At 42.6% G+C, this 72,089-nt stretch overlaps 1 protein-coding gene and 2 non-coding genes across 3 annotated transcripts; 1 reads left to right on the forward strand and 2 right to left on the reverse strand.

Annotated features, from left to right (window-relative positions):
- The first annotated feature begins 7,132 nt into the window (after positions 1 to 7,132).
- Positions 7,133 to 13,987, forward strand: SPINK2 (serine peptidase inhibitor Kazal type 2). Its single transcript, XM_020890670.2, has 4 exons — positions 7,133 to 7,238; positions 8,042 to 8,085; positions 12,170 to 12,279; positions 13,663 to 13,987. The coding sequence occupies exons 1-4, from the start codon at positions 7,184 to 7,186 to the stop codon at positions 13,706 to 13,708; spliced, it is 255 nt and encodes an 84-aa protein (XP_020746329.1). The 5' UTR covers positions 7,133 to 7,183; the 3' UTR covers positions 13,709 to 13,987.
- A 16,033-nt stretch (positions 13,988 to 30,020) lies between these two features.
- On the reverse strand, positions 30,021 to 30,147 carry LOC139032104 (U6atac minor spliceosomal RNA). Its single transcript, XR_011484649.1, has one exon. It is a non-coding gene; the product is annotated as a U6atac minor spliceosomal RNA (small nuclear RNA).
- A 28,465-nt stretch (positions 30,148 to 58,612) lies between these two features.
- Positions 58,613 to 58,719, reverse strand: LOC139032078 (U6 spliceosomal RNA). The gene has a single exon (XR_011484627.1). It is a non-coding gene; the product is annotated as a U6 spliceosomal RNA (small nuclear RNA).
- Positions 58,720 to 72,089: the final 13,370 nt, after the last annotated feature.

A 72,089-nucleotide genomic window follows, 5' to 3' on the forward strand; every position in this document is an offset into this window, starting at 1 on the left:
TTCTGGAAGAATCCAACTTGCACTTTTTTTTTTTTAAGTATTTGTTTATTTGGCTGCACCCGAGTCTTAGTTGTGGCAAGATCTTTAGCTGAGGCATGCAGGGATCTAGTTCCCTGACCAGAGTTTGCAACCGGGGCCCCTGCATTGGGATTGCAGAGCCTTAGCCACTGGACCACTAGGGAAGTCCTCCAATTTATACTCTTTAAGCTAATTATTTAAGTAGTTAACTTCACACCTGTAAATAACATGTAAATAATGCCTCATTGTTTTTTCAGGTTTAGACTTCATCCCTTGAGTTTTTTTTTAAAAATTATTTATTTATTTACCTTTGACTGACCTGGGTCTTCACTGCTGCTCCTGCACTTTCCCTAGTTGTGGTGAGTGGAGTCTACTCCTCTTTGTGGGGCTCAGACTTCCCACTACAGTGGCTTCTCTTGTGGAGCTTGGCCTTAAGCAGTTGTGGCCCGTGGGCTTTAGAGTGTGGGCTCAGTAGCTGTGGTCAGGGACTCTGTTGCTCCGAGGCATGTAGGAGCTTCCTGGATCAAGGCTGGAACCGTGTCTCTTGCATTGGTAGGCAGATTCTCAACCACTGGACCACCAGGGAAGTCCCGATCCTTTGATTTTTATTATGAAAGATGTACCTCTTTCTCACCTCCTGTCACTCCCACCACCCATATAGACTTCCTCTCTCCCCATTCTCTCAAAATAGTGAATCATAATTTTGGTGAGATCAGTGATTGATATTTACATTATTGAACAACTTTGTTTTTCCAGAAGCCAACTATTTTTTATTTGTTAAGTTTTCTATGTACTTGTTGTACATCAATCTATAAACCTTACCCCTTTGATGTCAATCTCATCTCAATTACGGTAAGACAGATACCTTATTCATCTGTGTCATCCTCTGGAATCTGCCTCCAGGGGCCTCTTACTTGTTCCATTCTGGGTTGGCTGAACCCTAGGACTGTCATACTGGTGCCTACTAATTCTCTTTGCTTTTCCTTTGGGTTGGAATTTCTGTTTCCTGGATTCTATGTCATCGTCTTCCTCTTCTTGGTCTACTTTCTTGCTGTAATGTCAGTTTAAAATTTCAAAGATTTACTTATTCAGCAAACTTTTTTTTTTTTGGCAACACCATTTGGTACGTGGGATCTTAATACCCTGACTAGGGATTGAACCTGTGGCTTCTGCACTGGGAACATGGAGTCTTAACCACTGCACCACCAGGAAAGTCAGCAAACATTATTGAGCTTGTGTCAGGCACAGTGCTAGGCACCAGGAATACAGAAGAGAAATAGAAAACATCACTCCTTACAGGCTGATGACGTCCAGCTCTGTAGCAACACGATGGCCAGTGTGATATGCGTTTGGGGCAGGTACCTGGTTAAGACTCTGTGCTTCCACTGCAGGGAGTGCAGGTTCCATCCCTGATCAGGGAATGATGAGTCTTAATCACTGAACTGCCATAGAAGTCCCCATCATTTTGTTTATGCATATTAGTGGTTTGTTTTATTCTGTGGACCATACTTTTAGGTAAGCTAAGGTCTCAACCTCCTAGAAATTCCTTTATTCATTTAACAAATATTTGTTGAGATGCACTCTTCTAGGTGCTGGAAATATAGCATGAATCAAAAAAGAATTACTGCCTTAAAGGAACTGACATGCCGCTGCTGCTGCTAAGTCACTTCAGTTGGGTCCGACTCTGTGTGACCCCCGTGAGACCCCACAGACGGCAGCCCACCAGGCTCCGCCGTCCCTGGGATTCTCTAGGCAAGAACACTGGAGTGGGTTGCCACTTCCTTCTCCAATGCTTGAAAGTGAAAAGTGAAAGTGAAGTTGCTAGTCGTATCCAACTCTTCAAGACCCCACGGACTGCAGCCCATCAGGCTCCTCTGTCCATGGATTTTCCAGGCAAGAATACTGGGGTGGGGTGCCATTGCCTTCTCCTGAACTGACATGAGAGTGTCATGAATAAATTTTTTTAAAAGTCAAGTTGAGATAAATCCTATGGGAGAAGGAAAACAAGGCAGGCTCAGGAGAAGAGAAAGGAGAGGTACTATGGTTTTATAGGATGGTCAGGGAAGGCATTTCTGATATGGGGAAATTTGAGTTACAACAGAAGAAAGGGAAGAAGACATGTAGGAAGAGGGAGAAGGTATTAATGACTCCAATAACCACGATGGTATTATCACTCACCTAGAGCCAGACATCCTGGAATGTGAAGTCAAGTGGGCCTTAGGAAGCATCACTACAAACAAAGCTAGTGGACGTGATGGAATTCCAACTGAGCTATTTCAAATCCTAAAAGATGATGCTGTGAAAGTGCTGCACTCAATATGCCAGCAAATTTGGAAAATCCAGCAGTCACCAAAGGACTGGAAAAGGTCAATCTCAAAGAAGGGCAATGCCAAAGAATGTTCAAACTACCACACAATTGCACTCATTTCACATGTTAGCGAGATCATGCTCAAAATCCTTCAATCTAAGCTTCAACAATATGTGAACCAAGAACTTTCAGATGTTCAGATTTAGAAAAGGCAGAGTGCCGGGATCCAGCCTCAACAGGATCCAGGGGAGCCCTCAGGATGAATGGCGTAGGCGAGAGAGAGACACATAGGACCAGCCTTGATAGGGCCAAGTCTGCTAGGGAGAGAGAGAGAGAGAGAGAGAGAGAGAGAGAGAGAGAGACCAGACCAGGAATGTGCAGTAGAGTCTGGCAGTTGCTTAATTTTTCACCATCGCCTTTATACCCTACGTTGGCACATTTCTAAGGGGCAGATAAGCACAGAGACTTAGTTTAACATTACATCAGCTTGTCCTTCATGAAACCAGGTGTGCTCTGTATATTTTTGTTTATGAGAGTCTTTTCCCATAGATTTTTGTACATTATCTTCTGGCCTTGAGCTTAGCAGAAAACAGAAAAGTGGTAGTCTCATGATACAGCAGATTGCAACATAATAGAAATACAATCTTGTTAACATAAAAGTCAGTCTTTTTGCAGAAATTCTCAGCTAAATTTATCTAAAAAGTTCAGCACACAAAGACTCTGTGGCTCTGGTGAGGCAGCCCCTGTTTAGCACTCCTGGTTAAAATGAACAATTATCTTATCATTTTTACACTAGGGCTAAACTCTTATTTTACTATATCTTTAACTATCTTAACAATAGTTTCCACTGCACAACCTCAGCACATCAATCAAACATTGATCTAATAACCACTTTTAAAACAATATTTTTTGTATTCTCTAATAGGGCTTCCTCACCCCCCCAAAAGGCTCTGTTAAGGGCCTTTCTTATGGTTAATCTCTATGTATAATATCTTTTGGCTTTCAGGCCTGTTGACAATTTATGGCTTGCACCTGGTGCAACTTTAAGCAACTTCAGTAGCCGACACTGTCTTTTTTGTGGTTAATCTATTTTCTTTCTATTAGGTGTCATCTCCAAGGGAACTAGATAGGATTACATTTTCACAGAACAGAAATGCAAAGGATTGCAAAAACAGCAGATATGGCACAAAACAGGCTCTTAGTCCAAAAGTTAATTACCTGCAAGAAGTCACCAGCTAATCTCTATCTAAACTATTTTCTATTAGGCGTATATGTGGCTATAATATTTGTGGGGCTTTTCTCACCCCTCGGAGGGACCTATGCTTAATAGTTTCTTTTGTTAGCGTACTGTGTTTAGGATGTTTAGAACAATCATGAGCATTTTGTGCAATGAGAGCACATATTTATCAAACAAGCCAGAATGCCAGCAAAAGGGTTTGAATTGAAGCAGTTCCTTCATCTCTGGCCCCTTCATAGGGTACCAGCGTCCATGAGATTTATTAAGTAGGGTTTTAAGTTGGTCCTCATTCAGTGAAAGAGGAGCAGGAGAGCTCTCGGCAGGCAACACAAGAATCCGCAGCAGGGCAAACAAGACCAACAGCAGAAAAGGGGGGAGGATACAGGGTGGGGTAGAGGCCGAGGCCAACCTGGAGGCTCCCTTATCCTAGACGGCCTTGCCTGTCGGGTTTTTTCCTCGTGACCTCGTCATGGATGGGGTCCCGGACGGCCTTGCCTGTCCGGTATTTTCTTCATGACCTCGTCACTGGTGGGACCTCCCATAACAGCTCCCGGCAGCAGAGGAACCAGAGATCAAATTGCCAATATTCACTGGATCATAGAAAAAGCATGAGAATTCGAGAAAAATATCTACTTCTGCTTATTGACTTCACAAGGCTTTGACTGTGTGGATCACAACAAACTGTGGAAAATTCTTAAAGAGATGGGACTATCAGACCACCTTTCCTGTCTCCTGCGAAACCTGTATGAAGGTCAAGAAGCAACAGTTAGACCTGGATATGGGACAATGTACTAGTTCAAAATTGGGAAGGAGTACATCAAAGCTGTGTATTGTCACCCTGCTTATTTAACTTACGTGCAGAGTACATCATGTGAAATGCTGGACTGGATGAATCACAAGCTGGAATCAAGATTGCTGGGAGAAATATCAATAACCTCAGATATGCAATGATACCACATTTATGGCAGAAAAGGAAGAGTAACTAAAGAGCCTCTTGAAGAAGGTGAAAGAGGAGAGTGAAAAAGCTGGCTTAAACTCAATAGTCAAAAAACTGTTGGCATCTGGGCTCATCACTTCATGGCAAATAGATGGAAAAACAATGGAAACAGTGACAAACTTTATTTTCTTGGGCTCCAAAATCAGCACAGATGGTGACTGTAGCCATGAAACTAAATGACATTTGCTCCTTGGAAGAAAAGCTATGAAAAACCTAGACAGTTTACTAAAAAGCAGAGACATTACTTTGCTGACAAAGGTCTGTATAGCCAAAGCCATGGTTTTTCCAGTAGTCATGTATGGATGTGAGAGTTGGACCATAAAGAAGGTTGAGCACTGAAGAATTGATGCTTTTGAACTGTGGTGTTGGAGAATATGCTTGAGAGTCCCTTGGACTGCAAGAAGATCAAACCAGTCAGTTGTAAAGGAAATCAGTCCTGAATATTCATTGGAAGGATTGTTGCTGAAGCTGAAGCTCCAATACTTTGGCCACCTGATGTGAAGGGCCAACTCATTGGAAAAGACCCTGATGCTGGGAAAGATTGAAAGCAGGAGGTGAAGGGGATGACAGAAGATGGCTGGGTGGTATCACCGACTCAATGAACATGAGTTTGAGCAAGCTCCAGGATATGGTGAAGGACAGGGAAACCTGAGTGCTGCAGTCCACGGAGTGGCAAAGAGTTGGACATGACTGAGCGACTGAACAAGAACAAGGCAAAGGGAAAGGCAAGTTCAAAGTGCTTGGGGGAGCAGGAAGGCCAGTGGGGTCGGGAAGAGGGAGTCAGGGGAGAGCAGTGAGAGACCAGCAGAGACCTTGGAGGCCACAGCAAGAAGTTCGGTTTCTCTTCCTAAGACACTGGAGATGGAAAGATATTGGAGGGTTTTTGACATGATCCCCAGAAGACATGGAGGTTTCATGGGCCATTTATTGCCCATGTCTGGCTTCACTCTCAGCCAAACTCATGAGCGCTGTCAACATCCTTGTTACCACTTTCTCACCTCATTCCTTCAACCCAGACCATTTGGGCTCTGGATGCCATCACTTCTCTGCAAAAGTTCTCACCAAGGTCATCCGGGACTATATCTCACCAAAGTTTGTGACAATGCTCAGTCCTCCTACTTCCCAACCTCACAGCAGCAACTGACATGGTTGCAGCACTGCTCCACGATTCAGCAACCCCTGACTCTAGCCTGGTTGTCTTCCTCCTTCACAGGCTTCTTCTTCGTATCTGTCAAAGTTCTGCATACAGTACTGCCCAGGACTCTGACCTCTGACCTCTGCTGTACTCTTCCCCTGGGCTTTGGGTCCATGGTTTTCAATACTGTCAATATGCTGATGACTTCTGAGTTTATATCTCCAGCTCCAAATTTGTAATTCCAAATGCCTTGTCCACATGTCCACTTGGAGTTCTAATAGAAATCTTCTCCACGTGTTCTTCCTCACAGAAATGCCATCACCACACAGCTACCTGTTCAGGACAAAATCCCAGGAAGCATCCTTGGTTCTTATCTTCATTCCAGTTCGTTCTGCCTCCAAAAGAAAACCCTGAATCTGACCACTTCTCAGCAGGCCCCTGTTACCCACTAACTCCAGTTGCCATCATCCCTTGCCCAGATCACTGCACAAGTGAAGTTGCTCAGTCGTGTCTGACTCTTTGTGACCCCTTGGACTTGTAGCCCACCAGGCTCCTCCGCCCATGGGATTTTCCAGGCAAGAATCCTGGAGTGGGTTGCCATTTCCTTCTCCAGATTACTGCACAAGCTGCCTGATTTCTCTCCCTGCCTCCACTCTTACCTATCCCCTTCATTCTTCATCCATTATCTTAAAAGATAAGTCATGCCAGGGCCACGGCCTTGTCTAAAATCCTCCACTGCAATCAGAACAAATCCAAATCCCTTATCAGGAGCCTACAACACCACGTGTGGTCAAGGCCTTGTGGTTCCAACTCCCTCTCCGGCCCCCTCCCTCACCTAGGGTCCAGCTGAGCACAGTGAGTTGGCTCCAGTCTCCAGGATTCTGCACTTGCTTTTCCCTGAGCCTGGAATATTTGTTCTCATGGTCTTCACCAAGCTTCTTTCTCATCCTTCAGCTTTCAGCTTAAATGCCACTCGGTAAGGCCTTTTCTGATCTCCCAAAGTCTTCCCCTGCCCCCGCCACTCTCTAGCACTTTCAGAAATTACTGTATTCACCTGTTGTGGAGTTCCCTGGGTAACCCCATCCCCAACACCTATACCAGAAAGCTTCTAGAGAGCGGGCACCTCCTTTGTTTTCAGCCCCAAACACCGCCTGGTAGAGAGCAGACGCTGAAAAAACTGAGGTTGACTGACAGCTCGCTAGATCATCGAGGGCTCCTACGAGGTTCTCGTCTGCTGCAGGGAGGGGTGGCCTCTTCAAGCGCTTGCTCTCATTCTAGGCGGCGCGAGGACTCGGGGACTAGCAACCTCCCTTCTTCTGTCTTCCCCTCCCACGCGCCCCTTCTCGCCCCTCCCGCGCCCCGCCCGGCCCCCTCCTTCCTCCCCGCCACGTGCCCTGCCCCTCCTGCATCCCGCCCTGTCGAGCGGGAGCCGCCCTGGTCGCGCGGACGCTGGAGCGCAGGGACCCGACGGCCGGCTGCGGAGGCACGATGGCGCTCAAGGCGCTGCGTTTGGTTTTGTTCCTGGTCTGGTGGGACTCGGCCGGTAACGCTCACCAGTCTCTCTGGTCCCCGGAGGACCAGCCCAGGAGTTACTGAGAGGGGGCCCTTGCCCGCTACTGTCCCTCCCCGAGGCCTGGGGGGCCTTTGTGCCCCTCCGCGCACCCGTTACTGGCTGTTCCGGCCCGCAGTTGCCTAGGGACGCGAACTTGGGGATGTCCGGGGTTGGGGGGTGGCATTGTGGAGCCCCAACCTTCTTTAGTTCCTGCTTGGGCTTCTTCCCAGGCTGCTCTTCCTCCCTTAAAGTGGATTTTCTGAAACCCAAGGTTAGGAGTCAGGTTTTTATGGACCCGGGGCCTTCCTTGCAGAACCTCAGCAGCAGATGTACCAGGAATCAGGAATTGTGAATGCCAAGTGCGCCAAGCACCGTGGGGCTCCTGAGAAAGCGGCTTCAGTCCAGCCAGACTTGATGTCTATTTAAAGTGGAGCTAAAGTGATAACACCCGATGTCAAAATTTGCACTTATTATCTCCACCACAGGGGAAAACAACCTCGTGAACGATTGAGTTGCTTCTCCACCCTTTATTCGGTAGCTCCAGAGTTTCCCAAGCAATCCTATTAGGGTGGTCAGATACAGAACGCGTACCGAGTGTTTTCCGTGTGCCTGCTAGGAGAGGTGCCAGAACACAACTGAATCGACTTTTTTTTAGGAAGGGGTCAAAGAAGCTAGACATGTGAGGGAGAGGGAGACATGTAGCCTGTCTAAATCATAAGCTGAATTAAAAAAACCCTTATGAATGAGCACTAACCTTAATCACGTCCTTTAAAATGTCTGTCTCCTTTTTGCAGCCTCTTCCAATGCTCAGTTTGGTCAGCCTTCAGAATACAGCTCAGTAAGTAGGAAACTGCTTGGATTGTTTCTCCTAATACAGTGAAGCCCGCAGTGGTTTGGGTGGGGGCTGGTTGTCAGGTCTGCCTCTTTCGAGACAGTTGACTGCTTCTTTAGAAACCAGATTCTCAGGCAGGCTTTTTGATACAGATCACAGTGTCAATTTTGGTTAAAAATTGCTCAGGCCTTGCAGGCCTCAGGGCTTTGTTAACTTTTACTATCTCCTTTGATGATTTAGAAGGTCCTATGCCCAGTAGTCACATGTTGTACTAGATATTTTATGTATATTCTCAAATTAAGATCTGTGGAGGCAAACAAAGGCCAACCAGATGAGAGCAAGCAAAAACTAGTTATTCAGAGCTTAATGGAGCAAGTGAGTCAGCCACGTCACTTGTGTTTTAGCTGAGACTCAAAGGCACAGGAGTGGGAGAGCTTTGTAATGGGGAAAAGGGAAGGCATCAGATGTGCCCTTATTGAGGCTGTTGGCATGGGGAGGCTGGAGGTGGGAAACTAAAGGTAGGCATCCTATGTGAATGGTTAGGAGGGCACATGTGGATCAGCCATTCTGTATTTAAGCAACTCACATATGACTCTCTGCTTTCTTTCTAACCATTCCCACAGCAGGTCAATTACTCACTGGTTAGAGACAGACCATCCTCTTGTTTAACTACTCTCCTGTAAATCATAGAGTTTGTTTCCCATGAGTGGAGCTGTATTCTTACCAAGACTCAAGTATCTGTGTTCACAAGCCTATTACGCCAGCCACAGTCTTAATTTATAAAAGATGTAGAGACAGCATGAACAAGAGGGTAAACAGATGAAAATGTTTATATGGAAACTGTGTCAGATGCTTTTGAAAAACTTGCTAAAAGACAAATTCTAAAAAACTGAAGTAGGGGTAGTAAAACAGTAAATAATTGGGGAATTATTTTTTAACTGTATATTACCTTGCTGTGCCAGTGTCTTTAAATTCTCACCATATTTTAAAAAGGGGGCAGGTTTACCCCTCAGGACACAGATTGTCATTTTGATTGTCATGACTAGGAAGTTGTAACTAGCCTCTAGTGGATAGAGAGCAGTGATGTTACTAAACACCCTACCATGGATGAGGCAGCCTCACACAACAAATAATTAGCTGGTCCAAAATACGAATGCAGTTGAGAAATCCCATTTAAAACAAAAGAAGAAATCATGGATGATTTATTATGGGTATGATTTTTTCAGTGACAGCACACAGAACTCTAATTAGTTGAAACATTTCGTAGGAAGTCTTATGTCTTGTGTCAGGATTAGATTCAGCTGCAGATAACAAGGACTCAAAATAACAGCTCACAGAACTGCTATCTTAGGATGTGGACTTTGTCATCCGGGTCTGTAAAGCATAGAGTTCCATGCACCCAGGAGCAGGATGGAGGAATAGACAAAGAATGAAAATTGGGGAAGGCAGAGGACAAGCCCCAACTTTCTTTTAAAGGAGGTTCCTAGCAGGTGGTAAAGAATCGGTCTGCAATGCGGGATACCCAGGTTCAATCTCTGGGTTGGGGATTGAAGGGAGACTCTGGGTCTGGAGAATCTGGAGAATGGCAACCCACTCCAGTATTCTTGCCTGGAGAATTCCATGGACAGAGGAGCCTGGCAAGCTATAGCCCATGGGGTTGAAAAGAGTCGGAACAACTGAATGACTAACACAAACACAGAAGCAACTGCGCGCGGTAATTCCACTTGCATCCGATCGGCCTGGCCTTGATCGTGTGGTTGGTCATACCTAGCTGCAAGGAGGTTGTCTTAGTGTAGGTAGCATTATAGCTGGCCATGTGCCTCATTGGCTTTCCATCAAAAGATTGGCAATTTTATTTTCATTTATATGTTTTAAGAGAAAATGTTTAGGGTATGTTATAGTTTTTGTTACTGTTTCCCTACTTTAATTGACTTTTTAAATTAATTGACCAATTACCAGTTGTCCCAATCTCATTGGAAAGAGACTATCTAGTCTCCTGTGGAAGCTGTCCTGGAAGTCATCATCTTAGTGAACCTAGAGCAGGAAGAACACATCAGGCTCCTAGAAGGAGATAGAAGGCTGAACAGAGGGTGGAAAGGATCAAAAGTTTCTCTTTAGTTCAGAATTTGGCCAATGCCCTGTCCTACTTAGGTCTCTATGAATCCACATAATATGAAGGAAAAGGTATATTTCATTTATTCAGAGTACTAAACACATTCTGAAGTGAGGAAAGACGATCACTATTACAAAAACAAAACAAATACACTAGATCATATATTCAGCCTGTTATTAGAGTGAGGCTCTGCACGCTGTGGTGTGACTGCTGTGACCGGTTCTAGTCCCGGTCCTGCTGGAGGCTAGAGGTTGTGAGCGAGACCTGTTACCTCTCTGGCCTCAGTTCCATTGAATCTGAGGGTTGAGATCCACGATCCAACGTCAGTTTGTTAGGGCTGCTGTAATAAAGCCACAAACTGAGTGACTTGAACACCAGAGATGGGTGGTCTCACAGTTCTCAAGGCTGGATGTCCAAACTCAAGGTGTCAGCAGGGTTGGTTCCTTCTAAGGGCTGTGAAGGAGAATCTGTTCCAATCCTTTCTCCTAGTATCTCGTAGCCTCAGGCATTTCTTGGCTTGTAAATGGCATTCTCTTGGTGTCTTCACATGATCTTGCCTCTGTGTGTGACTCTGTGTCCAAACTTTCCTTTTGTTTAAAAAAATATATTTATTTATTTTTTGCACAGGCTTTCTCGAGCTGCAGCGAGCAGGGGCTGCTCTTCCTTTTGGTGCTTGGGCTTCTCATTACCGAGCGCAGGCTCTGGGCACATGGGCTTCAGAGCTGCAGTACTGGGGCTCAGTGGTTGTGGCTCATGGGCTTAGTTGTGCTGAAGCATGTGGAATCCTCCCAGGCCAGGGATCAAACTTGTGTCCCCTGCATTAGCAGCTGGATTCTAATCTGCTGCACCACCAGAGTGAAAAGAAAAGTGTTAGCTACCTCAGTCATGTCTGACCCTTTGTGATCCCGTGGACTGTAGCCCACCAGGCTCCTCTGTCCATGGGATTCTCCAGGCAAGAATACTGTCATTCCCTTCTCCAGGAGATCTTCCCGAACCAGGGGTCGAACCCAGATCTCCTGTATTGCAGGTGGATTCTTTACCGTCTGAGCCACCAGGGAAGAATTCCTGAATGGGAATTTTACCACCAGGGTAGTGCCCCAGTTTTCCCTTTTTATAACCTCACCAGTCATATTGGATTAGGGCCTGTTCTCCTAAACTTTTTACTTAAGATAACTTCCCATATGAAGACCCTACTAATCCCATACAAGGTCATATTCTGAAGTGCTAGGAGTTAGGACTTTAACATATCTTTCTGGGTGGATGCAGTTAAACCCATAACAAGCCCTGAGGTCTAATTCTGAACCTACTGCTTTCCTTAATGCTGTTGCTTAAATGCCAGTATCTTACAAGTCCAGACAAAAGATTACATTTCCGAGTGTGTCTGGGCATTATGCCACAGAATTAGGTGGAATGTAACAGGACGTTCTCATGGAGTTGCTGGTGAAGAACAGATTATGAAGCTGGAGGATAGTAAAGTACGTTGGTGGCATATCTTGGACTTTTATTTAAAAATCAGCCAACCTCAACCTTCTGCTGAGGTCCTTATCTTACATAGCAGGTATTGACCCATTGCTTCAACACTACATCTGATGCTTAGAAAAATATGTGTGTGTGTGTGTGTGTGTGTGTGTGTAAAATAGAAAATCTTCTGTAGGATATTTCTAGAAAATACAGGGAAACTTGGGACTTTGCCCGAATTCTTCTCTGGCGGCTCAGATGGTGAAGAATCTACCTACAGTGCAGGAGACCTGGGTTCAGTCCTTGGGTCTGGAAGATCCGCTGGAGAAGGGAATAGCTACCCACTCCATTATTCTTGCCTAGAGAATCCCATGGACAGAGGAGCCTGGTGGGCTACAGTCCATGGGTTCCCAAAGAGTCGGACATGACTGAGTGACTAATGGTGGAACTTTGCCCTCCTCTTATGATAAAAACGTCTCAAGTTATTCACCAATTTCTGTCTTCCTTTCTCTTTTCTAGCCAAACTGCCAGCAGTACGCATTACCAGGATGTCCCCGGGACTTCAACCCCGTGTGTGGAAGTGATTTGTCCACTTATCCCAATGAGTGTACTCTGTGCATGAAAATCAGGTAGCAATTTTTCAGTGTAAACTAGGCACATATTCTTTAGTTCTTCTCTTGCATTTTGATGACTTAGGAAGTTGTGGCTCTTTTCTTGGACATAAGAATCAAATGTGAAATAAGTAGCTCTGTTTTAAGACATATTTAAAAAGACACAGGATCAGTGAATTTTCTAGGTCAAGGTTAGAAAAAGAGGTGTGTGATTAATCAGTTATAGACCAGATAATTAAGTGATGTTACTCTCCAGGGATGGGTAGTTTCCCAAAATGAAAAATATATTTAACGACTTCCCCGGTGGACCAGTGGTTAAAAATCCACCTGCCAGTGCAGGGGATAAGAGTTCCATCCCTGGTCCCGGAAGATCCCACATGCTGAGGAGCAGCTAAGCCCGTGCACCACCGCCGCTCAGCCCACGCTCCGGAGCCTGAGTCACAACCACTGAGCCTTGTGCTGCAACCGCTGAGGCTTGGGCGCTTAGACCTGAGCCCCACAATAGGAGAAGTCACCCCAGTGAGAAGCCCAAGCACCCAACTATGGAGCAGTCCCTGCTCTCTGCAACTAGGGAGAGCCTGTGTGCAGCCAAAAGGCCCAGAGCAGCCAAAAAAAAAAAAAAGACAAGAATATATTTAGTAGTTAAACTCTGTGCAATAGTAAATGTTCTGTTGAATTCAGGAGCCACGTACAGGTGACCTACACACCCTGCACGACTGGTCAGAAAACCGGTCTTAGTAACTCTCCTGTTAGAATGCTCACTAATAAGCGTATTATACTGACGCCCTCTGTGTAACACACCCGGCCAGCTTAGGTGACCGTGACTCCACCTCCAGATACACTGCTTTGTATTTCAGGGGTTCAGTCTCTGAACTTAGTCTTCAGTAACTTACAGGTCTTCTCAGAGTGATTCGTGGGGAACAGTTCCATGTGCTCTAAGGTTTGGGGAAAAAAATGGCAGAGTTGGGTTTTCACCTTCATTGTTTCCTAGATTTAGCTTTAAAAAAAAAATCATTTAATAATTTTAGGCTGTGCTGGGTCTTCGTTGCTGCTCGGGCTTTACCTGACTGCAGCGTGCAGGCTTCTCATTGTAGAGGCTTCTCTTGTTGCAGAGCCTGGGCTCCAGGGTGCAAGGGCTTCATTAGTTGTGGTTCCTGGGCTTAGAGCTCAGAATCAGTTGCTCCACAACACGTGGGATCTTTCTGGATCAGTGATAGAACCCACATCTCCTACATTGGCAGGCAGATTCTTTACCACTCAGCCACCAGGGAAGGCCCTAGATTTAGCTTTAAAAATGATTGTCAACTGGGAAAGACTATAATGTATAATGACATGGGTCTTTTTAATACAACTTGTGGGACAGTTTCAATAAATGTGTTTTTATGATTGGTCAATTTTCAGGGAAGATGGTCGTGATATTAAAATAATCCGAAGTGGACCCTGCTGATGGAGCAGTTCACAGAAGAGAAATTGGAGAAACACCCCCGCATACTAGATGAATTTTATTTTTCCCATTTCTCTTTTCCTGTGTTTCTTTGTGTGAGATTTGTTAACCCACATTTCCTGAGATGAGATGTGGAAGACAGCCATGGACAGTGATTGATAATTAAAGCAAACAAAAAAAGTCCTTGTTTCTTGGCATTTGCCCCTTAAGTTAAGCTTATCGCCCAGATTACTTATATGTTGCTTTATTTAGTTGGAATAAAATCAGCATTGTGTTCAGTTACCGCTGTTCCCTGTTGAATATCCATTCTCACTCAGCCTCACAGGGCCCTTTTGCTCTCAGACGGAGGTGAATTTCACTAAGGGAGAAAAGTAGAGTCATTTTTGAGAGGTCAAGGATTATTCTCCTTCCCCATTTCCCTGAATCTTTGATATAGAGTATGTGGTAATTGGTACAGTGTTGTGCAGAGAGCAAATAATGTGAGATGCTGAAACTGTCTCTAGCCTGAACAGGGAAAGTAAAAAAAAAATGCAATAAAAATACAAGATTTTAGTATTCCTTCCGATGCAGTTTTTCTTTCAAGTTAATGCAGGGACTTGCCCTTTTCCTTCTTCTAGAGCTGAGGTTCTGAACCCTAGAGATGATGCTGGGGCTATATAGAGAGGCATTTTTGGGATCACAATTTGTAGGGTGGGTGCTCCTGACTTCTAGCAGGTAGAAGCCAGGGATGCTACCAAACATTCCACAGTGAGCAGGACACCTCCCAACAACCAAGAAATTTTCAATCCAAGATGTCAGTAGTGCTGAGGTTGAGACGTCCTGTCATAAGAGTTGATGCAACATAAAAAATAGATGTTGCAATAATAAAAGTGACCAAAGGTTAATTTAGAAAGATATTGTCGTCCAGGCAGAGGATTTTGAGTCAAGTCCTAGGTTTAAGTACATTCTAGGGTCAGAATGAGACAAGAGGCAAGAGATGATGAGAGTGTGTAGAAAAGAACCTGGCTTTGGCAAGTGGACTAAATGTGAATTTGAATTCTGATTCCAGCACTTACTTGGACTTCTGTTTTCTTATCTGGAAAAGAGGGATCATATTCAAGTCATGGAGCTGCTGTGAGGAAACTGCTTAGCCCAGCACTTGGGTCTATGGAAACTACTGAAATAGTAGCTACTGTCAGTTCAAGTATCCCTCTTAGGAGGTAGAAACTGAGGCCCACAGAAGCAAGCCAACTTACTCAAGGTTATGAAACAGTGTGGACTAGAAGCCTGGTCTCCAAATTCCCAGACCTCTGTTCTTATGTGGAACAGAGGCAATAAAGTGGGAAGTTGTATAATATAGATGTGCCACAACTACATTATGTCTGTAGTTATTTTTGGCTTAAAAGTTTTATAAAAGTAGTATGTGATTTTCAGAAAGTTAAAAACACACCGAAATATATTTTAAAAATGAAAGTCTTGCCCATACTAGCCTCTAGAGGTGACCAATATTAACCTTTTGGAACACCGTCTTCCTAAGTATGTGGGGGAGCTTAAATGTCAAGAAGCCAAAGGGTCTCGGGGTGACACATCACTGTTGACAGCAGACCCGCAGGCAAGACATGGCAGCAAACTTCACTGCCCCAGGGAGGAGGAGGCTACCATTTTCAGGGGGAATTGATGTCAGGCTACCAGGGCAATGAGCAGCTAGGGCCACACAGGTAGTTACAGATTGAACCCTGTAATTAAGAGAGTTAGATAGTCCTGTGAATGAAGCAGGGACTGGTTGAGCAGAGGATGTACAGAGAGCAAGAGAACAGCCATCCTGAGTGGCCTGCTCAAACATGCATCTTGAGAAATGTGGACCTCATCTTTTACTCTGCCCTTGCGTGCACCCTAGGTAACTATATTTACTAAAGACTGGTCAGGTAGATCTCCCTGGACCCTTCAGATCATCTCCATAGACTGGTTTAAAGTGCAAATCCCGCGAAAATACATGGGATAGATAGTTTCTACCATCTAGGTTTGGGTTTGAGTTTAATATGTTTCGAAGAATAAAAGTGGATTTAGAAATAAGAGTACCAAAAATAGGGCACAGATTATCTACATGTTAACATGTAGAAATGTGTCGTAACAATGATAAGAAATTTTGAGGTGCTATAATTAATAGCGTGATATTCAATAGACTTTTTATTAAAATTGTTTTTTATACAGCATTATTAATATGTATGCATAATAATAGCCATTTGCAATCTCCAATAAATGGATTGTTTAAATGAACAAATTGCATAATTCACATAGGCTGACTTTACAGAAGGAAGTTTTTGTTTGTTTTTAGGAAGTTTTATTTTTGTATGTTGAAAGTGATAATCAATTCATATGCAATTTTAAGTAATATACAAGAAGTAGATGGACTGTGGGGCACTTTTCCTATAGAATTGAAGTGATCTACAGGTCAGAAAGTTTGAGAATTCTTTTTTTTTTTTCGTGGTGGCTTCTCTAGGCATGTGGGCTTCAGTAGCTGTGGCATGTGGGCCCAGCTGCCCTGTGGCGCGTGGAATTTTCCTGGACCAAGAATCAAACCTATGTCCCCTACATTGCCAGGAAGATTCTTAACCTGTGGACCAGCAGGGAAGTCCCAAAAGACTGAGAACTCTTTAGAAAATAAAGGATCAGATAAAGCAGCTAAAGATACAGTCAACTTCCTCCCAACTCATTCTAGATCTTGCCCAGACTGTCTCTGACACTGCCGCCCATGTTTATGTTGTGAGGTATATACATCTAGATGGCACAGACAGCAAACAAGATATAGAAGGAAAGGTGATTGGAGGCACAGATGACCATTCTCAGCTCTTCCCATAATGCCTTTGTTTCTTCAGTCTTCATAATTGGGGAGAAGCAGCATCTCTCTCTATGACATATAGAAATGTGACCAACCCCATGTAAAAACACATCTGAAATCACACCTGATGCATTTGCCGATGATTGGATCATTTAGACTGCCAAATTACCATAGCTCCCACAGTCCATCTTTAGAGCAAGAAGTTTTATTTCTCTGTCTTGAAAATGAGATAATATTCAGTTTAATGGGTCTAATAGTTGCATTCACTACATAATTCTTAGGGCTTCCCTGGTGGCTCAGATGGTAAAGAATCTGCCTGCGAGATGGAGACCTGGGTTTGATCCCTGGGTTGGGAAGATCCTCTGGAGAAAGGAATGACTACCCAATCCAGTATTCTTGCCTGGGAAGTCCCATGGACAGTGGAGCTTGGCGGGCTCCAGTCCATGGGGTCACGTAGAATCAGACTGAACAACTTTCACTTTTCACTTTCACAGTATTCTTAATCCGTAGAATTGAAATTACAGGCAAAATGTATGAGGTTTTATGACCTAAAGTACTACACTTTACATCTTAAATTTTAAAAAAATTTATTTATTTGGCTACACTGGATCTTAGTTGCAGCATGTGGGATCTAGTTCCCTAACCACGGATCAAACTTGGGGCTCCTGCATTGAAAGCATGGAATCTTAGCCACTGGACCACCAGGGAAGTCCCCAAGTTTAATTTTTAAATTTTGTAAGAAAAAAAGGGAAATTGTGTGTCTTAGTACTCTAGCATATTCCAAAGTCTCTTTTCTTATTGTGGAGAAGAGATCGTGTTTACCAAACATTTATGATAAAATTAGATTCAATGGTTGTGTGGCTTTTTTTTTCTGTCCCCAAGCAAAATTAGTTTTCCTGAAATGGAGAAGGATTTAAAAAAACAAGGAAGAGATACATCAAAAGGTTAACAAAATTAAACAATTGTACACATTTATCTTCAAGGAATATATACTACTTTGATAACTATGATAAAATATGCCTTTTAAAAATTGACTTTTTTAAAAGTAATGTTATAGTTTAAGAAACCATGAGCAGAAAGGAAACCTTAATTGAACCAACAAATTAAGAGCCAGAAATAGCCCACCAATAATCTTTTGCAGACTTTGCCAAATGCTCTCCGTCATGGAACAATTCCTGGCCAGCTCGGAGACACAAGGGGGCAGTGGCCTCCTGGGAACCGCCACTTCCGGCAGATCCTGCCGCTCAGCCTGAAACAGCTAAGTGACGTCTCTCTAGAGCCTTGCCACTGGCCTGAGGGTCATATTTGACTTCCAAACCGCTTTCAAAGACTCATACTTTTAATTTTTAAAATTTATTTTTGATTGGAGGATAATTGCTTTACAACAGTGCTTTAATTCTTTGACGACACTATTTCTGTGACTAACAATGAATGGTCCAGTTGGAGCTAATGTGGAGTCAAGGACCTAGGTGAAATGATGACAAATAAAAACAATTTTACCCTCCAAATAGGAGTTAGGCAAATGCTCTCAGACTGTGGCTGGAAAAGCTGGAATTTGAAAAGCTTCCAGAGGAGGAGGCTTCAAGCTTATCTGACTTGAGCAAAAAGTTCTGACCCGACAGGCCTCAGAGAAGACTGCTTTTCTGTGGTGGGCAGGTTTATGAAGAAGCCACCAACCTTTCTCCTCTAGGTTTTCTGCCTCCCTGTCCCCATCTGGTTCAATGTCTTTTATCTTGACTAAAACTTCTGCCCTAGTGAGTATATTTATTAAGTCAGAAAAATCCATAATATCCAATAACAGCTTGGCTATCTACAGTTTCCAAAGTCTTTCATACTTTATAAAACACGTTCAGGTATGTTTTTCACACATCAGTTTGAAATGATTTGACTTTTCACTCCCCGCTTCAGTGAACTTTATCACTGGAGATATAGACTCCATCATACTGACCAAAGTTATTACCAAGAAAACAAAGTAAGTCCGGGGCCCAAATGCCAAGCTCATCGCATCGTGTTTACCCTAGAGACCAAGCTGCAGGTAAAGGGTGTGATGTGGGCAGAATGGAAGTGTCAGAATCTGGTTTATGAAGCTCAGGAATGAATTCCTTTCTGAAGAGGAAGGGAAGGGCAGGGCAATTCTGTAGAGGCATTTGCCACTCAAAGACTTTCATGGGCACCCATGCATATGAAACTGGCAATGAATATTTGTGAGACAGATTACCCTAACTTACAATGTGGTGTGTTAGTCTTTCGAGGAGTGAAGAAATCCTTTGTTTGCATAGGGTTGATTTATTAGGAAAACTTGTCTCCTAAACTATGTATTTTGATAAACTGCAACAAGTCTAAGCCATGCAGAATGTCACAAAATAAGCATTTGCTACATAGTTTTTACAATTGTGTGGTTTTACATACTTAATCAATGCACATATGTTTGGAGGTTTTTTTTCCTATTTTTCTATCAGTTTTATAATTTTTGTGACAGGAAATAGCATGTGATTATAGGAAATCAGGGGTCAATTCATGATGTCTTCTCTTTTGATTGTCAACCAGGAATGATTTGATTGAAACTTAGAGGTTGTTATGTTTCTATGCTTATGGTTTAGGAGAAAATCTGAAACAGGTTAAATGTCATGGTCAGCTAAAGGGCACAGCACATCTTTTGACTCTAAATTTGGGATTCTTTTTTTTTAATCATTGTGCTCTGAAAATAGCTCATTCTGTTAAGAAAATGCTATCACCAGACCACTTTTGCTTCATATTTCTGTGTGGATTTGGTGGCTATTGTTTTCCATTTTTGAACATAAAAAACAAAGGCTCAAAAAGCACTTGATATTTTCAGTGCTGATGAATGAGCTTCTTATTTAGACCCTGTTTGTGAAAAAAGTTGATCTCTAAATAGGGGCTCCTCTGGTGGCTCAACAGTAAAGAATCCACGTGCTGTGCAGGAGACCTGAGTTCTATTCCTGGGTTAGGAAGATCCCTTGGAGAAGGAAATAGCAGTCCACTCCAGTATTCTTGCCTGGGAATTGCCATGGACAGAGGAGCCTGGTGGGCTACAGTCGATGGGGTTGCAAAAGAGTCGTACACAACTTACAAACTAATCAACAACAGCAGAGTGGGTGGCAGCACTTGAGAAGTTTATTGTTTGTTGAGCCCCAAGGCTGTGCTTGATCCAGTAGGAAAACGACGTATGGTACAGTCTGTGCCTTCCCTAAACCACCTTCTCAGGCTCTTTGGCTCATGTCACAGAGGCTAAAACAAGCAATAGACCAAAGGGAGTAATGTAAATCTTGGAAAGTTTTTGCTGTTAAATAGAAACCATATTAGCAGCAAAGCAAATCAAAACACCTTGTATACATTTTATACACTTAACCAAAATATTAGAGTTAATTATAGGTCTATAAAATGGTGGCTTGCAAGGCTAGGATTAGTGACTTCTCTGCACCTTTTCAAACTGATTCTCTTTTGCAACAGATCTCCCTTTCACTTTCTTCTGCTCTCTTTCTAAGGATTCCCCAAAATGCATATCCCACTGGCCTTCAACAAAATGCCCAAACATCCACATATTGTTGGTCATAATAAACTGCCCTCTTTCGCATTCTTCTTTTAATGTGCAAATATCCCATTGAAAGGTAATATATTACATTCTTAATGCAGGGATGGCCAATTCTAGGCAAATCTGGCACATTCCCAGTCTGTGGCAGACGTGCGTGCTTTCTTGGGGAGTCTGGCATTAAACCCTCAACACACTGCACCTGGCAGCCTCTCCAGGCTCATCGAAGTTGGCACATGAACTGAAACCTGTTTGGCATCCTTGTTCTAGCAGTGTAAATCGAGTGGGTTGATAATACAATATCTGCTTGGTAGGTTCTAGAAGCAGGAAAACTGGTTTATATGGGCGTGAGAGGAGCTGATAAGGTCAAGCTTATTCTACATCACAACTTCACCCCAGGCTCTTTGCTCAATACTATTTTAGTAGGAGAAATAAGACATTGGGGTGGCTGATCTACAAAATAAAACTTTGGGAAACATTTACTCTACAACAGTAGGATATTGTCAGACCTTCCTAAATGGGTAACCATCCATCTCCCAACAGCTCATTCATCAAACCTTGCACACAGATATTCTTCTGTTCCTAAGCCAAGTGAAGCCCACACATAGTGGGCCTGAAATTGTTAAATGGAAAATGTTGAGCAGCTACTCACTCCCAAGGGGAGTTTGATAGTGTCACCCAGAAAAAAACAATGAAGTCAATGTCTCCTGCACACTGGGGGAGATGTTCTAGGTGTTGTGGTGTTGCTTGAACAACTTGAATTTGTTTTCTTCCTACCAAAAGTCAGTCCCTGTGACCCCTGTCATATAAAAACAGAGCAAAAATAATACAGAGAGAAGTCCTTTTAAGAGAGTAGCAGCTACAGCTGGCACATCGCAGAAAGCACCTTGGAAATGAAGGAAGCTTATAATAAATAATAGCAACAGGAGTGAAGGCTGTGAAGGTCCATTCAGTTCTGTTCTCGGCCTGACATTTGACCTGAGACCAAATGTTCAGTGGCCAGCATAGAAGTCTTGCATTGTTCCTTCCAAAAAAGAATGATGTATCCACTGAAGTGTACATTCAAAAAGTATAGACTACATTGACAGCAAAGATGGGGGCGTTGGGGGGTGCATACTGGACCAAGGCAGAATTATGTAGAAGTTTCTGAGAGCGTTTAAACTATTTTGCCACGCTTGGGGATACAGATGAACATGGACATCCAAACACACCCCTCATTTTACGTGGGATCCAGAAACCCTGTGAGAAAGAGGTGGAATCCAGTACAGCTGCAGTTCAGACGTGTAGAAATTGGATGTATGGACTGTGAGCCTAGAAGAACAGGCTGAGAAGAGAGACAGTAAGACCTTCTATAGAGCCAGCTGGACTGATAATTGGGCCTTGAGACTGTCCCCAGGAAGCAGTGTTCTAGGGGTGGCTGGCCTTAACCACCTTGGCTTCCATCTCCTTCAGGGACAAAATCTGCGCCTGGGAAGAGGGGGCCATGGTATAAAGGAAAGAAAAGAAAGAACCGCACTAGGAGCCACCAGTTCAGTCTTAGGAAACCTTTTCCCCTTGGTGGGATGCTATGAAATAATAGGACCCACTGAGACAGATGGAAGGCTTTTGCTGCAGATCTGATTAAACATGAGATGAACACACCTCTCAGCCCTTCGTGGACTTTTTAAACTTGGGTCACACTGTCACATATAACAAGTGTGAATATATATGTTTGTTTACATTTCTAACTCAACAATTTTGTGTTTAGTTCACCACAAAGACTGATTCACTTATTCTCAAATCATCTTTGCTTTTTAAAGAATTAAGTTAAAAACAAACCAAATTTAGTTACTATAGATCTGTAATTCTTAAACTCTAGCTGGCATCAGAATCACCTGGAAGGCTTGTTGTTAAAACAGGTTGCTGCACCCCACCCCAGAATTTCTGATTCTGTAGGTCTAGGGTGGGGTCTAGAATTTGTGTTTCTAGCAAGTTATTTGGAGGTTCTGCTGGTTAGGGAGCATAATTAAGAATCATTGCTGTAGATAATTTTCTGGACCTGGTAGTCCTTTTCGAAAATATTCTGGAGACCAGAATGAAACATGAGATAGCAGCCCCTTTCTTAACAAAGTACATTCCTGGCCAGGCAACCCTTCTAAGATTTTCCAAGGGTTTTTACATCTAATAATAACAGATCTAAGAAGATGCCTTCTTACATCTTCTCTCAAATTCTTTGTTTGACCCAAATCCTTACAAAATCATATAGAACGGATATTTTCATTACTATTTCAACTTCAAATGTGATCACAGTAAATAAGAATAAAGAACACTTGATATTTTTCCAATATCTGGTATTTGAAACTTGTTATCCAGGGCACCTCAATCCTGGCATCATAATTTTTTGGACTAAGAATATCTGTTTGAACTTAGAATAAATGGAATTCATAATATTATGGAAACTGTGCCGCAATTTCTGACCCCTAAATCCAGATATATCGTCTGATGCGTGGTCCATGTTTTGAAAATATGGCAGAATGTTTAAAATTAGAACTCTTCAATAATATCCTGGATGTATGATTGTCTTACATATGATAGTTGTTCATTTATTCATTCTCCAATACATATTCATTGAGTCTTAGGTCAGGGGCGGGTCTAGGTGCTACGGATACAACAATAAATAACAGCTAGACAGACTTGTGTCACGGTTGAAGCACATTGTGGAGCCAGACTGCCTGGATTCAAATCCCAACTCTGTCACTTACTAGCTTAGCAAGTTACTTAACTCCTTTGTGCCTCAGCATCCTCATCCATAAAATGAGAATAAAAATGGCATCTATCTGATGAGAGATATGAGGGTTAAATGAGTTAACATTTGTAAAAAGCAGCGAACCCTATCTGGTATATATTTTTTTTATAAACATTGTCATAATTACACCTGTCTGTGTCTTAAGAAGCTCTTAGTACTAGGGCATAAAGAGTGACATGTTAAGAAATGAATACAATGTGATGTAATAAATGCTATAATGAAGGTATGAGCCAAGTACTGGACTTTCTTTGCTGCCAAATGGACTAGAGTAAACTCTTTGGGCTCTGGACTGCATGTGCTCGCCATATCACTTCCCTCTCTAGAACCATGCTGGAGAAAATCCAGCACGTTTTTAATCTTCCTTTTTATAACTGCTGCTATGAAAACAACCACCATTATGCTAACATATAATTAACACAAGTAGTTTTCAAAAAAGCCTTCCTATCAAATGTAAATGATAGTGAAACTCATTTAGGAGACCACTTGCTTGGATTTTATAGTGTGCAGAGGCAGTTTATGTGAAAATAGGATTAGGCACCTGTTCTGCAGTTTCTGCAGTTGAAACTTGGGTGGGGCACCAAGTGAGTTAGATACGGCAGTAACTTGTAGAAGGAGGGTAGACAACTCATCCTGGTATGCAAGAGACCTTGCCAGTTTTAATGGTGAAGGTCTCACTTCCCAGGAACCCCCTCAGTCTCAGGCAAGGGGTTAAAATCATTGCAACCATATTTTAAATATAATTTTTATTTTAAAATTTATTTTTGGCTGTGCTGGGTCTCTGTTGCTATGTGGGCTTTTTCTCCAGTTGCAGCGAGTGGGGGCTGCTCTTCACTGCAGTACACGGCTTCTTGTTGCAGTGCTTTTGTTGCAGCTCGAGGGTTCTAGAGTACTGACTCACCAACTGTGGCACATGGGCCTAGTTGCTCTGATGCATGTGGGATCTTCCCAGGTCAGGGATCAAACCTGCATCTCCTGCATTAGCAGGTGGATTCTTGAGCCACCAGGGAATCCTCATTACAACCATTTTAATAGGAACTGGAAATTTTAAAAAGAAAATAGAAAACTACTATAATGTTACAATGGAATATTACTCAGCCATAAAAAAGAATGAAATAATGTCATTTGCAGCAACATTGATAGGCCTAGAAATCATCATACTAAGGGAAGTAAGCCAGACAGAGGAAGACCAATACCATGTGATATCACTTCTACGTGTAATCTAAAATATGGTAAGGATGAACTTAGTTATGATACAGAGGCAGATTCACAGAGAAAACAAACTTGTGGTTACCAAAGGGGAAAGAGAGCGGAGGAGGGATAAATTAGCAGTATGGGATTAGCAGATACAAACTATTGGGTTGGCCAAAACATTCAGAGATATTATGGAAAAACCTGAACTAATGTTTTGGCCAACTCAATGCTATACACAAAATAGATAACAAGGTCCTACTGTATAGCATAGAGAACTACATTCAGTATCAAAAAATTATGAAAATTATGAGAAAGAATATATATATACATATGCATCTACACATATGTATGCCATCCTGCTTATTTAACTTGTATGCAGAGTACATCATGAGAAACGCTGGGGCTGGAAGAAGCACAAGCTGGAATCAAGATTGCCGGGAGAAATATCAATAACCTCAGATATGCAGATGACACCACCCTTATGACAGAAAGTGAAGAGGAACTAAAAAGCCTCTTGATGAAAGTGAAGGAGGAGAGTGAAAAAGTTGGCTTAAAGTTCAACATTCAGAAAACTAAGATCATGGCATCTGGTCCCATCACTTCATGGCAAATAGATGGGGAAACAGTGGAAACAGTGTCAGACTTTATTTCTTTGGGCTCCAAAATCACTGCAGATGGTGACTGCAGCCATGAAATTAAAAGACGCTTACTCCTTGGAAGGAAAGATATGACCAACCTAGATAGCATATTTAAAAGCAGAGACATTACTTTGCCAACAAAGGTTCGTCTAGTCAGGATATGGTTTTTCCAGTGGTCATGTATGGATGTGAGAGTTGGACTGTGAAGAAAGCTGAGTGCCAAAGAATTGATGCTTTTGAACTATGGTGTTGGAGAAGATTCTTGAGAGCCCCTTGGACTGCAAGAAGATCCAGCGAGTCCATCCTAAAGGAGATCAGTCCTGGGTGTTCATTGGAAGGACTGATGCTGAAGCTGAAACTCCAATACTTTGGCCACCTAATGCGAAGAGTTGACTCATTGAAAAAGACCCTAATGCTGGGAAGGATTGGGGACAGGAGGAGAAGGGGACAACAGAGGATGAGATGGCTGGATGGCATCACCAACTCAAAGGACATGGGTTTGGGTGGACTCCAGGAGTTGGTGATGGACAGCGAGGCCTGGTGTACTGCGACTCATGGGGTCGTAAAGAGTCGGACACGACTAAGTGACTGAACTGAATTGATATACATACACATATGTATTTTTAATATATGTACATATGTTTATATACATATATATAGCTGAATCACTTTGCTGTATACTACCAACTAATACAACATTGTAAATCAACTATACTTCAATAAAAAACACAATGTTATATGTCAATTATATCTCAATTTCAAAAACAAATTAAAACCGGCATGTTGCAAAAGCACTATTTCAAGTTTCATACCAAAAAGAAAAGAAAGCAAGTAAAAGAAAATGCAACTATTGCATCCCTTGGATTGGGGATAGCTAAAAACCATAGTAGAAATCAACAGATATTTACTGACTTTCTATTGAGGGGAGATGGACATGTTCCTGTCATTGATAAGCTGAAATCTGATTTAAGGAACAAGAAATAAACCAGTATAAAGTTAAATCAAAATATAGTTACATGTCAGTTCAAGATAAGAGAAATGATGGTACAAAATGGTTAACAGCCCATCCATTTTCCATTTTAGAGTTGCTATGGGAATGGAGTTCAGAGGAAAGGAAACAGTTATAAAGTGGCCCTACTTCATGGTGGTTCACAAGAGCTGGTGGGACTTTGAATCACATCAGTGGTGTTGAAGAAGACTCTTGAGAGTCCCTTGGACTGCAAGGAGATCCAACCAGTCCATCCTAAAGGAAATCAGTCCTGAATATTCATTTGAAGGACTGATGCTGAAGCTGAAACGCCAATACTTTGGCCACCTGATGCAAAGAACTGACTCTTGAAAAGACCCTGATGCTGGGAAAGATTGAGGGCAGGAGGAGAAGGGGTCGACAGAGGATGAGATGGTTGGATGGTGTCACTGACTCAACGGTCATGAGTTTGGGTAAACTCCGGGAGTTGGTGATGGACAGGGAGGCCTGGCGTGCTGCAGTCCATGGGGTCACAAAGAGCTGGACGTGACTAAGCGACTGAACTGAACTGAGCTGAACTGAGCTGAGTGATGGGAGGAGTCTATGCAGGTGCTGGTACAGCACAGTGACGCACAGGAGTGGGAGCAGCATTGGGCGAATCCAGGGGACAGGCAGCAGCGTCTTTAGAGGAGGTGAAGGAGAGAAGGGGGCATGCAGTTGGCCTAACACATATTCACACAAAGCTCTGCAGAAGCACACACTCTCTTAAGCTTGGAAGACCATTTGTCGAAAGACCACTCTTTCCCTTGAGTGAAGAAATACTACCATTCCTCCTAAATCTTTCCTTTATATTTTCTGTAGAAGGATTTCCAAAGTCTGTGTTTAAACCCTAAATACAGTGGCTGTCTTAGCCCCTTGTTTTGGTTAACTAGTGTTCGGGGACAAAGCTCTCTGAAACCTGCCGTGGGCCTGCCTCCCAGCCTGATGGCCTCAGGGGAATCCGCCTTCCTCCTCAGCAGCAGCCTGCCCCAGAGCACAGACAGCCGAAGCTCCCAGGCCTTCGTGAGTTCCAGGCCCCAAACCTAGCCATCACCATCTCTGCCTCATCCTTTGGGTTTAAACAGGCCACAGAGCCCCTGAGAATCAAGAACAGTGGTCCACATGGACGCGAATGTCAGAGGCTCCTCTGGGGCTACCAACGTGGCAGCCTGCCAGGCTCCTCCTGAGGCTTCTATTTCAAGGCTCTTCTGTCAAATCTCTCTTTTACCACGAAGTTTTACCTAACATCTAATTTTATTCACCTCTGCTTAGAGGAAGAAGGCAGCCAACCGTCTGTTTTCCGGGAGAACGGAACCTAAACAGGAAGTTAGGTCTGCAGAATCTTAAAAGGGACAGCTGTGTAAAGACCGACCCAGGCCCCGAGGCTGGGTGGGGGCCCAAGCCCAGGACAGAGGATCTGGACAGGGAGTCCAGGGTTTGGATTTAAGACGTCAAGGCTGGCCAGCAGCCCGTGTGCTTCCGGCAGGAGCGCCGTGGGGTTCTTGTTCACATCTGCAGGGCGAGGTACCGCAGGCACAGAATTCCCCCGAGTCACCCTCAGCGCGCTGGCTGCCTGACTGCCGGACATCCGAGAGCTCCCCGGGTGAAGTCAGACTCCGGCAAGACGGGGAAGATTTGAGCCTAGGAGAGCTGTCCTGGATTCCTGGGTCTGTTGATGCCAAATGAATTTTATCCGTGTATCATCCTGCAGTTTCATAGGATTATTGACAATCACTCTCTGCACTGCTTTCCTTTATCTTTCTCTTCTCCCCTCCCCTCCCCACCCCCAGTCTCTTTTCTTCGAGACATCAGGTGCAGAGGTGAGGTGAATGAGCACTGATCTCAGAACGCCTTCGCATCGGCAGACTGTACAGACCCCTCCTCTTTTGTAAAATTTGCTTCCCTCCATTCGCACCAGCCACTCAGCCCGAACTGCCTGCCCCCTGCAGGCTTTCCCTCTCATGTGATGGGTAAGTGCTGTTGAATATACATACCTCCTGGTACTAGAGGGAGTGTTGTCTGTTTGTGCTTAAAATACTTGAGCAAGAAAGGGGACCCAGTTAAGCTTCTTCCCCCTTATTTATTTATTTATTCCTTTGGTTGAACTGGGTCTTAGTTCCAGCATGCGGAATCTTTTTTAGTTGCCGCGTGTGGGATCTAGTCCCCTGATCGGGGGATCTAACCCGGGCCCCCTGCGCTGGGAGCGCAGATTCTTAGCTATCGGACCACCTGGGAAGTCCCTGTTTCCCCCTTTTGAGGAGCTTTGCAGATATCCTGATCAATAACTTCTGCTCCCACCTCCTCAGCCAGGACCACCTGCTCCTGAAAACCTGAGAGGCTGGGAAAAGTAAGCCACCACCCTTACTGAACTGAACATACTGACGTTGCAGTGAAACAAATGTTCATCAGTGGGGAAGCAGGGGAAATGGCTGTGGGTAGACATCGGCTACCTCTGTCCCCTGTGGCAGAGATTGCCTGCTCTCTGGGGGCCCCAATGCAGGGACCGAGCAAGGAAACAGGAAGGTTGGAGAGAGGAAGCTGGCTCAGCTCCATCTGGTCTGCATCTACCGCCTTAGGAGCTGTGATAATACAACGCAACCACAAGGGAGATTCCCTATAAATGTGCTGTCGCCCTAGAGGGAACATGGCCACCACATCTTGGGATCACTGTAAAAACAAGGGAAGTGTAGGAAATGGGTAGGGATAGACACCTTGTGAATATGAACTACAAGTTAGGGGGAGGACGGTTTCCTTCACATCCTTTTCTTCCTTGCCATCACTTGAAAAATATCCCCAGTGTTATTTTGCAATGAAAGTCAAATAAGTCCAAATTTAAAGATAACAAATTTTTGATGAATATTTTGTATTCACCACATAAACCCAAGCGAAGAAGGAAACACTTCAAAGTGCTAAACTAAAAAATAAATAACAAGAGAAACTCTCTCCAAGTTCATCTCAGCTGAGTTTCAGTCCCAGTTATTGAACAAGTGATGTACCCCTTGCTGTAGCCTAGAAACAAATTAACAGTCATTGATTATAACCGGTGTTTTGGGGACTATCACTAAATTATACCGCTAGCTTTCCTGGGTCTCCAGCTTATAGACAGCAAATCTTCTCAGAATTTTTAGACTTCATAACCACATTCCTCACAAGAAATCTCCATGAACCTACCTGTACCTCTGCCTCTATCTCTGGCTCTGACTCTGTCTACCTCTATTTTATTTGTTCTGTCTCTGGAGAACTTTGACTAATACAGTGATCTTTGGGAACAATTACTGATGTTTCATTATCCTGGTTCTAAGATGCTAATCCCAGCAAGGCATATTTCTCTTGATTTCTTTCCGATACTTTTTTCTGTCTAGACATTAGTGTGAATTTGTTCTTACACACCTATTTATTCTTGTACCTGCAATTATCTCTTGAGCACAGAGAAGGGACATTTCACCCCCCATTTTTTCTCCCCCTGTGAAACCTGCAAGAGAAGTCTCTGGGTGTCTACGTACTCACTGCATTTCAAGCTCTAGCACTAAGGTCCTGCTAATGCTATACTGTGCAGAAGGAAATGGCAACCTAAGAATACTCTGGTATTCTTGCCTGGGAAATCCCATGAACAGAGGAGCCTGGCAGGCCACAGTCCATGGTGTCACAAGAGTCAAACACAGCTTAGCAACTAAACCACCACCAACCCTATACTGAGATGAACTAGTGACTGCCTTGTTTTCTTGTTGTAGGGTCAACAAGCATTTCCTTGGCTCTTGGCAAAAACATACTTTGTTGTTCAGTTTCTAAGTCATGTCTGACTCTTTTCGACCCCATGGACTGTAGCACACCAGGCTTCCCTGTCCTTAATCATCTCCCACAATTTGCTCAAACTCATGTCCATTGAGTCGATGATGCCATCCAGCCATCTCGTCCTCTGTCATCCCCTTCTCCTGCTGCCCTCAATCTTTCCCAGCATCAGGATTTTTTCCAATGAGTTGGCTCTTGGTATCAGGTGGTCAACGTATTGGAGCTTTAGCTTCAGCATCAGTCCTTCCAATGAATATTCAAGACTGATTTCCTTTAGGATTGACTGGTTTGATCTTGCTGTCCAAAGGACTCTAAAGAGTCTTCTCCAGCATCATTTCTTTGTTATTCAGCCTTCTTTATGGTCCAGCTCTCACATCCATACATGAATATTGGAAAAACCATAGCTTTGACTATACAGGCCTTTGTTGGCAAAGTGATGTCTTTGCTTTTTAAAAAATTATTTATTTTTCAAATTTAATGTTTATTTTTCACAAGATAAATCATCCTTTAAAATACATCCCCCTACTTTGGAAAGCACAAAAAATTTTGGTTAGATGCCACAAAGTAGGTAGGCAATGCCTTAATCATATGCATGTTGTCAGGCCCAAGAGCCTCTTCCATCCTTGTCAAGAGGAGTGCTAACCTTCTCTCCTTTCATACAACACACATCTCTGCTTTTTAATACACTGTATAGGTTTTTCATAGCTTCTCTTCCAAGGAGCAGGTGTCTTTGAATTACATGACTGCAGTGATTTTGGAATCCAAGATAATAAAATCTGCCACTGTTCCCACTTTTTCTCCATCTATTTGCCATGAAGTGATGGGACTGGATGCCATGATCCCAGTTAGGTTGAGAAATTGACAGAGCCACTGGCAAGAAGGGTGAAGAGCAAAGAGGTGCTAAGTTTCCAAAAACACCGAAGTTACAATCAGTGACTGTAGCATTGTTTCTAAGCTATAGCAAGGGGTCCATCACTTGTTCAGTAACTAGGACAGAAGCACAATTGAGGTGAATTTGGAGAGAAATAGATCTTCTTCACCGCATTTGAGAAGACCTAGTGAAATAAGAGAACGATGGGCTGCTCTGGCAGTCAATCTTTTTAGGAAATCTTGGGACACACCTTCATAACCTTGCCAGAGTCATTACTAGCTCTTTGCTTTGAAAAGTGGGGGCTACTTCCTGTGGTAATTAGATTTAATTCAGCAGTATCTCCTCATCAGAAAACCCAAGCCTTCAAGTTTCTTTGGAAACCACACCATTCACTCAGTTCCAACAAGTCTGTCTCTTCTCATTGCTGTTGGCAATTGGGTGTCTAAGTCTAATTTCTTCAAGCCAACATATATGCGTATGATAGTCTCATAATTACATAGTCCTCTGCATCACAAGGCCAGAAAGCAATTTGGTGAGTTGGCACATGCCCCAGGGTTTACTTCTATTTTTGTCCAATTCAGCTCTCTTCTTACTTAGAAAAGCACCAAATAATCCAAGACAGAAAACTGCTGCCAAGCAGGTCAGGATAATTCCCATAATGTTAATCACTACTGTGAGGAAGTGGGGGAAGGGGAAAACATCTCTATCCTCTTGTCACAGCCTTCCCAGGTCCAGAACTGAATCCAATTCATGCACAAGTACAGTAGGTCCGAGGCAAATCCCACAAAGAATCTGCACCCTAGGCTCCTCTGTTTTTTTTCCTCTATGCATGGAGTCCTTATCCCAATCTCCAGGTACTTGTTACTGTCTTTTTCTCCACCTTATCACCTCTTAATTGTAGAAGGAAGGATAAAATCTGCCTTAGAGAGTCAGGGAAGCCTTTCACAGAGGAGGGAATGCTTGAACCAGGACACGAAGGGCGTCTGGGCATTGCCAGCTACACATCGGGATGGGGCAGAGAGAAAAGAACACGCAAAGGCAGGAAGGTCTAGCATATTTGAGGAGATACAAGGAGTTTGATACTCTTAGAGCATCAAATACAAGAAGGAAAGATTTGTGAAAGTATGAAGTTGGTATCAGACAAGGAAGTTTAGACAGAGAAGGACTCTGTTATATTGTCCTAGATGAAGATCCATTGAAAGTTAGCAGAGAATTAACATCTAGAGCTGCTTTGGAGGCACTGTGGTACATGGTGAGGGTGGGCAGGAGCTGGGTCTGAAGTCAGGGAGACCAGTAAAGGAGGATAGTGTTCATCTAGGAGAGAAATGATGAAAATCTGGGGGAAAAAGGGGCAGCAACTATAGGAACAGATAGGGAAAGGTAAGTCTGAGAAAGATTTCAAGAGCTGATGATCAGGACTTGATTGTTTGATGCAGGGTCTGTGGGAGAAAGGCTTCCCAGGTAGCACTCCAGTATTCTTGCCTGGAGAATCCCACGGACAGAGGAGCCCAGCAGGCTGCAGTTCATAGGGTCACTTAGCACACACATGCTGTCGGAGAAAGGCAATCTTGGATGATCCCTAGTTCTCCAGTTTCAGTGTCTGAGTAAATGTGTGACATCCATTGTGACTGGGAGAAATGAAGAGCATGTCTTCAGGGGAAGATGAGGGTCTCAGCTTTGAATATACTGAACTCCAGGAAATAGTCACTGGACAGTTGAACACATAGGCTTGGAAGTTAGGAGAAGTTGGAATTGGAAATTCAAGCTGAGACCCATTGCATATGGTTGGTAGTTACATAGGCTTGGAAGTTAGGAGAAGTTGCTATTGGAAATTCAAGCTGATACCCATCTGCATATGGTTGGTAGTTACATAGGCTTGGAAGTAAGGAGAAGTTGGTATTGGAAATTCAAGCTGAGACCCATTTGCATATGGTTGGTAGTTACATAGATTTGGGAGTAAGGAGAAGTTGGTATTGGAAATTCAAGCTGAGACCCATCTGCATATGGTTGGTAGTTGAAGACCTGGGAAAGAAAATTTACCCAGGGAGAATGAATAGCTTCAAAAAGGAAAAAGGGCCAGGGAAGGACCAATAGCTGCAAGATGTAGGAGGTAAATATTAGAAAAGAAACCTACTAAAGACTGAAAAGTGACTGGAGAGATAGGAAGAGAATGGAGGTGAGTGAGAGGTGACATGGAAACCAGGGAGATGAAGAAGATACATTCCTACCACGGAGGGGCTCACAATCCACTGGATCAGTTAGATCAAGAGGAAAATGCATCTCTGTGTACAAGGAGGGTTACTCTGAGCCAAAGAGCTGGAAGATCTAGGGGCTTCTTTCTTGTTTTTCCACTTTTGCACAACTCTTCTTTCAAGGCCTGAATTCTCTTTCTATAAAACAGGCAACTATGAAATTAGCTTATTATATATAATAATATAATTACATATAATGTAATTAGCAGGATTGTTTTCTTAGATGAATGAAGTTATGTCTATAGGATTCTTTGAAGTCGTAAGGAAACAAGAGTATTCTCATTTTTCTTTCTCATTATATTTTCATCATCTGTAAAATTAATAGCTTTCAACATTTGTTACCTTCATTCCGTACTGAAAAACAAAACTAGATCTTAAATTTCTTGACCTCTAGTTATAGCCTCAGAGAAACAAGTTTCAAATGACCACTATCATTCAGCCACCCATATCAAATGTGTTCAAATTATTTTTTCATATTAAACCAAACAAAATTTTAGCAAATATAATGCTAATGTCTACATTTAAAATCTGAGAAATTCACACTATCATTTGAGTAGTTTTGTTTTTTAGCCTTAAGCTTCTCAGTTCAGTTCAGTTCAGTTCAGTTGCTCAGTCGTGTCCGGCTCTTTGCGATCCCATGAATCGCAGCACGCCAGGCCTCCCTGTCCATCACCAACTCCCGGAGTTTACTCAAACTCATGCCCATCAAGTCGGTGATGCCATCCAGCCATCTCATCCTCTGTCGTCCCCTTCTCATCCTGCCCCCAATCCCTCCCAGCATCAGGGTCTTTTCCAACGAGTCAACTCTTCCCATGAGGTGGCCAAAGTCCTGGAGTTTCAGCTGTAGCTTCTGTCAGACCTCCCCACCATGACCCGACTGTCTTGGGTGGCCCCACACGGTGTGGCTTAGTTTCATTGAGTTAGACAAGGCTGTGGTCCTGTGATCAGATTGGCTAGTTTCTGTGACCTTAAGCTTCTAGGAATCATCTATTTTTAGAAAATGTTGCTACATGTTCAAAATGTTCTTCTTGCTTTTAATCAAGTGTTTAGTATTATCATTTGCTTGATTGTCAGGTCCATCTAAGGAAATTTGGCCATTGCTCTGACACATGGAGTTTAAAACCAAATGCCTGCCTTGTAAGGACAAGCCTGATATTCAGGAACGAGACAGAGAGAGATACTTGTAAGTGTAGCTTCCCCAAACCCCATTTTCTACCCAAGTTTAATACGATGTAAGTAGGTATTTATAAAGCACTTATTAGCATAACTCACTGGTCATTTATTTCTCTATGTCAGTTTGCGTCATTGATGCTATTCAGAGATGCACTTAGTTTTCAAGTGCATTGTATTATTTATAAATGGTGATTTTACAATGGCATCATCACCTGCATTTGCAACCACTTATCGATAAGAAATTTCTATTAGGCCTTTCAGTGTAGAGCTATCACTATTATTCTTTACGTTTGGGAAAATTCAGGGCCTCAGTAACCCTCATTAAATGGTACTGAAGTTAGGGGGAAAAAAACCCTGTGAACCTAGAGATGGGTGGGTGAGATTAGCCTCATTTTGAGAGGTTAAAGTGTTTGGTGACAAATTTCATAGAGCAAAAGAAGTAATTTGAAGACACTTTGTGAAACACAAAATGTTCTGTACTTGTTGCAGCAGTGGTAGGCAGCTAGAATTGAGTTTTTACCCTGTTTTGAGTGTTTTGAAGAGTATCTACCCTGTGTGTGTTCAGTTGTGTCCGACTCTTTGCAACTCCATGGACTTGTAGTCCACCATACTCCTCCATCCATGAAATTTTCCAGGCAAGAATACTGAAGTGAGTTGCCATTTCCTACTCCAGGATCTCTTCCCAACCCAGGGATCAAACCCGCGTTTCTTGTGTCTCCTGCATTGGCAGGCAAATTCTTTACCACTGAGCCGCTTGGGAAGCCCAAGTACTTACTGAGCATTTATTAAATGAATGGATGATAGAATGAATAGATACAAATTGTCTTCGTATAGGCCTTGTGAACTGTGGGCCAGGAGGAGAAGGCCATTCTGAAGATGAAGATAATGGACTTGGGAATGATGAGAGGGAGCTAACTGACACAAGACCATGCATGCAGGCTCAGTCACTGAGTTGTCTCTGACTCTTTGGGACCCCATGGACTGTAGCCCACCGAGCTCCTCTGTCCATGGGATTTTCCAGGCAACAATACTGGAGTGGGTTGCCATTTCCTTCTCTAGGGGATCTTCCCCACCCAGGGATCCAACCCATGTCTCTTGCATCTCCTGCATTGGCAGGCCAATTCTTTACCACTAGTGCCACCTGGGAAACCCTTTATAAAATGCAAGATCACTTGTTAGCAACATATATTATTTTTGGAAAGTTGCTGGATATTGCTTTTGGATAATTAGGAATTGGCCATTGGGTTAGTGGAGATAAAATACTACCCTCTTGATCTCTGTTGCAAGGACATATTTTAGGTAAGATGGCCACACAGTGTAACAGTTGTCTCAGTAATTCCCCTAGGCATTGGCCAAAATGGACTTGTCTTATACCAAATGCCATGTAAATTTATATTAGAACAAAATTTTAATTTAAATCTAAATATGCCTCATTCTAGTACATTTACCTGTCATTCCAGTTCTATAGCTCTAGTTTAATATTTTCAATATATGTATAGGTATGTGTTTCTTATCTTTCTTTTTCATACTTGCAGAAGTTTAATGTAATGCAGCATCCCAGTTGATGGTAGTGGTAAAGAACCCACCTGCCAGTGCATATTTGATCCCTGGATTGGGAAGATCCCCTGGATGAGGAATTGGCAACCCACTACAGTATTCTTGCCTGGAAAATCCCATGGACAGAGGAGCCTGGCAGCCCATGGGATTGCAAAAAGTTGTACATGACTGAAGCAACTTACACACACACACACACACACACACACACACACACACACACATGCTCTTTCACAAGCAGGTTGTTTAATTGAACTAACTCACTATAATGGAGAAAGGCCTGATCTTTGGAATTAAGCATGGAAGGAGGAAAGAGAACCTGGATCATAATTACAGGCTTACACTTAGACTGCTAAGGGGATAAGAAAGTGATGTTATTTTGAGCTCAAACCTTAACTATATAAGCTGGTCCTAACATTTGAAATAAATACAATTTTAGAACTTTTTTTTCTGTGAATTTATTTTTTCCTTTTTTTAAGTTACAGCTCTTTTTTTTTTTTTAATGTTCATTTATTTATTTAGCTGTGCTGAGTCTTAGTTGCAGCATGTAGAATTTTTAGTTGCAGCACATGAACTTAGTTGTATCAGGGGAAATCTAGTTCCCCGGCATGATTCTTTTAAACTAAATTCCCCATGCAACAATATGCCAGCCAAGAGAGATTTTGACACCATCTACTTGTTTCCACCTTAGAGCTCCATGAACTGGTCATGTCTGATGAAAGTTGTAGCAGGGGTCCTGAAGCTGAACTGAAATCAATAGCAGACCATCTTGGATTTCTTTTAGGTGAGCTCATCTAGCCCCAGTCATGCTCTGGTCACAAGAGGAAACTCCCCTGTTTCCATTTGCTATCATCATCCTTTTTGTGCTGTAGCAGTGCTGCATGTAGGAAAATGGTTGAGCTTTGTCTCTGGGCTTGTGCAGACACCTGAAGTCTGCCAGCTCATTTCATCCCGTCAGTCTCGCTGTTTCCTTCCTATCTTTGGCACTGCTTGCTTTGTGTTCTGGTTTCATAGGCAATTGCTTCATTAAGTTTGAAAAATTCATGATGAAATATGTGATCATAACTATTATCTCTTTCATAGTGACATACAGGGTATGCTCTTTTCTACCTTTTTTTTTTTTATCTTATAGTATTTGTAGGTTTCTGTGCTAGTTTTTTTTTTTCTTTATGTTATTCATCCTTGCAGGATATGAATTTTTCCTTGATGAGCTGTTTGCAGAAGGTTTGTGAAGGAGAAGGGTCAGGCTAGCCTCAATTTTTCTTGATTTGGGGTTTTAAGTGAGTTTGTTTAGCTTTTGCTTCTCCTACGCAAAGATGAGCAGCTGTGAAGTTTTAATGAGTCAAAGACTCTTCTCTGCTGCCACAGAGAGAGAGCTTCTTGAAAATGTGGCTAGTCTCTGTTCTTTGGAAAGCTCATTTTGATACCAAACAGGGTGCAGGGAAACTCTTGGTACCATCAGACACGTTTGCCCCAAAATTGCAAACAAGAGGGTTAGGTTTTGCTCCTTGATTTGGAGAAGGGGATCCAGCTCTTTCTGAGATACACAGCCACTCTGTCCCCTGACTATAGGTCTTTTTCTCTTCTTGTTTCCACATGTCCCTTGGTCTTCAGTGGTTTTGGCAGCCCTTCCAACTAATTGGGGACCTGAGGTTTTATGTATCGTCTACTTTCTAAGAAAAAGAATTTTTAAATTAAATTTATTTATTATTTTTAAATGAAACAACAAAGATGAATTGTTTAATGATAAAAGGTACAATTCACAAAGAAGATAGACATCATAAACCATTAGACACCAAACAACAAAGAAACAAAGATACATAAAGCAAAAATCAGAAGAAATAGGGAAAAGAAAAAATATAATCATAGTGAGACATATTAACATTTCTCAGAAAACGAATTTTGTGTCTTTGTTTCTCTATATCTGTGTTGCTTTTGGTTGATTTCAGTGAAGAGAAGAGAGATGCTACCTCTATACCACTATGTATAGCTCAAACCAGAAATTGAAATTTATGGGCTTTCGAGTCAGATAGACCTGGATTTGAATCTTGACTTCACTACTTGCCATGTGACAAGCTGTTTAACCTTCTTGCTCCTCAGTTTTCTCATCTCTAACAGGACGTTCCGGAGCCATCTCTAAAACGGCTATTGAGAGAGTTGAAAGAGGTGATGCCTATAAAGCTCTCAGGACAAAGTTAGGTGCTCAGCAAAGAGTAGCTGTGACTACCAATTAGTGTCGTGATGGCAAACTGGAATTCAGCAAGCTCTATGTAGTGGCTAGCCTACTATTATTTGGGGAAAATATTCTCCTAAATTAATAGAATCAGATGAAAGAGATAAGGGTTTCCAAAAATGTGTTCTGCTGTAAACTATTTAGTTGCTAGGTATGACTCAAAAATCAAGGGAGGGGGTGGATTTCACGGACAAATACGCCTAAGAAACATCATGTACCGCAATCACCCCTTTCAAGATTCACAAGGCACATACCTCTATGATGATGTTGCCGTGGGTCCTGGGGAACGTAATACACATTCTCATGAGGCAAATTTATAGGAAAGAGCCTCTCCCACACACACAGGTGAATGTCTCAAGTGAAGATGACTGAAGTGGCAACCCTCCTCCCACAGAGAGAAACTGCAGAACCTTAACCATTAAGTCTGAGAGTCCTGGGATAACAGAGGGACCTGCTCCTCAGAAGTACTCACATTCCTTTGCTATTCTGGCCTAGCACTCACAGCATGCTGGGCACGTACACTCACTCGTTGTATCTTCAACTCTTTGAAGAGGTTATTTGTTCCCTTTTACAGATGAGGAAAGAACTCTTGCCCAAAGAATAGGGAAAGTGTCCCCTCCAAGAAAATGAGGACCTGGGTGAGGAGAATTGTTGAATATTTCCTTTCTACTATGTGTGCACATTTTATTTGTTTAATTTAATGTACTCATTTGTAAAGAAACCAGTGTGTATGTGGCTCACACTGGTGAATTACTGAAAGCCAATCCTATAAGAAGAACACAGGTCTCACTGACTTGGGAATCTAGAGCCCCAGGTCCCCACCCCTTAATGCTTTTTAAAAATTAATTTATTTATTTTGGCTGTGCTGGGTCTTTGTTGCTGGGCAGGCTTTTCTGTAGTCTGAGGGTTATTCTCCAGTGGCGCATGCGGGCCCCTCATTGCGGTGCCTTCTCTTGTGGAATACAGGCTCTAAGTGCACGGGCTTCAGTAGGTGGGCTGTGTAGTTGCGGCTCCGGGGCTCGAGAGCACAGACTCAACATTGTGGTCAATGGGCTTAGTTGCTCCAATGCACGTGGGATCTTCCCGGACCGGGGATCAACCCATGTCTTCTGCCTTGGCAGGCAGATTCTTTACCACTGAGCCACCAGGGAAGCCCTGCCCATGATGTTTTGCAACAAGGATGAGGAGCATCATATTAAAGTGTGTGTGTGTGTGTGTGTGTGTGTGTGTTGGGTAGGGCATCACAGTGCTCTTGAAACCATCGTCCTTGAAAGGGAAGAAGAGGAAGCAGGGCTGGACAGAGGGAGAAGCTGAGTTACGCTGCAGACCCAACAAAGGGCTTTCACCAACCCCACATGTAGGTTCAGGTCCGAAATGGTTCTGCAGAGGAGCCCCAAGTCTGAGTGAAGGCGTGGGATTTTATACCCCTTTGTTGATCAGTTATTGTATGTGGCCTACTTCTGGAAAGTGATTGGCTTAGCAAGGCAGTTTTTACCCTGAGAGGCAGTCTTCAAAGAGGGCTGGCAGCGGAGAGCTGTCTTTTGGTCACATTTCCAGCACCAGGGGCAAGGCCTTCATTCCAGAAGGGGACTCAGGGGGTGCGTTGCAGCACCCACACACAGAGCATTCTGAGACAGGGCTTTTTTATATGTATATTTATTTATTTGGTCATGTCAGGTCTCAGTTATGGCAGGGGAGATCTGCTTTGCATGGACTCTCCAGTCATGGCGGGCTCAGCAGTTGCTGTGTGCAGGCTTAGCTGCTCACTGGACCACCAAGGAAATCCTGAGACAGGAAGTTTTTATACACAGAAGTAGACAGGCAAACCACTCCAGGAGTGAGTACCCTGCTTGCAGTTAGTCTGAGTGTTTATAGGAATGAATAGAGCTTTTGGACTTTGGGGCAGAGTTTTGAAGGAGAGTTTTGAAGATACGCACATCCTTGTCAACATTTCTTGTAGTCTTCTAGCTGTCATCCTAGACTGTGAAGTGGTATCTTATGACTTTAATTTGTGTTTTCTCACAAGTAATGATGTTGAACATCTTTTCATGGGCTTGTGTATCTTTCACTGCCACTTGTGTATCCTCTTTGGAGAAATGTGTGTTCAAATCTTGTGTTCACTTTTAAATTGAGACATTTATGTTTTGTTGTTGAGTTGAAGAATTCCATGTATATTTTAGATATAAGTTACTTATCAACTATACAATTTGCAAATATTTTCTCCCATTCTGTGTATCTTCTTTTACTTTATTTGTAGTGTCCTTTGATTCATGAAAGCATTTTATTTTGAAGGAATTCAACTTATCTATTTTTTCATCACTTGTGTTCTTTGATGCCATATATTTAAAAAGTATTAGAAAACTTTGTGTCATGAGGACTTGCTTATTTTTTTTTCTAAGAGGTTTATAGTTTTAGCCCTTACATTTAAGTCTTCCATCAATTTTGAATTAAAATTTGTATACTGAGTGATTTTTGGGTCCAACTTAATTCTTTTGCATGTGGAGATCTATTTGTTTCACCAGCATTTGTTGAAAAAACTATTCTATTCCCACTGAATTATCTGAGCACTCCTCTTGAAAATCAGTTGGTCACAAGTTCAAGGGCTTCTTTTTGGACTCCCAATTCAATTCCATTGATCTATAGATCTATCTTTATGTTATTATTGCATTATCTAGATAACTGTAGCTTTGTAATAAATTTTTAGTTTTTTTTTTTTTTTTTGACTGAGCCCCATGACATATGAGATCTTAGTTCTCCAACCAGAAATTGAACCTGTGCACCCTGCATGAGATGTGCAGAGTCTTAACTGCTGGACCACCAGGGAAATCTCCATAATAAAATTTTAAATTAGTGAGTCTTTCAACTTTATTCTCTTGCAAGGTTGTTTGGCTAGTTTGGGTTCCTTGAATTTCCATATGAATTTTAGGATAAGTTTGTCAGTTTCTACAAGAGAGTTAATATTCTGATAGGAGAATGCACTAAATCTACAGATCAATTTGGGGAATGTTGCCATATTCACGATATTAAATGCTGAGGTCTGTAAATACAGATGTCCTTCCATTTATTTAGTCCTTCTTTATTTTCTTTCAACAATGTTTTATAATTTTCAGTGTACAGATCTTGTACCTTTTTTGTTAAATTTATTCCTGGATATTTTATCTTTTTTGGTGTTATTGTAAATGGAATTATTTTCTTAATTTCTTTTTTGATTGGTCTTGCTAGTGTGTAGAAATAATATTGATTTTTGTGTATTGATTTTGTATTCTACAACCTTGTTGATCTTGTTTATTGTTAATAGTGCTATTTGTGTGTGTATCTGTTGCACTAAATAAAAGCAGTGAAACTAAACATCCTTGTTCCGATCTTAGAGGGAAAGCTTTCATCATTAAATATGATGTTGGGCTTCCCTGGTGGTCCAGTGGTTAAGACTCTGCCTGGCCATGCATGGGACACAGGTTCAGCCCCTGGTCTGGGAGGATCCCATATACTGCAGAGCAATTGAGTCCATGTACAGGTACTGAGCCCAAGCTCTGGAGCCCAAAAGCCTCAACAAGAGAAGTCACCACAAGGTGAAGCCCATGCACTGCAACTAGAAAAAGGCTGCTTGCAACAATGAGGACCCAGTGCAGCCAGAAATAATTAAAAGTAAATAAATCAATATGATGTTAGCTGTGAACTTTTTGTAAATATTCTTGAGTTACATAGCTTTTGACTGAAAGAAACAAAACACTCTAACTAAACTGATGAAACCATAAGGGATGTCACTGTGTCACTGCCCCATAAGTCATGAGTAAGGAGGGGCTCCAGTACAGTGTGGATGACATCCTCAAGAATTCAGGCTCTTTCCACTCCTTCAGTCCATTGCCCTTAGTTTCATCCTAAGGTTGATTTTGCTTAGAGTGGTAAGTTACCTGCTCAAGTTATCAGGGCTACAGTGCTTCCTTGTTGAGGAATATCTGGAGAGAGAGGTGGTACAAAAGAGGTTTGGGGGTGTCCTGGGAGCCGTTAGGTATGAAGCATCAAGTTAAACATGCAGGAGGGCACAGACGGTACCTCAGTGAGCACAGAATAGTCCCCTGATCCTTCAGTATCACTTGTCATCTTCACAGCTGTGTAGACACTGAGCATCTTGTCTGGGACCTGGAATGTCAACTTTGGAACGTGGCAGAAAACTCACCAGTGACACAGTTGTTGGAGCTGTGTTTATGTATGCTGACTAAGGGCTTTCCCCTGTCACTGGCAGGCGACTGGATATCATTCTTGGGAATCGGGTTAAGCTTCTCATTCTTTTTTTTTTTTTTTTTTTTAAGCTTCTCATTCTTGAATAAGTATTTCAAATTCAAGGATGCAGAGATGCTGCTGATGGGGATTCTCTGTTCTTTAATCTTCCAACAGCTCGCTCATTCACAGCTACACTTGACTGCACACAGGATCTAAAACCAGGAAATGCCAGGCAGGGCTGCTTTATTCTCTAAGGGGAAAGGCCACTGCCAGAGCGGGGGGTCCCCAGGCCTGTCCTCCTCTGCCGGGTGACAGGCACCCACGACTTGGCTTCAGTCACTGTCCTGCCACCGACAGAGGCCACACCAACAAAGGCCAATGGAGGAAGGGGGCTTAATATAAGGCTGTTTAAAAAAGGTGTGGGTAGGGTGAAGAGAAGCAACAAGCGATGCTGATACCTCTCAGGGCTAGATCACCCCCATCCCAGGTCTAAAGAGACAGGGGGAGGGAGTAGTTACGAAACTCAGAGATAACAGCTGAGAAGAGGGACTGAACAGTGTCCTTCAGTAGAGAAATGCAGCCAATCTGAAGCCCAGCAAGAAGAGAGCCAGGGGACTAAATACCCCAGCTTTTCTCTTCTCCCTCCTCCAATTTGTGCTACTGCCTTCCACTCTCCTAATCCAACTGGAAGGCAGAGCGCCAGGGATACTTGTGGATAAAGTTCATAAAGACTACCAAACTAAAGCACAGTGTGGGCCAGAAAGTGCATCTGGTAGAAAAGAATGGAAAATGTCCAGCACACCACCCTTCCATTCATCATTGCACAATAGGTCTCTGCCCAAGGAGAGGACTTTCTACCTATTGGGCTAAAGGGAACAAAGAAAAAAAGTAAATACCAGTAGTACTTTCTTGAGAATGTCAGCCCAGGCTCCCACATATGATCAAAGTGGATTTAAAACCTATTTTATTTTCTGCTTCTGCACCCACCTGGGTCTCTGCACTGCTCATTACACAGTGGTCCTCATGTAGGTTTCATGGAACAATTCTACTCTATTACTGGTGGTTACTAGCATGTCATTGATCATCATCACTATTGTCCAGCCTATATGTCTAACTGTCTACTGTAGACTTCAGTTGAAAGTCTATCCCAGGGAGGCTTTCAAATTAATCCAGCAATACAGGTAGACATACTAAGAACATGTGATAAATGCATAGACACCGTCATTGAATACATCAACAGTCATTAAGGTATTTGCATTCAGTGGAGACAAAAGAATGGGGTCACTTTTATCAAGGTAGTGAGTGATGAGGGTATCATGGGAGTTGATACCTGAAAATTTTTCTCCATCTTTCAGTCAGAGAAGAAGTAACCGTATCTCCATTTGAAGCAGTTGCAGATGCTTGAAACCTCAGAGAAGAAAGTGTCATGGATACAATGTAATTGCCCTGACAAGCCCTGGGTTCTGGACTTCATATGAAACCTGAAATGGTAAGAGATCTTTTTAACTTGCTGGAAAAAAAAAAAAAGTCATAGACAGGAACTGTCTTCATTTAAAATTTTGCCAACTTTGTTCACCATGGATTTTTTGCGTTAATTTTGATTTGTTAGAATATTGCATTAACATGTTATTGATACTAACTGCTGAGTTTTTGGGCCACCTCTTCCTTACTTCACTCTAACCCTGGCCCTGCCAGCACCTTGCTTTATGAAGCTTTCTGCTGAAACTTCTTTGGAGAGCTCATCTATTACATTGTGAATAGAAATCAGTTTAAAAACTTTTCAGGAACATAGTTAAAAAAGGTATGACTCTTTTCTATTTTTTTTTTTCTTGGTCATGCCACATGGCACATGGGATCTTAGTTCCTTGACCAGGGATCGAACCTGTGCCCCTGCATTGGAACCATGAAGTCTTAAGCACTGGACCACCAGGGAAGTCCCCTCTTAGTGTTTTAAAGCCCACAGTTGCAACCAAATGCCTCCAGTACCATAGGGTGGGTCTTCAACTCCAGGGCTATCACTGCTTCTTCCCCAACTCCGAAACTCTGCCCAAGCCCATGGGCATTCTTTATTCTGAAGAGAAGTTTGTTTAACCCTGAGTGAGAATTAAATTCAAGTTATATGAAAACAAAACACTTTTGACTCCCTATTTGACTTTCATCCTGGCCCCTGGTATTTACTCAAAGTGCTTTTTTAACAAACTGGTCTGACAGAAACTGATACTGCAGGAAGCTGGAGATCAAAACAAACAACTATGTTTAAAAAAAAAAAAAAGCACCTAGGTTTAGCCCCTGAAGAGCTGAACAGCCTCCTAGCAAGAAAAACCCAGTTCTTTGCACTAAATCCACCCCCTCCAAATCTTATCGCTGAAAGTCAAGCCCTGGCCCTTAGTACCTGAACCCCCACCCCGGGCTTTTCACTGCAACAGTCTTTCCCGCTTCAGGACCAAACGCAAAGCTCCAGCGATGCAAGATTTCAACCTGCGTCCCTCCCCCTTGATGGCCTGACAAGGGGCTTCACGCTATCAGGGCGGAACAGAATGGCTGGCTGCCAGGACACTCCTTAGCTACTTGAGTGTTTGGGGCAGATGCATTGAATTCTCTCAAGCAACAGGCCAGCAGGAAAAAAGACAGTAACATGATGGTCCTTATTCTTTCTTAAAAGCAAAATAAAAATAAAGTTCAGGTTCTGTTCAGAGATCCCCAGACTTCCCAGATACTCAGCTAAGTGTTCAACAGTGTCAAGCCCAACCAGCTCTACCAATTTCCCCTTTCTGCCCATAGCTCTCAGACTGTTTGATATGCTGGTGCTGCCTGCAGGCCTGGGTACAGAGGACCCCGCTGGACTATGTCTTAGTGTATCCCACTGCATGCGCCTCCAAACTGCCAGAATTCTCCCTCTGGCTTGGTGTACAGCCTGAGTCTTTGGCCATTTCCATCCTGCATCCCCCAGAGCCCAAGCTGATTTGAGATACTGCAGTGGAGACCTTTGTAACTCACCCCAGGCTGGGTCTGGAACACACCATCCAGACCCCAGGACTGGCCTGAAGGATCAAGCTGCCTGGGGTTGGGCAGTGAAGTCTTGACGAGCACCAAACTGGCTCTTCTCCCAGAAGCAGAGCACGCTGCAGGCCTAGAAGCCAGGAGTTGAGGCCCTTTCAAGAGGTTGACCAGTTGGATCAACAGCTTCAAAGGAGGGAGTGCAGGGGGCCGCTTCTGTAGCTCCTCCAAGACAGCACCAGGCTTTATGTACTGGCTTTGTTACATACAAACCTGTTCAAAGAGTAAAGTCGTAGGGTGTTCTTGCATCTCTTGCTAATGCAGGATCTTGGCCCTGTACAAAGTTATGCACCCTACTCACCTTAAATATTTCTGGAGGCCCACTGGGAGCTTCTCTTGGGTCCTTAGGATTAAGTCAGCTCAATTAGAGTGTATCTCCCTGGGCTTTGATGCCAGGATTCTGCACTGTCCCCTGCACTACTGAAGTGCAGGGCAAGGCAGGGGGAGAGTACCTCCTCTTCCACTTTAAATTTTACTCTGTTTTTAGGGTATTTAAGAGTCATGGAGTAAGCCAATAAGTAGCCCCCCAAAGATATCCACATTAGATCTCTGGAATCTGTGAATGTTTTCTTATTGGGGGTAAAAAATGTCTTTGCAGATGTGATTAAATTAGGAATTTTGAGAGGAGGTGTTCATCCTAGTGGGCCCTAACTGCAACCATATGGGGCTTCCTAAGTGGCACTAGTGGTAAAGAATACACCTGCCAATGCAGGAGACGCAGGAGACCCAGGTTCAGTTCCTGGGCTGGGAAGATCCCCTGGAGGAGGGCATGGCAACCCACTCCAGTATTCTTGCCTGGAGAATCCCATGGACAGTGGAGCCTGGAGGGCTACAGTCCATGGAGTCACAAAAGAGTCAGACACAAGTGACTTAGCACTCATGCACACATCCTTATAAAATAAACACAACAGAGGAGAAGAGACAGACATAGAGAGGAGAGGGGGCATGGAGACAGACTTGGATTGAATAGGCCACAAGTCCAGAGGTGCCAGGGCAGCCATCCAAAGATGGAAGGGGCAGGGATGGATGGCCCCCTAAGGTCTCGGGTCGGGGTGCAGTCATGCCGACAACTTGATTTCAGACTTCTGGCCTCCAGAACTATGACATAAGAAATTTCTCTTGTGTTCATCTACCCAGAAATGGTAATTTTTAGCAGCAGTCTCAGGAAGCTTTATGACCAATAGTCTTGCTTGTATTTTTTCACATCCCATAGAGCTTTTTATTTGCATTCAATTAGGTGAGTGTTCTTTAGCTGAAAGCACTTTCAGCTGTTGTTCCCATTGCTCTCAGACGTAAATATATAGAAATCCTGGGCCGAGACACCAAACTGAGTGGCAGTCACCAAACTCAACTTGACATCATGACTCTCTTCCGCACAAACTTGTTTTGTCTGGTTCCTTGTTCCTTTAGGAGGAGTCCTCTTGGTGGGGTTCCTCAGCCCTCATGCAGGCATGGAGATGTCGGATGGACCACTCCAACAACTGATACAAATGGTGTGTGAAGAGCCTCATGATGGTCGGAGATTGAACTCAAACTGGAAAAAAACATGGATCCACAGGCTCACATACACACAGTGTAGACAACTTGTCTGCCAGTGTTCCTAACAGATTCAAATGCATGGGGAGAGCAGGGCCAGTTTTTCTTTTTAGAGACCGTAAGATGAAATCCCATAATACACTGCTTCCCAATTGCTCTTCAGCTTCTCGAAGCAGTCTTCTTTGTCTAAAACATTCTCTTCAACAAGATGTGAAGGCTCTGTGAAAATCTGTTTTCCATTGATAATTTGTATTGCAATATATTCTTCACCTGGAAAACCAATTATCTCAGAATGCAGCAATTTTTAAATAATTTTACCTTGAGCCACTGTTTATGATGATGTAATTTTGGGTGCTGCTGAAAATTCCCAAATAAAAGACTGTATTTAAAACAACGTGATGGGATCAATGGAACAGAACAGAGAGCCCGGAAATAAAACCACACACCTATGGTCAATTAATCCTCAACAAAGGAGGCAAGAATATTCAATGGAGAAAAGACAGTCTTTTCTGCAAGTGATGTTGGGAAAGCTGGACAGTCACATATAAATCACTGAAGTTAGAACCCTCCCTCACATCATTCACAAAAATAAACTAAAAATGGCTTAAAGGCTTAAATATAAGACATGACACCACACAACTCCTAGAAGAGATCCTCAGCGAAACATTCTCTGACATAAATTGTACCAATGTTTTCTGAAGTCAGTCTCCCAAGGCAAAAAAATAAAAGCAAAAATAAACAAAAGGGGCCTAATCAAATTTACAAGCTCTTGCACAGCAAAGGAAACCATAAGCAAGAGAAAAGACAATCCACAGAATGGGAAAAAATACTAGCAAGCTATGTGATTGACAAGGGCTTAATTTCCAAAATACACAAACAGTTCATACAGCTCAATATAAAAAAAAACAAACAACCCAATCAAAACATGGGCAGAAGACCTAATAGACACTTCTTCAAAGAAGATATTCAGAGGACCAAGAGGTACATGAAAAGATTGATAATTATTAGAGAAATACAAATCAAAACTACAATGATGTATTACCTCACACCAGTCAGAGTGGCCATCATCAAAAAGTCTACAAATAAAAAAATACTAGAGAGTGTGTGGAGAAAAGGCAACCCTCCTATACTGTTGAGGGAATGTAAGTTGGTGCAGCTACTATGGAGAACAGAATGGAGGCTCTTTAAAAAACTAAAAATAGACATTTCTCCAAAGAAGACATACAGATGGCTAGCAAACACATGAAAAGATGCTCAACATCACTCATCATCAGAGAAATGCAAAGCAAAACCACAATGAGGTACCATTACATGCCAGTCAGGATGGCTGCTATCCAAAAGTCTACAAGCAATAAATGCTGGAGAGGGTGTGGAGAAAAGGGAACCCTCTTACACTGTTGGTGGGAATGCAAACTAGTACAGCCACTATGGAGAACAGGGTGGAGATTCCTTAAAAAACTGGAAATAGAACTGCCATATGACCCAGCAACCCCACTCCTGGGCATACACACTGAGGAAACCAGATCTGAAAGAGACACGTGCACCCCAATGTTCATCACAGCACTGTTTATAATAGCCAAGACATGGAAGCAACCTAGATGCCCATCAGCAGACGAATGGATGAGGAAGCTGTGGTACATATACACCATGGAATATTACTCAGCCATTAAAAAGAATTCATTTGAATCAGTTCTAATGAGATGGATGAAACTGGAGCCCATTATACAGAGTGAAGTAAGCCAGAAAGATAAACACCAATACAGTATACTAATGCATATATATGGAATTTAGGAAGATGGTAACAATAACCCTATAAGCAAAACAGAAAAAGAGACTCAGATGTACAGAACAGACTTTTGGACTCTGTGGGAGAAGGCGAGGGTGGGATGATCTGAGAGAACAGCATTGAAACAAGTATACTATCAAGGGTGAAACAGATCACCAGCCCAGGCTGGATGCATGAGACAAGTGCTCAGGGCTGGTGCACTGGGAAGACCCAGAGGGATGGGATGGGGAGGGAGGTGGGAGGGGGGATTGGGATGGGGAAATACATGTAAACCCATGGCTGATTCATGTCAATTATGGCAAAAACCACTACAATATTGTAAAGTAATTAGCCTCCAACTAAAAAAAAAAACAAACTAAAAATAGAGTTGCCATATGGCCCGGCAATCCTACTCCTGGGCATGTACCCAGGAAAAATGGAAACTCTAATTTGAAAAGATGTATGCACCCCAATGTTCACATTAGCGCTATTTAGAGTAGCCAAGATACGGAAACAACTGAAGTCTCCATTGTCCGATGAATGGATAAAGAAAATGTGGGGGACTTCCCTGGTGGTTCAGTGGTTAAGATTTCATGCTTTCACTGCAGCAGGCTCAGGTTCAATCCCTGGTCAAGGAACTAAGATCTCACATGCTATGTGGTCAAAAAAAAAAAAAGAATAAAAATGAAAATATAATATATCAACTAAAAAATCATATGGGAAAAGTAACAGATTTTTAAAAAGACATGGTGTATATTGCATATTGTCCACACACACACACACACACACACACACACACACAAATAGATTATTCAGCCATCAAAAAGAATGAAATAATGCCATCTGCAGCACATGAATGGATCTAGAGATTATCATACTAGGTGAAATAAGTTAGAGAAAGACAAGTATCATTTGATACTACTTAAAACTAAAAAAATGATACAAATGAATTTATTTACAAAACAGAAATAAACTCTCAGACATAGAAAACAAATTTATGGTTACCCAAATGGAAAGTGGGGTGGTGGAGGTAATTTAAGAGTTTGGGATTAACATATACACACAATATATAAAATAGATAAACAGCAAGGTCTTACTGTATAACACAGGGAACAATATTCAACACCTAATAATAACCTATAATGGAAAAAAAATCTGAAAAAGAATATATATATATATAAAGGATACACACATCCCTGAATCACTAGGCTGCACACTTGAAACTAGCACATCACTGTAAATCAACTATGCTTCAATGAAAAATTAAAACAACGTAATTTTGTTTCATTTTGTTTTGACTGTGCCATGCAACCTGCTGGATCTTAGTTTTCCAACCAGGGGTTGAACCTGGGCCCAGCAGTGAAAGCAGTGAAAGTGAGCCCTAACCACTGGGCCACCAGGGAATTCCCAAAGCAATGTGATTGTGTTGAGCACCAAGCCAGTGTAAACTTACTCTTCAAAATGATTAAAAAAAAAAAAAAACTGTCAGAAAAAGTTGGTTTTGAATAGGTGATAGAGTCAAGTGAAAAAGTGTAAGAGTGTAAATGTAAAAATTTCCTCTGGTTTCTGTCCTCTAGTTGCCCAGTCTGTCTCCTTACTATACTGTTTGCTTGTTCATAGGAAACAGAGGGGCAGTTTGTTTCTTATTATACTTCCAGAGATGTTCTCTGCACAAATGGCAGCATTCTACAAACACTTAAAAAGCCCTTTAATTGAATGCATTTTATTCCAACTGAATTTATCCTTTGACATAAAGAATTGTGCACACCGCAGTTTTCACACACTGGACACATTTATGTTACCAGAACTGAGTTCAAGAACATAAGTATCTGAACCTCACGGCTGCCTCAGTATCCTTTCCGGCCACTGCATCCTTCAAGATTCTACTGTTTTGATTTTTAACAGGATACTTTTGCTGTCTTCATTCTTTGTACAAATAAGGCAACCTTGGCTTTTAACAACATAGGTTACTTTTGCAGTCTGTATACCTTATATAAATCAAATTATTCAATAAGAATAATTGTGCCTAGATTCCTTCAACATTATGTTTGTGAGATTCTTCCATATTGACAGATATAATTATAATTTAGTCATTCTCACTGGTGTTTAATTGATATTCTAGTGTTACACATAGTGTGTTTTCAACTTGCTTTTGTTTTGTTTACAGTATACCTCTGAGAAATTTTTGTTATCCATATAGTGAGTGCCCTTATTCTTTCTTTGTGTATTAGTAACTAACAACTTGCTTTTTACTTGTCCCCTAACATAGACATTTAGCAATAATTCATATTTAAAATTAATACACATGGTTCAATGGTTAAGAATTAGCCTTGTAATACAAGGGACACAATTTTGATCCCTGATCTGGGAACTAAGATCCTGCATGCCACGGAGTAACTAAGCCCTGATATCACAACTACTGAGCCTGCATGCTGTGGAGATCCTGCATAATACAGTGAAGATCCCATGTGCTGCAAATAAATAAATAAAATAAAATAAAAAGAAATAGGATTGAACCAAGAAGTTTCTATAAAAAAGTAATACTTGCTTCTAGTAAAACAATGACTAATTTCATAGGACTCTCAGTCTATTAGAAAAATAATTTCTAAAAAAAAATATGTTTTAAAAATATTTTATCTTTAAAAAATATATTGACTTATAATAATAAATGCATTTGTCTTATAGAGAAACCAGATTTAGCAAATGCCCCATAGGAGGGGGCCGTGAGGGCAGAGAAGCAGGGTGAATGACCTGCATGATGGGGTACAAGTGTGTGGAAGGGGTGGTGCAGAGCCTGAAAAACAAGTTGGTCCTCCCGATCCCACGACTGAACCATTATCCGGGACCAAATCCAAGGCCATTTGCTCTGCCAGCCAAGTCTAATGGTTTTCAAGTTCTGTCATTGAAAAACTAGGAATAGAGAAATTTATTTAAGCTACTGCCAGCTAATGAATAAAAGTCAGAATTCTTCTTCTGTAGTTGGGTCATAAATATTTCAGCAAGAATATGAAGTATAATTATCCCAGGTAACACTGATAACATATTCTAATCCTTTGATATCTGTGTGGAAAACAACTGGGTAATTTAATAATGAGCTTATGCTTTAAGTGCAAAGAATTATTGTGGAATAAAATGTTCATTTCTGAATTAGGTTGTCAGTTGCTCTCAAAGTACTTGCTCTTCAAATTATTTGACAATGAATGTGTTTAAAAAAACTTTTTTAGCACACACATTAACAGCTTGATTAAAATTAACTTTTATACATAAAATAAGCCCTAGTTCAGAGTCTTTCTCTTTCCAATTCATAGAAATATGGTTTGTGGGGCTTCCCTAGTGGTACGGTGGATGAGAATTTGCCTGCCAATCCAGGGGACATGGATTTGATCCCTGGTGCAGGAAGATGCCACATGCCATGAAGCACCTAAGCCTGAGCAGTGAAACTACTGAAGCTTGCACGCCTAGAGCCTGTGCTCTGCAACAGGAGAAGCCTGCACACCCCAGGGAAGGGTAGCCCTGCTCGCTTCAGCTAGAGAAAACAGCAATGAAGACCCAGTGCAACCAAAAGTAAATAAATAAAATAAATTATAAAAAAAGAAAAATCACTTGCAATTTAATTCATTTTATCAAATAAAAATGAATTTGGAAAATACACTTTCACTCTCCCTTTGATAGAACATAGAAACATGGAGAGAAAAATCTTCCATTCCTGTCTCCTTCCTACTCATAATCCTCACATTTGTTTGGAGCAAGTGATGATGATGTAGCAAAAAGGCTGAGACCCAGGCTTCTGACTCTAAGAGAATACCTGGGTTTCAATAAACCCTTAATTCTACCCTCCAAATATGGGAGTCAAATTATCCTGGCCCTGTGAGGATAATGTGCCCCTCTTTTGAAAGTTGGGCTGTGATTTCTTTCTGCACTTAGGTAAACTCAGTAGATCTCCACAAGTAACTAAAACCCAGTAAGCTGATATGTTAACTCCATAAAGAGGCTATAATAAAATTCTATGTAAAAGCAATAATCAAATTCTTACCATCCTTCAGACTATTTCTAATCTGAGATTCTAAGTCTCCTGTTTGTTGTAGCTGCCAACTCTTCCTATGAGTGCTGAAAATCACATGAATGTGATGTGAGGTTTTGGTTGTAAACTCATCTTCAGGCAAAAATTATTTTTACTATGAATTTCTCATGAGCCCTGGATAATGGAAATGTCTTTACTGAGCAATTTCCTATTTGATTTGGTCAGACCCCAGAGAGTTTCAATGGTCCTGACCAGTTTTTATACTAATTTATTACCCTATATGCCTAGAGTTCCTGCAGCACATAGGAGGTATAAAGCCCAGGTCTTGGACTTTGATTTCTCACAAAAATATATATTTCTAACACCCAAAGTCACAGACAGAAGATAACTTGCCACATCTGCTTTCCCAGGCCAGTGGGAAGAATTTTCTGGGTCATGATTTATGGAGAGAGCTGTTCTTTAACATTTCAAAGTTTATTCAGAGGCTAAAATCCAGTTCCCCTACTCTACATGGGGAAAAGTCATCACATTTTCTCTTTTTTCTTTTTGTCATCACATTTTCTGTCTGCAACCTAGTTTCTAGAGTTTATAACTGAGCCTGAAATCCATCCAAAGTTTGGATAAAAAATAATGAGAAACAGTCAACTCAAAAGGAATATTTTAAAGGGCTTTGTTTTTAAATGTTAATTTTGAAGTGATATGTGAATTTGGGTTTGTTGGAGTGGCTCTTTCTCACTCTGTCTCCCTATAAATAACAACATGAGGTTATCTGTTACATATCATTTAAACATTCATGTTAAACATACATATTTAACATTCACATAGACAAGACCAGGGCAAATCTAGGGCGATTTGGGGCAAAATCATGATGCTCATAAATTGAGGGGCTCCTGAGCGTTGTTCGGGCAGAGATCAGGAAGCAGGACACTGTGCTGAAGGAGAAAAAATGCCTTTAGTGCCAGGAAAGTCTAGCTTCCTGTCTCCAGTGCTTACTTGCTGCGTGACTTTGGGAGCATCACTTGACCTTTCTGAGCCTGTAATTTTTCTACAAAATGAGGCTGATGGTGACCACCTTTCTGTGTTGTTGAAAGTATGAAATTAAATTACCTAAAGTATAATGGGCGCTATATTCTGCACACAATTAACTTACGTAAATTCAACAACACTTGCCTTTTTCTCCTTTGCCCTCTCTTATGTAAACATCCTGAAATACCCTTCTTATCTGTAACTTTTATCATATAAGCAAGATGTATGTTTCACATTGATACATGCATATTATGGTTAAGAGAGTATATACCTGACTATATGTACGCAGTATTTTCTGAGTGATAAGAAATTTTCAAGATTCACTTTGACCTGATGCAAATTTTACCCAACATGCTTGCTGGATATGTCAGATTGGCTTTCAGTCTGAAGTTTCTTAGTCTTAACCAGACTGGCCAAAAAGGACTGATCCATGCTTTTCAGTTCAGATCACCCAACTTTTTTTTTTTTTTTACTATTATTATTTATTTTGGTTATGTTGAGTCTTTGTTGCAGTTCGTGGGCTTCTCTAGTTGCAGCACACAGGCTTAGTTGCAGTGTGTGGGATCTTAGTTTCTCAGCCAGGGATTGAACCCAGGCCCCTTGCATTTGGAGCATAAAGGCTTATCCACTGGACCATCAGGGAAGTCCTCAGATCACCTAGGTTCTTATCACTGAGTTCCAGGTCCAAGCCCAGCCAGCAATGACGGCAAACCAGTTACTCCTAGGAGTAAAGCATCAATACAACTTCCAGACCTTACTTGCTAAATGGGGAGGGGACTCGCTTAGATGTGGCTAAATGGTCAAGAGCAGCTGGTCTGCAGCTGAGGGGACTGAGGAACATAGGAGTGGACTTGAACTTGAGAGGATGCTTGGCCCAGTGCCAGGGCATAGTAGGGGCTCAATACTTGTGGATTGAGGTGATGACTGAGGCTGGAAAGACAAACACACAGTGAATACTGTCTCTCACCATGTAAGAAGATGTCATCAAATACCACACTGAGACACAGTCACATTTATTAGGAGATTGTACTAGTTAGGATAAAGACTCTGCCACTGCAACAGGACTTCCACAAATCTGGCTGAAAGAAGATAGAAGTTTATTTCTCTCTGGTAAAACAACCATTTAGTCTACACTACCAAGACAGCACTAGTCTGAGAGATCATTCAGAATCAATCCTTCTTCCACCACTGCTTAGGACTGTGGTTCCCAAGTTGTCCCAAAGAGCCTCAGTGAGCTCAGAGGATGCGTCAACATTTTGAGAAAAACTTGGTGACCTTCCCCATATAACGTACACCACATAGACCACTAGCTCAAGATTCAAAATCTCAACATCAGGTAGCACTGATTTCCTTCTGATGACATGAGATACTGCTGAATCTAAGTTTTTGGTGGTTGCTGTAATAAAAAACAGGAACTCTGAGAAAATCAGTGTGGAACAGAGGATGGGGTAGTGGTGTCCAATCTGATTCCAGGGTTTGAGGAGCTGTGCAGTGACCTGTAGGTGTACATATTCTATCACCACATGATTGCAGTTGCTAAAGTAAAATATTTGTCTTTCAATGTATGCATATTACGTCTTACAAATGCCAGCTAAATGTTGGGAGACAATTCTCCATGAATCTCTCATGGTTTTGCATATATTGTAAGGAGAGGCAGGGACTACCTTTGATCCAGACTATCTTTTCAAGGATGCTTGTATAACTAATAGGCTTGTAAGACAGAGAAAGTTACTCTCTCTGGAACGAAGAGTGGGTCTGCTTACTGTCTAGTATAATAGACATAACATCTCCCTTTAGGGCAAAGATCAGGCAGGCTTACTACCCATTATAAAAGATTCAAGTTGCCAAAGCTTGGTAACCTAAGATTCAGGTTACCTCTCCTGTAACACAACCTGCTGGCTATGCAGGTGTCTCACTGCCCTCTGCACGTAGCTCCATGGGAACTGGGGCTCGGGAAATCAGAGCCAGCGGTGACATGCTGACTATTGCTGCCACACTCCTTGGTCTCTGACCCAAGCATCTCACATCTTCTGCCAACGTCCATGAAAGTGTGGCTGGCTAACTTGTTAGTTTACAAATAGGATAAAATCTCAGACCCTTGACAGCTCTTGAACACTAAGCGGCCAGCCCACGAGTACTTATTACTTGTGTTGTTTGGGCAAAACGACTTAAAAAAACAGAACTATTAGCTCTTTCTTTTGGCCCAGGGGCACCATAATAAAATTACTGAGACATTAAGAGTTCTGTGAACTGGAAAGTCTGGGAACTTCCGGCTGAGGGCGTTGTTCTCATCCACATGTGTAACGGTGAGATCTGTCACTTTCCAGCTGGCAGGGAGGGGATAGAAGAAAGTCCAGGGAAGAAATTTCTTTTAAAAAGTAAACCAGGCATGAGTTACACACATCTTTCCAGCTCCTGTTCCATTGGTGAACCTAGCCATAACGCCAGCTGCAATGGAGGCTGGGAGGTGGAATCTCTATACAGGTGTTCCTATGGTTGGTCTAAAATCTATGTCTATGGAAAGGGGAGGGGATGGATTTTGGCAAACAACTAGCATTCTTCACTACAGAGATATTTCCCTATGGTTATGGTTGTTAGAAATAGTCATGCAGGATGAGATTGAGATGTGTAAACAATCTTGTAATATCTTCACTGTGAGCTGGCTCTATATGGCTTTTATCTGAGAGGCATTTGCCTTGATAACCTCTGCATATTTCTTCCTTCCTTCCTTCCTTTCAGTTCAGTTCAGTTCAGTCACTCAGTTGTATCCGACTCTTTGCGACCCCATGAACCGCCGCACGCCGGGCCTCCCTGTCCATCACCAACTCCTGGAGTCTACCCAAACCTATGTCCATTGTGTCGGTGATGCCATCCAACCATCTCTTCCTCTGTCGTCCCCTTCTCTTCCCGCCTTCAATCTTTCCCAGAATCAGGGTCTTCTCAAATGAGTCAGCTCTCTGCATTAGGTGGCCAAAGTATTAGAGTTTCAGCTTCACCCTCAGTCCCTCCAATGAACTCCCAGGACTGATCTCCTTTAGGATGGACTGGTTGGATCTCCTTGCAGTCCAAGGGACTCTCAAGAGTCTTCTCCAACACCACAATTAAAAAGCATAAATTCTTCGGTGCTCAGCTTTCTTCACAGTCCGACTCTCTCATCCATACATGACCACGGGAAAAACCATAGCCTTGACTAGACGGACCTTTGTTGGCCAAGTAATGTCTCTGCTTTTTAATATGCTGTCTAGATTGGTCATAACTTTCCTTCCAAGGAGTAATCGTCTTTTAATTTCATATGAGGCTGCAATCACCATCTGTAGTGATTTTGGAGCCCCCCAAAATAATGTCTGTCACTGTTTCCACTGATTCCCCATTTATTTGCCATGAAGTGACAGGAGCAGATGCCATGATCTTAGTTGTCTGAATGTTGAGCTTTAAGCCAATTTTTTCACTCTCCTCTTTCACTTTCATCAAGAGGCTCTTTAGTTCTTCTTCACTGTCTGCCATAAAGGTGGTGTCATCTGTATATCTGAGGTTATTGATATTTCTCCTGGCAATCTTGATTCCAGCTTCTGCTTCCTCCAGCCCAGTGTTTCTCATGATGTACTCTGCATCCTTCCTTTCAGGAGCTCACTAATGATTATCTTTTCATTGGCAGACTCTGGGACGCTCTGCTTCTTGTCCTAGGTAGAAGGTCCTAGGATTGGCAACATGTAGTTCCTGGTATACAGGAAATACTCAATAAATGTGGGGGTTTTGATGAATTACCAGACTTCCCTTTAGCTCAGACAGTAAAGAATCTGCCTACAAGGCAGGAGACCTGGGTTTGATCCCTGGGTTGGGAAGATCCTCTGGAGAAGGAAATGGCAACCCCCTCCAGTATTCTTGCCTGGAGAATCCCATGGGCAGAGGAGCCTGGCAGGTTACAGTTCATGGGGTTGCAAAGAGTTGGACTTGACTAAACAACTAATACTACACTACTACTATAGTTGGGCTTGGAGCTCTTGGTGAAGGAGGAGCAGTGAGTGGGGAGGTGACACTGGACTCGCATTTACCTCACGGTGGAGGAGCCATATTTTGCACTGATTAGGCAGGGTAGATGCAAGCTTTGAAGATACACAGTTTGGGGGCCCTCTTTAAAAAAAAGAATATAAAATTAAGTATGTATCAAGAACACAAAATAAATATCTATTTAGAACAAGGAAAGAAATCCAAGAAATGTGCAAATGTAAAGAACCTGGCAAACACTATAAATGTCAAATTGAAAAAAGCAAAAGATTATTTTTATTCATTAGCCACCCAAAGTGCCCTTATAATGTTTGGGGATCATTTTTATATCTCAGTAATTCTAAAAAATACACAAAATTAATCTGAAATTAAGGTATGCATGTGTGCTCAGTCGCTCAGTCGTGTCCAACTGTTTGCTACCCCATGAGCTGTAGCCCACCAGGCTCCACTGTCCATGGAATTTTCCAGGCAAGAATACTGAAGTGGGTTGCCACTTCTTACTCCAGAGGATCTTCCTGACCCAGGGATGGAACTTGCATCTCCTGCATTGGCAGGTGGATTCTTCAACACTGCACCACTTAGGAAGCCCCAGTTAACATACATAGAAGAGCAATTTAAAATTGCTTCTTGTACTGATCTCCATAAATACATAATCAAATTATTTTTATATTATTTACATTGACTTAGTAAGGGACTTTTAATACAGCAGCATTTGTTTCTTCAGGATATTTTGCTGTGTCTGTGGTAATGTTCTGTTTGTTTTCATCAACCAAGAGAACTTGTCAGCACAAGAAGCATCAGATAGTCTAAGAGGTGATCAGATCTGATGCAGTAAGCGTGAGTCTTCACACACAGTTGTACTTGCCACTGATAATACTGCTGCAGGTATATGCCCTATAAACCTAGGAGTTGTAATCAATTCTGTTTTATGAGATTCCTATCAAGAATAAAAAATATATGATTCATTAATAATTGTGCATACTGCATCATCAAGTACATTTCTGAAGCAGCAAACTTTTAAGTAGGTTTCAACGAGAACTGCGTCTTCCACTTAAAACTGTACACATCTGATGATTGGAAGACCTTTCTGAACTTTTTGGTCCCCTATTTTCTAAATCACATTTACATCTACTTCTGGTGTGAGGTAACTTGAGACACATTCATACCACTAGTTTGCCTTTGGCTCTGCATTTTTTTTTTTTAGTTGCTCAAAGTCTCTAGATTTTATTATAGTAGATTACCCAGAAAAATCTAAATTTCTCTATGATTTCCATTCTTTTTTTTTCTATTCTATAATTCACTTTGAATGATTTCTATTGCTGTCTTTGAGTTCATTAATGTTTTTCTTTCTTTTTTTTTTCATTTATTTTTGTTAGTTGGAGGCTAATTACTTCACAACATTGCAGTGGGTTTTGTAAAAATATGGAACGCTTCACGAATTTGCGTGTCATCCTTGCACAGGGGCCATGCTAATCTTCTCTGTATCATTCCAATTTTAGTACATGTGCTGCCCAAGCAAGCACTGGCTCTGCATTTTTAAACAAATCTTTTGGCTATGTTACATGAAATGTGGGACCTTATTCCCCAACTAGGGATTGAACCCTCACCCTGTTCATTGGAACCTCAAAGTTTTAACCACTAGGCCTCCTGGGAAGTCCCTGTTATAGGCCAGATGAGTTGTCACGGTAGGATCAGTAGTATTCCTAGAATCATTTCTACACCAGGAGGCTTGGTAAGAACATAACCAAACATGGAAATGACTACAAATCACAGAAATACATGCCAGTCAATTCAAACTTCATGTATCCTCATCAAAACTTCTCTTTAGCCAGATACCAAAAATGCTACTGTCACTCAGCATTATGCAGTAGGAAAAGATTGATGGTGAGAAAGTCAGAGAGGAAAAACATAGAGGTCTTAAACCACTGCTGTTAAAATATCCTATTTTCTAAACTTTACAAAGACATGAGTCTATTGGAATATACTGTTAGGGCTGCTCCGTGGGTTTTGGATGGGCATGCACCCGTGAAGCTTAACCTCCATGAGCTTCCCCTGGCTAGAAGTTATGAGTGACCATAAAGTGCTCCATCTTAACAAACGCAATATCTTCAAAACCCAACTATCATTTTGAATCACTTTATTAATATACTTTACAGAACTTTAATATTCATCACTATATTTGATCATCAGAGCAGCCTTTAGGTTGCCAAAGCCAATATCAAATCTCTGGAAAGTAAAGTGTTTTGCTCCAGGCGAGTGAAATCTCTTGGACTCCATACAGAGGTCTTTTAACTTCAGAATTCATGCTTTTTCTGTTGTGTGTGCGTGTTCTCGGTCTCTCTGTCATGTCCAATTCTTTGTGACCCCATGGACTGTAAGCCTGCATGGTTCCTCTGTCCATGGGATTTCCCAGGCAAGAATACTGAAGTGAGTTGCCATTTCCTCCTCTAAGGGATCTTCCTGACCCAGGAATCCAATCTACATCTCCTGCATCTCCTTTTTACTGTGTCATTCTAGAAAGAACTCATGCAAGACATTTTTGCATGACATATATTAACTGCTCAATAAATATTCATGGGACAAATGAAAGAAAATAAAAAGTCAAGCAGGAGCCAGGAATTCTTGTAGCAACCAAAGAAAGACAATCTTTGGTAGGAAGGAAAATGGGCCAGCATCCCACCTTTCCAGCTGGGACTGATCAATTTCCTACATCTCTTCCAGATGTCAACCTGTTTTCCGTGGCCTGTGGTCCATGGCCAGTGTTACAGGGAACAAAACACAGATGATTCCTCTGTAAAGTGCTCTGGGTCCACATGCTCTCATAAAGCAGTTTCTGTTTTTCTGGGTTACAGGTTGGGGAGAGGGTTGGGTTTTCCTCTGTGGGTGCGGGTGGGTAGAGGTGGGGTAGGGGGAGCAGATGGGTGAGCCTTTAATTAGGGTTAATTATAGTTTTAGCAAATAAAGAAAATGTGCCCAGATAGATTTTTGATGAATGTGTCATTTACCAGTCCAATTCCTTATTGCTTAACTTTCGCTGTTAATTGAGAGGAGGCAAGAAAGGAAATCAACACTTTGAATTTCAGGAGCAGCTGGCTTGATCTCTCTTCCAGATGTAGTGAGCCTCGTGATCCCTCCTCTGTGCTTTGTCAGACCTCAGACAGGAGGAGGCTTTTAGTGCTGAATTCTTACACCTCCAAAGCAAACAAAAGAATGAAAACTTATGGAAGTTGATTTACATCGACTTTGTTGATGATCAACATGGTCCAGACCTTTCAGGAATCTCATGGGTCTCTGAAATTTCTGAGAGTCCAATTCTTACCCTTTAGCAGGAGGACAGAGACTTATTAATTTAAAACCGGGACCTAGTAATTCGGAGAGTTGAATCGTCAGGCGAGGGTCTCAGCCAAGGAGATGAGGTCTGTCCAGAACCATTTCCATCTATGTTTAAACCTTCAAAGGCTTACTTACTCCCAGTGGAATAAAAACTAGACTCCTTAATATAGCCCACAGGACTTATATGTCCTGGCCTCTTATCTTTCCTCTACTCCCCGTCTTCAAGCCACACTGATGTCCCTTCTGGTGCTCACACATGTCATTCTTTTTCTGTCTTGTAACTTTTGCATATGTTGTTCCTCTGGCTTTTCACAGATTTGGCCTCTTATTATGTTTCCAGTCTCAACTTAGAGTCACTTTCTCAGTGTGGCCTTTTCGGACCACTTCATCTAAAGTAGCGGCATAAAATAAAATAAAAATAAAAATAAAGGAGCAGCATAGCTGCCCCTTCCTGCCACCCCTACACTGTTTTCTCCCCCGGTGCTTCTTAATCTCTTTCACTTTCATCAAGAGGCTTTTTAGTTCCTCTTCACTTTCTGCCATAATCTATAATTTTTTTTTTTTTCCCTTGGCCATGTCATGTGGCTTGTGAGGTCCCAGTTTCCTGACCAGAGATTGAACCCGAGGCCCAAGCAGTGAAAGTGCTGAGAAAGCCCTGAGTTCCAGCCACTGGACTGCTAGAGAATTCTTGCTTATTTCGTTGTTTCCTTACTTATCTTCTGCTTCCTCCACTAGACTGTAAGCTCCATGGGGACAGGGGACTTATTTCTCTCACTCACCAGCAAATCTCAGCTGCCAACACAATGTCCAGGCCATGGGTGGTGCCCAGTATATATTAGTTGGCCAAAGATTGATTGAAAGAACTGTTTCCCTTTAGGGCACTAGTTGTTCTGTTGGTGGAAGGTTCATCTTAGTGCTCAGAGTGGTTTTTGAACTCTCAACACATTTTGTCGCCTTCCTGCCCTGGGCTAAGGCTTTCATCCACCTGAAGACCAAATGGAGTCTTAGCTCGGGTCTCTCTGAGGTCTCTCCCTGGTACACCCAGTGCTCTAAGGGAGCAAATGTTTTCACAGTGGGTGAAACAACCTGTTTCCCAAGGGTGTGTCCTCTCTCAGTCGGATGGGACGTGCCCTTAGAGCTTGCCAGGGCATGTTCCTCCAGCAATGCAGGCACTGTTCAAGCTCAACTGAACTCCATTAGCAAGGAAGCTCGGAGCATCCACGGGAGATGACCAGCAAGCTTAGAAGATGCACAAGCAAAAGCAAATGTCTTGCCTTGGGAGCCAATCTAGGGCTGGAGAGTCCACTATGAATGAAATCCCAACAGTTAAGGGCCAAGAGAGTGGGGGGAAAAAAAAAACAGGAAAACTCCCACTGACACATACATTTTCCATTGGAACCGTTCCATTTGTGTTTGCGTCTCAGGGCCTTGCCATGAGGACTTTGCTTGCGTCAACCGTCAAGAACATTCAGTTCAGGTAGAAAAGGGAGAGGAGAGTGGAATGAAGATAGCAAAGCCATGGGCAAGAGAGAAGCGCTGCTATGGAAGCACTTCCTGACTCTGGAGGGTGATGATCTCTGGAGTCTCCCTGGGGTCTCCTTTGGGCCTCTTGTCCCGGGTTGTTGTTCAGTTGCTCAGTCATGTCCGCCTCTTTGTGACCCATGGACTGCAGCACACCAGGCTTCCTTGTCCTTCACTGCCTCCCAGAGTTTGCTCAAACTCTAGTCCATTGAGTCAGTGGTGCCGTCCAACCATCTCATTCTCTGTCATCCCCTTCTCCTCTTGCCCTCAATCTTCCCCAGCATCAGGTGGCCACAGTATTGGAGCTTCAGCTTCAGCATCAGTCCTTCCAATGAATATTAAGAGTCAATTTCCTTTAGGATTGACTGGTTTGATCTCCTTGCTGTCCAAGGAACTCTGAAGAATCTTCTCTAGCACCACAGTTTTAAAGCATCAATTATTTGGCACTCAGCTTCCTTTATGGTCCAAATTTCACATCCATACACAACTACTGGAAAAACCATAGCTTTGACTATATGGAGCTTTGTCAGCAAAGTGATATCTCTGCTTTTTAATAAGCTGTCTAGGTTTGTCATAGCTTTTCTTCCAAGGAGCAAACGTCTTTTAATTTTGTGGCTGCGGTCACCATCTGTAGTGATTTTGGAGCCCAAGAAAATAAAACCTATCACTGCTTCCACTTTTTCCCCACTCCGGGAGAAGGGACTATATCACAGCAAGGAGGGTTGTGGCCTGATGCCCAGCAGCCCCTCCTACTCCCAGCTGTGCGCTCTGCTTTGTCTAGTGACCTTGGACAAGTCTCTTCACCTTGAAACTCAGGTTCTTCTATTAAATGAGAAATTTAACTTTAAAAAAATTGAAGTGTAGTTGATTTATAATGTTATAAAGTTTTAAGTGATTCAACATAGTGATTCACAATTTTTAAAGACTATACTCCATTTATAGTTGTTATAAAATCTTGGCTGTATTTCCTGTGTTGTATCCTTGTATCTTTATTTTATACATTGCAGCTTGTTCCTCTTAATTCCATATCTCAACCTTGATCCTTCCTGCTTCCTTCTCTCCACTAGTAACCACTAATTTGTTCTCTATATGTGTGAGTCTGTTTCTTTTGGTTATATTCACCAGTTTCTTTCTTTTCTATTTTTAGGCTCCACATATAAGTGATTACATATAGTATTTACCTTTCTCTGTCTGACCTAAGAGAAATTTAACATTTTTAAAAAGAAAATTTTTTGGCCTCTCTGCGAAGCTCGTGGGATCCTAGTTCCTTGACCAGGTATGGAAGTCATGCCCCCTGCTTTGGCAGCATCAAATCTTAACCACTGGACCACTAGGAAAGCCTCAAAAATTGAACTTTAAAAAAAAATGATAAGATATACATTACATGAAATTTACCACTTTAACCATTTTTAAGTGTATATAGTTCAGTGGCATTGAATATAGTCGTGTTATTGTGCAAACATCATTGCCATCCATCTCTAGAAAAGTTTCATCTTCCCAGTTGAAATTCATACCAGGTAGACAGTAGGTCATTCCGCCCTCTCCTTATCCCCTGACACTCACCATTCTACTTTCTGTCTTTATGAAAGAAAAAGTGAAAGTGAAAGTCACTCAGTCGTGTCTGACTTTTTGCAACCCATGGACTGTACAGTCCATAGAATTCTCCAGGCCAGAATACTGGAGCGGAGAAGATGTAGAAGAAGAAGCTCTTCCCTTCTCCAGGGGATCTTCCCAACCCAGGGGCCAAACCCAGGTCTCCCACGTTGCAGGTGGATTCTGTACCAGCTGAGCCACCAGGGAATTCTGTCTTATTTGCCTATTCTAGGTACCTCTTATAAGTGGAATCATGCAGTATTTGTTCTTTTGTGAGTGACATTTCACAGCACAATATCTTCAAGGTTGATCTGTGTTCAAGGTTAACATGTTGTAGCATGTGTTAGAATTTTCTCTTAAGTTTAAATAATATTCTACTGCATGTATAGACCATGTTTTGCTTATCCATTTATCCATTGATTGGGCTGCTTCTGCTTTTTGGATATTTCAAATAATGCAGCTATGAACACAGATGTGCAAGTATTTGTTTGTGTCCTTTCTTTCACTTCTTTTGTCTAAGTACTCAGAAGTGGAATTGCTCAATCATATGATAACTCTATGTTTAATTTTTTGAGGAACCACCAAACCGTTTTTCAAAGTGGTTGCACCATTTTACATTCCCATTAGTGATGCACAAGTGTGCCAGAAAAAATTGAACTTTTATCAGACAGAGAATCCATTTTTCCGTGGAAATATTCCAGGATGTTCTATATGCAAAAGACATTAGAGTGGCGTGCTCCAGAAGCACTGGGAGTGAGGAGCCCAAAAACCCTAAAAGCATCTCTGTAGAATGAAATGAAAACTAGATAAAATGTTCACTTCACTTCACTTGTCAAGTATCAATTAGTCTCCATTCACATGACATATTGAGCAGCCAATAAGCATAAGGCATATTTAATTTTCTTATACATTATCTGTTCCACAGGTGGCTCACTGGGTTAAGAATCCACCTGCAATGAAGGAGATGCAGGAGACTATGGGTTTGATCCCTGGATCGGAAAGATTCCCTGGAGGAGGGCATGGAAACTCACTCCAGTGTTCTTGCTTGGGGAATCCCATGGACAGAAGAGCCTGGTAGAGCATGGTGTTCGCAAAGAATTGGACATAACTGAACACATACGCGTGTACCATGTTCCACAAAAGATTTGAGGAGATTTTCAAAAGCCCATACAATAAAGGAATGAAATACATAGCCAAGAGTATCAGGGCAGAGAAAGGTGGGAGTGATACTTTTAGGATTTATGTGCAGATACTGCCTCTGCCCACCAGCTCTTTCAGTCTGAGCATTGTAGGTGAAGGAATATCAGAGAAATCCAGAGGGACATTGCTCAATGAACATGTGGAATCTCCAGAGTGGAAGGAAGACAAGATTGTTTATATTATATATTCCTTCACCCAAAGCCACATTGCAAGACACAAAGAATAAAGAAGGAACCTATTTTGAGCAGAACAAAAGCCTGTGGAGGAAGCAGAGTTAGTGTTTCTAGGAATGAACGTAAGCCATAAACCCAAGTTTTACATCCTAGCTCCACTACCTGCTAAGCCAGAGCAGAATACTGAACCTCTTTAAGCCTCCATTTTTGGGCTATAAATGAGGATGATGCTAGGGACTGTGGCAAGGATGAAGTGAGACAATGCAAGTCCAGGGCCTGGAAGAGCAGGCTATCAATACATGGTTGCTACTTTTCTGGGAATTATACTTCAGAGGTTCCATACCATGACTTTCTTTTCCTCCTTCTGTCCCCAGCACTTAGCAGAGTGCTGCTAATAGTAGGTATGAATGGGTACTTGCAGATTTGAACTGACATAGACCCTTTCCTATTTGTCATGCCCTGTGCCACCCTCCCTATGACGCTGATGGGTGACAGGGCTGCAAAACATGAGGTCAGGCTAGTTAAAGGCGTTCCCCACGAGGAAACACCCAGAGACTAGATGCTCACGGAGTTTTATGAAATTCAAGCTATGAAACATACATGACCCAGGTCAAGGGCCTCTGTTGTGCTTTCCATCATGCCCGCCCTCTTCAAAGGAATGCATTTTGTTTGTTCCAGTGAAGAATGTAAAATAATAAATGGGACAATAAATTAGGACAGGAGAGAGATCAGCTCTGGAAAGTTCATTTCAATTCAGCTACTGTTTATTGAATGTTTAACGTTTATGACTCTTTGCTGGGCACTGTTGGATGTTTGAAGGTTAGCAAGAAAACATCTCTTCTCTCAAAGCACGTACTTTCTAATAAATGGGTAGTGTATACATATGCTAGTATGAGAAACATGCCATAAAGCTGATCAAATGAATGATATGGGAAATGAAAGAAGGCAGAAATTACATTCAGTTGTAATTATCTGGTTATGCTTCTCAAGGGAGGTAACTTTTCAGATGGTCTTTGTATTTAGTACCATGGGGTAGGGGAGGAAAGTCGATTAGAGACAGGTAATGGGAGAAGCAGAACAGTGTAGAGGCTTGGCAATCAGCGAGTCATCTATTTTAGGGGGACTGTTGAGTATACACATAGAAAAATATGTCTAGAAAGACGGATTTAAGGGTCTTGAGGTTCAGATGAAGAAAAAGGAGAACAACTGAGAGATTTTTGAGTAGGGAAGTGGTAATGATCAGACTGGTAAAGGGGAAAATTAAACTGGAAGTGTTAGGGGAAGCATGCTGATTGAAACCGCCCACCCTGGCCAGGCACCATAGTCACCATTTGCATGAGTTGTTTTACCACAGGAGGTCCTGGTAAGGAACAGAAAACTAATAAGCCTCCACCAACCAGAAGAGTTTGGGAAAGGTCAAAAGGAGACTCCACCTGTCTGACCACCTCCCAGAATCCTCCTCTCTGGCATCCATCTTGGCTGAACAAGGCTTGCACCACCAGGAAGGACTCTGAGTCAGAATGAATTGGCTAAAGACAACCTGGAAACTAATCCCATCAACATAAAACCCAAGACTGTGAGCCACGTGGCAGAGCAGTTCTCCTGGGTTCCCTTACCCTCCTGCTTTCCACCCGGGCGCCCTTTCCCAATAAAATCTCTTGCTTTGTCAGCACATGTGTCTCCTCGGACAATTCATTTCCAAGTGTTAGACAAGAGCCCAGTTTCGGGCCCTGGAAGGGGTCCCCCTTTCTGCAACAGAAGTGTTATGCAAAAGGGATTGAGGTGGAGAAAGACAGGAAGTGGGGGGTGACTTAGGGAGCAGTTGAAGTGGGTCTGAGAAGAATTTACAAATGAGATGTTGGTTGCAGGAGTGGACAAGAGAGACCTATTGGAGAGGCTTTGCTGAGAGAGCTGCTACAGGATTTAAGAGTCAGTTTCCTTCTTTTACTTTGAGAGAAAATGAAGTTTGGGTGCTTCATCTTTCCCAATTCAGCTCTCACAAGCTCCCAGAAGCAAAGTGTGGACCTTGGGTCTGTTGGTTGGCAGAGGGGCTTGGAAAGCTGGAAGCATCTCTTATTCTCCCTGGGTCTCCATGTGCTTTACCCCAGCCTTGGAGCAAAGAGCTAGAAGGTCGAGCTATGAGAAGGAAGTTTCTCCATCCACTCTCCCTCTCCCCCTGCCAGGTTCTCAGTTCTGCTGGGACAGACTCACATCACAAGATGAGGCTTGGCAATGTTGCTTGTGGCAGTAAGGATGTGCATCTGTGGGATGTGATAACGACAAGATTATTAGCTTATGTCTTCTTAGCCTACTGTCCTTTCTCCCCTCCACACTCTCCATCAACTAAAGAGAGTTTTCTCTCTATTGTTTAGCTTCTCTCTCTTTCCTACTTTCTAAGGAGAATTCTGTCTACTGATTCCATTTTTCTTGTGATACAGAAATAGGGAGAGAGAGGGACTTCCCCAGTGGTCCAGTGGTTAAGACCCTGCCCTTTCTATGCAAGGGGGCCCAGGTTCAATCTCTGGTTGCAGAACTAAGATTCCACATGCTGCATCACTCGGCCAGAAGATAAAACTTAAGAAAAAGAACTAGGGAGAGAGAAACTAGATTGGACATTTGGGAAAAGGGGTAAAATTCTTGATGACTTGATCCATTCCGAGGTTACCGTTTGCTCTGTAAAATTCATGTCATGGGCTAAATGGACTTGATACTAAAGAATGAAGCCAGAAGATCAAGTCAAGCCATATTATAAGGACCTAAGAGAGAAGGGAGGAGAGCATGATAACTCACTCCAGTATTCTTGCCTAGAGAATCCCATGAACAGAGGAGCCTGGAAGGCTACAGTCCATGAGATCACAAACAGCTGGACACAACTGAAGAGACATTGCACACAGCAAGAGAGAAGTAGGGAAAAAAGAAAATAAAAAGTAGCTTGGGTTGGGTTTCAAGAAACATTTGTAGGGGAGACTTGATAAACAAAAGACTCAGGAAATATATTGCTGTATGGTACAAATCTCTTTCTCTCTTTTTTAACCACATAACACGCAGAATCTTCCCCAACCAGGGGTGACACCCACCACCCCCTGCATTGGGGGCATGGAGTCAACCACTGAACCACCAGGGAAGCCCTGGACTGAACCTCTGTTTATGCTATAATGTTGGAATTTGGGGTTTGGCTGCTCAAATGTGTTTTTAATGTTTTGTTTTCATGTCATACATGAAATGCCATATATGTCATGCATGTCATACCATGCTTAGACTAATTAACATTGTATTCCAGCTTGTACTCAGGTTATAGAATAGCATGGTTAACAGAAATTCTGAAACCAAACCCTTGGATCTCAAATACTATTTCTACCACAATAGCTTTGAGACCTTTGACAGGATACTTCATTCTCTGTGACTCAGTTGCTTTATTTGTAAAATGAGTTAACAAGAGGGTCTACTTCAGAGAGCTATTGTGAGCACTAAATAAGTTAATATTCATAAAGCTCATGTAAAGCCTGGCTTGTAGTCAGTGCTATATAAGCATTAGTTATTATTAGTACAGGAAATTTTGAGGTCATGAGATTTTTCTGCCTTAGTTCAACCAAGATGGTGTAGCTGACTGTCGGAGAAGAATTATTCTCAGTAAAACAGATGCTAACTTTGAGGAAAGAGCACAGTTTCTAGGCAGTTTTAACAGGCAGATTTCTAAAAGGAGCCCCAGAGATTTCCGCCTCTGGGTTTTCATACCCTTGTGGAATCCAGTCCCCCTGAGTGTGGGCTGGACCTGGGGACGTGTCTGTCCCCAGACACAGACTGTGGCTGGGATGGCAGGCTGTCACTCCTGTGATTAGGTTACAAAGGTTGTGACTTCAGTCTTCCTGGCAGACTCCCTTACTGGCTTGGATGATGCAAGCTGCCTTGGTGGAAAGGCCCTTATGGAAAAGAACTGAGTGAAGACTGCGGGCCAAGCAGCCTGTAAAGAATTAAGACCCTTTATCCAATAGCCCATGAAGAACTGCCAATAACCACTGAGTCAGCTGCAAATAGATCCTGCCTCTGCTGAAACTTGACTATAGCTTTCGGAGAGACTCAAGCAGAGATCCCCATTAAGCCATGTTCAGATTCCTAAGCCTAGAAATTGTGAGATAATTAAAGTGTGTTGCTTTAAACCATTGCATGTTAGACTCATCTGATACACAGCAATAAACAACTAATTTTATCACTGTATCAGGGACTTGGGGACCAAATTAAAAGCAGAGACCCTGCTCTAGGACAGAAGGGGAGGGCTGGGGAGGGCTTGAGGATGAGAGTCTTCATGGAAGAAGCACCTGTGGTCACACTGGAGCAATCACAGCCTGGCCTACGTGGGGAGGAAAGCGGCTCAGGCCAGCCCTGCAGGATGAGGTGGCTGAGACTGTCCCAGGCCTTCCTGTTCAGGGGCCCATCAGCCTGGGAACACTTAGTTCTCATCTTGCTTCACTGACCTCTTTGCAGCACTTGAGTGTGTGCTCTTTTGGAAATACCTCCTTATCTTTCTGACACTGCTCCATTCATTTGTTTAATCTTTCAGGCTATGAGCTGCACACTTCTACGCAATCTGGATACACGATGAACAAAGAGAAATGGCCTTCACATAGTTGAAATTTTCTCTGGCTTTCTCATCCTAACTGCTCCCGTGTCTCCTTGTGTGGGGTGACTTTTGCTCACGTGGCCCTTAAAGCCTAGTGTTCTCCATGGCTCTGTCCTTGTCCCTCTTTTCTTTTCAACTACAGTCCCCCCGAATGACTCCAGGCTGTATCTATCACCTGATGATCCTAGATGGGCATCTCTAGGTCAGAACTCTGAGGGCCAAACTGTACATCCAGCTTTAAAAGCTACTAATAATCCACAGACACCTCAAGCTCAAAACGGCCAAAATGAAACTCATTTCCTCTACCCCTCCTCTCTCTTGTCCTGCCCAAACCTTCCCTCTCTCCAGCATTTCCTCTCCTAAATGACAGCATCGTCATCCACCCAAACAGAATAGAGGAGGCATCCAAATTCTTTTCTCCTAGCCTCTTCTTTACTCCTCTAATCTCCCTAAGACTTGGAGATTCTACTTCCTGAATGACCCATTTCCCATTCTTCATCTCATGGGCCCATCTTAAGCTTGTGTCTCTTCTTTTTTTTTTTTAATAGTAAACCTTACACTGATTTTCCTGTCTCTCTGCTCATCCCTCTGCTTCATCCTTCACACTGGTGCCCATACGATGTTTCTAATTGCTGGATTATAGGGAATTCCTTGGTGGTCCAGTGGTTAGGACTTGGTGCTTTCACTGCCGGGACTAAGGTTTGATCCCTGGTCAGGAAACTGAGATCCTGCAAGCCACATGGTGTGGCCAAAAGAAAAAAACAAACGTTGCTGGACTCTATAGTTCTGGCTAACAGCCTACAATGGTTGCCCCTCCAGGCTTCCTGCCTGTTCACTTTTGCATGAAAGGCCCTCCCCAAATCTTGTCTACCAGATGCACTCCAAGTCATCCTTTAAGACGCAGTTTCAAACATTTCTTTGACTTCCTCAAGTGAAATTGACATCCCCTGGCATGCGTGTTTGCATGCGCAGCTGCTCAGTCATGTCCGACTCTTTGCCACCCCATGGACTGTAGCCCAGCAGACACCTCTGTCCATGGAATTTCCTAGGCAAGACTCCGGGAGTGGGTTGCCATTTCCTCCTCCAGGGATCTTCTTGACTCAGGGATCAAACTCGCATCTCCTGCATTGCTTCCTCTGCATGACCTTTATTATAACTCTTTTCACATCTTATTCCTGTTCAGTTGCTGTATGCCAGTGTTTCCTGCTTGCCTGTGAGCCCCTGTGTTTTCATCTTCAGTCTCAGCACTTGGCCTTTACTTGGCATTCAGTGAAAGCCTGCTGAATAAATCAGTGAATGAATACATGAATCAGCTTGTCAGTGCAGGGCTCAGTTTGAATGTGGGAAGACCATCAGGCCCCGGTGTGGGGAGCTCTAGTAGGAGAGCAAGGCAGGTGGAGCTATTCCTTTTCATTCTCAGGGCCTGCACCCCAGGCTTGAGTGCATTGCTTTATACAGACACACCTGCCACAAGGCTTCTACCTTAATGAAGTCAGTCCACAGATATAAATCACATAAAGTCAAAATTAGCCCCCTGAGGACCCTGCAAAATGCTTCTAAAGTGCAGGAAATGTGCACAAACCCTTTCTCAACTTGGTTCATCTGGGTTTTTCTCCAGCATAGGAACAGATCCACTTCTTTATCTGAGAACCAAAATGAAGTAGTTAGCTCACATCCAGGGGTACTATTGAAAGACAACTGCTTACCACACTCATCATGGTGAGATGCTCTTCACCATGAAAAGGAGGAGAAGGAGGAAACTGAACCAGACCAGCCGACTCTCACCTAATAGATCTCATTCTACTCAGAGATGTGTGTCCTTGGTAAGAATCACCTCGTCCCCTACTGCAGTCACCCATCCCCCAAGCCCATGTCTCAACTTCACCCCCCTGCCTACATCTAACTTCTTACCAAATCACCAGAGGCTCTTCTCTTCTCCAGAGCCACCCTCTGCTCAGGGGAGATCAGCTTTCTTCCTGATCGCTGCTCCAAGCTCTGTCTGCTCAAGCCGTGCACTCTGACAGGATGCCTTCCATGTTCCCCATCCTCCAATGCCACCAACAGGTCAAGGCCCTGCATATTTCACCCTCTCCAAAGTGCGGGTCTCTCTGTGTCCATGCTGACTTCTTCCATTCCTGAGTTACTGTCACCCTTAGGGTCAGGATCAAGTACTTGAGTTCAGCCTTTAACTGTTGGTCTATGGAACCTTCCCTGTGCCTGTTTTAGTCTGCTAGTGAATATCGGTATCTCTTTGTAGAAGGGTATTTGACAGATCAAGAAGAGTAGGTAATTAGAAGGACTGAAAAAACCCAGTGTTGGCAAGACTGTGTAGCAACTGAAACTCTTCACACACTGCCAGCAGGAGGGAAAACTGTTTGGCAATATCTATTAAAGCTAAATATTTATATCTACTTTGACCCAGCAACTCCATTCCTGGGTACACACCCAAGGGAAA

Source organism: Odocoileus virginianus, chromosome 29 (genome assembly GCF_023699985.2).
Source record: "Odocoileus virginianus isolate 20LAN1187 ecotype Illinois chromosome 29, Ovbor_1.2, whole genome shotgun sequence".
Classification (NCBI taxonomy): domain Eukaryota; kingdom Metazoa; phylum Chordata; class Mammalia; order Artiodactyla; family Cervidae; genus Odocoileus; species Odocoileus virginianus.

What these genes read in the sequence shown, in the direction of transcription:
- SPINK2 (XM_020890670.2), top strand. Translation starts at nt 7,184, where the DNA reads ATGGCGCTCAAGGCGCTGCGTTTGGTTTTGTTCCTGGTCTGGTGGGAC. An exon ending in GGTCTGGTGGGACTCGGCCG is followed by an intron (nt 7,239 to 8,041) that starts GTAACGCTCACC and finishes TCCTTTTTGCAG; the next exon opens with CCTCTTCCAATGCTCAGTTT. An exon ending in AGCCTTCAGAATACAGCTCA is followed by an intron (nt 8,086 to 12,169) that starts GTAAGTAGGAAA and finishes TCTCTTTTCTAG; the next exon opens with CCAAACTGCCAGCAGTACGC.